The sequence below is a fragment of the Pongo pygmaeus genome, chromosome 18 (genome assembly GCF_028885625.2).
Source record: "Pongo pygmaeus isolate AG05252 chromosome 18, NHGRI_mPonPyg2-v2.0_pri, whole genome shotgun sequence".
NCBI lineage: Eukaryota > Metazoa > Chordata > Mammalia > Primates > Hominidae > Pongo > Pongo pygmaeus.
Window position 1 is genome coordinate 38,241,058 of NC_072391.2, and position 71,930 is coordinate 38,312,987.

A 71,930-nucleotide genomic window follows, 5' to 3' on the forward strand; every position below is an offset into this window, starting at 1 on the left:
TTCTGTCTAGTTGTTATTTGAAGACATTTCCTTTTCCAGCATAGGCCTCAAAGCGCTCGAAATAAACACTTGCAGATTCTGCAGAAGGAGTGTTTCAAAACTGTTCTATAAAAAGGAACGTTCATGTCTGTGAGTTGAATGCACTCATCACACAGAAGTTTCTGAGAATGCTTATGTCTAGTTTTTAGGTGAAGATAATTCAATTCCCAGCATAGGCTTCAAATCCCTTCAAATATCCACCTGCAGATTCTACAAAAAGAGTGTTTCAAAACTGCTCTTGCAAAAGGAAGTTTCAAGTCTGTGAGTTGAATGCACTCATCACAAAAAAGTTTCTGAGAATGCTTCTGTGTAGTTGTTATTTGAAGACATTTCCTTTTCCAGCATAGTCCTCAAAGCGCTCGAAATAAACACTTGCAGATTCTGCAGAAGGAGTGTTTCAAAACTGTTCTATCAAAAGGAACGTTCAAGTCTGTGAGTTGAATGCACTCATCACACAGAAGTTTCTGAGAATGCTTCTGTCTAGTTTTCAGGTGGAGACATTTCATTTCCCAACATACGCCTAACAGCGCTCCAAATATACATTAGCAGAATCTACAAAAAGAGTGTTCCAAAACTGCTCTTTCAAAAGAAACGTTCAAGTCTGTGAGTTGAATGCACTCGTCACAAACAAGTTTCTGGGAATGCTTCTGTCTAGTCTCTATCTGAGGATGTTCCCTTTTCCAGCATTGGCCTCCAACAGCTCCAAATATGCACTTGCAGATTCTACAAAATGAGAGTTTGAAAACTCTTCTATCAAAAAGAAGGTTCAACTCTGCGAGTAGAATGCACTCATCACAAAGAAGTTTCTGAGAATGCTTCTGTCTAGTTTTTATTTGAAGATATTTCCTTTTCCAGCATAGGCCTCAGAGCGCTCCAAATAAACACTTGCAGATTCTGCAGAAGGAGTGTTCAAAAGTGTTCTATCAAAAGGAACGTTCAAGTCCGTGAGTTGAATGCACTCATCACACAGAAGTTTCTGAGAATGCTTCTGTCTAGTTTTTAGGTGAAGATATTTCATTTCCCAGCATAGGCCTCAAAGCGCTCCAAATATCCACTTGCAGATTCTACAAAAAGAGTGTTTCAAAACTTCTCTTTCAGAAGGAAGGTTCAAGTCTGTGAGTTGAATGCACTCATCACAAAGAAGTTTCTGAGAATGCTTCTGTGTAGTTGTTATTTCAAGACATTTCGTTTTCCAGCATAGGTCTCAAAGCGCTCGAAATAAACACTTGCAGATTCTGCAGAAGGAGTGTTTCAAAACTGTTCTATCAAAAGGAACGTTCAAGTCTTTGAGTTGAATGCACTCATCACACAGAAGTTTCTGAGAATGCTTCTGTCTAGTTTTTAGGTGGAGACATTTCATTTCCCAGCATAGGCCTCACAGCGCTGCAAATATACACTAGCAGATTCTACAAAAAGAGTGTTCCAAAACTGCTCTTTCAAAAGAAACTTTCAAGTCTGTGAGTTGAATGCACTCGTCACAAACAAGTTTCTGGGAATGCTTCTGTCTAGTCTCTATCTGAGGATGTTCCCTTTTCCACCATTGGCCTCCATCAGCTCCAAAAATGCACTTGCAGATTCTACAAAAAGAGAGTTTGAAAACTCTTCCATCAAAAAGAAGGTTCAAATCTGCGAGTAGAATGCACTCATCACAAAAAAGTTTCTGAGAATGCTTCTGTCTAGTTTTTATTTGAAGATATTTCCTTTTCCAGCATAGGACTCAGAGCGCTCCAAATAAACACTTGCAGATTTACAAAAGGAGTGTTTCCAAACTGCTCTATCAAAAGGAATGTTCAAGTCTGTGAGTTGAATGCACTCATCACACAGAAGTTTCTGAGAATGCTTCTGTGTAGTTTTAAGGTGAAGATATTTCATTTCCCAGCAAAGGCCTCTAAGCGCTCCAAATATCCACTTGCAGATTCTACAAAATGAGTGCTTCAAAACTGCTCTTTCAAAAGGAAGGTTCAAGTCTGTGAGTTGAATGCACTGATCAAAAAGAAGTTTCTGAGAATGCTTCTGTCTAGTTGTTATTTGAAGACATTTCCTTTTCCAGCATAGGCCTCAAAGCGCTCGAAATAAACACTGGCAGATTCTGCAGAAGAGGTGTTTCAAAACTGTTCTATCAAAAGGAACGTTCAAGTCTCTGAGTTGAATGCACTCATCACACAGAAGTTTCTGAGAATGCTTCTGTCTAGTTTTTAGGTGAAGATATTTCATTTCCCAGCATAGGCCTCAAAGCGCTCCAAATATCCACTTGCAGATTCTACAAAAAGAGTGTTTCAAAACTGCTGTTTCAAAAGGAAGGTTCAAGTCTGTGAGTTGAATGCACTCATCACAAAGAAGTTTCTGAGCATGCTTCTGTGTAGTTGTTATTTGAAGACATTTCCTTTTCCAGCATAGGCCTCAAAGCGCTCGAAATAAACACTTGCAGATTCTGCAGAAGGAGTGTTTCAAAACTGTTCTATCAATGGGAACGTTCAAGTCAGTGAGTTGAATGCACTCATTACACAGAAGTTTCTGAGAATGCTTCTGTCTAGTTTTTAGGTGGAGACATTTCATTTCCCAGCATAGGCCTCACAGACCTCCAAATATACACTAGGAGATTCTACAAAAAGAGTGTTCCAAAACTACTCTTTCAAAAGAAACGTTCAAGTCTGTGAGTTGAATGCACTCGTCACAAACAAGTTTCTGGGAATGCTTCTGTCTAGTCTCTATCTGAGGATGTTCCCTTTTCCAGCATTGGCCTCCAACAGCTCCAAATATGCACTTGCAGATTCTACAAAAAGAGAGTTTGAAACCTCTTCTATCAAAAAGAAGGTTCAAATCTGCGAGTAGAATGCACTCATCACAAAGAAGTTTCTGAGAATGCTTCTGTCTAGTTTTTATTTGAAGATATTTCCTTTTCTAGCATAGGTCTCAGAGCGCTCCAAATAAACACTTGCAGATTTTACAAAAGGAGTGTTTCAAAACTGTTCTATCAAAAGGAACGTTCAAGTCTGTGAGTTGAATGCACTCATCACACAGAAGTTTCTGAGAATGCTGCTGTCTAGTGTTTAGGTGAAGATATTTCATTTCACGGCATAGGCCTCATAGCGCTCCAAATATCCACTTGCAGATTCTACAAAAAGGGTGTTTCAAAACTGCTCTTTCAAAAGGAAGCTTCAAGTCTGTGAGTTGAATGCACTCATCACAAAGAAATTTCTGAGAATGCTTCTGTGTAGTTGTTATTTGAAGACATTTCCTTTTCCAGCATAGGCCTCAAAGCGCTCGAAATAAACACTTGCAGATTCTGCAGAAGGAGTGTTTCAAAACTGTTCTATAAAACGGAACGTTCATGTCCGTGAGTTGAATGCATTCATCACACAGAAGTTTCTGAGAATGCTTCTGTCTAGTTTTTAGGTGAAGATAATTCAATTCCCAGCATAGGCTTCAAATCCCTTCAAATATCCACCTGCAGATTCTACAAAAAGAGTGTTTCAAAACTGCTCTTGCAAAAGGAAGTTTCAAGTCTGTGAGTTGAATGTACTCATCACAAAAAAGTTTCTGAGAATGCTTCTGTGTAGTTGTTATTTGAAGACATTTCCTTTTCCAGCATAGGCCTCAAAGCGCTCGAAATAAACACTTGCAGATTCTGCAGAAGGAGTGTTTCAAAACTGTTCTATCAAAAGGAACGTTCAAGTCTGTGAGTTGAATGCACTCATCACACAGAAGTTTCTGAGAATGCTTCTGACTAGTTTTCAGGTGGAGACATTTCATTTCCCAACATAGGCCTCACAGCGCTCCAAATATACATTAGCAGAATCTACAAAAAGAGTGTTCCAAAACTGCTCTTTCAAAAGAAACGTTCAAGTCTGTGAGTTGAATGCACTCGTCACAAACAAGTTTCTGGGAATGCTTCTGTCTAGTCTCTATCTGAGGATGTTCCCTTTTCCAGCATTGGCCTCCAACAGCTCCAAATATGCACTTGCAGATTCTACAAAATGAGAGTTTGAAAACTCTTCTATCGAAAAGAAGGTTCAACTCTGCGAGTAGAATGCACTCATCACAAAGAAGTTTCTGAGAATGCTTCTGTCTAGTTTTTATTTGAAGATATTTCCTTTTCCAGCATAGGCCTCAGAGCGCTCCAAATAAACACTTGCAGATTCTGCAGAAGGAGTGTTCAAAAGTGTTCTATCAAAAGGAACGTTCAAGTCCGTGAGTTGAATGCACTCATCACACAGAAGTTTCTGAGAATGCTTCTATCTAGTTTTTAGGTGAAGATATTTCATTTCCCAGCATAGGCCTCAAAGCGCTCCAAATATCCACTTGCAGATTCTACAAAAAGAGTGTTTCAAAACTGCTCTTTCAAAAGGAAGGTTCAAGTCTGTGAGTTGAATGCACTCATCACAAAGAAGTTTCTGAGAATGCTTCTGTGTAGTTGTTATTTCAAGACATTTCCTTTTTCAGCATTGGTCTCAAAGCGCTCGAAATAAACACTTGCAGATTCTGCAGAAGGAGTGTTTCAAAACTGTTCTATCAAAAGGAACGTTCAAGTCTTTGAGTTGAATGCACTCATCACACAGAAGTTTCTGAGAATGCTTCTGTCTAGTTTTTAGGTGGAGACATTTCATTTCCCAGCATAGGCCTCACAGCGCTGCAAATATACACTAGCAGATTCTACAAAAAGAGTGTTCCAAAACTGCTCTTTCAAAAGAAACGTTCAAGTCTGTGAATTGAATGCACTCGTCACAAACAAGTTTCTGGGAATGCTTCTGTCTAGTCTCTATCTGAGGATGTTCCCTTTTCCACCATTGGCCTCCATCAGCTCAAAATATGCACTTGCAGATTCTACAAAAAGAGAGTTTGAAAACTCTTCCATCAAAAAGAAGGTCCAAATCTGGGAGTAGAATGCACTCATCACAAAGAAGTTTCTGAGAATGCTTCTGTCTAGTTTTTATTTGAAGATATTTCCTTTTCCAGCATAGGACTGAAAGCGCTCCAAATAAACACGTGCATATTTTACAAAAGGAGTGTTTCCAAACTGCTCTATCAAAAGTAATGTTCAAGTCTGTGAGTTGAATGCACTCATCACACAGAAGTTTCTGAGAATGCTTCTGTCTACTTTTTAGGTGAAGATATTTCATTTCCCAGCATAGGCCTGAAAGCGCTCCAAATATCCGCTTGCAGATTCTACAAAAAGAGTGTTTCAAAACTGCTCTTTCAAAAGTAAGGTTCAAGTTTGTGAGTAGAATGAACTCATCACAAAGAAGTTTCTGAGAATGCTTCTGTCTAGTTGTTATTTGAAGACATTTCCTTTTCCAGCATAGGCCTGAAAGCGCTGGAAATAAACACTTGCAGATTCTGCAGAAGGAGTGTTTCAAAACTGTTCTCTCAAAAGGAACGTTCAAGTCTGTGAGTTGAATGCACTCATCACACAGAAGTTTCTGAGAATGCTTCTGTCTAGTTTTTAGGTGGAGACATTTCATTTCCCAGCATAGGCCTCAAATCACTCCAAATATCTACTTGCAGATTCTACAAAAGGAGTGTTTCAAAACTGCTCTTTCAAAAGGAAGGTTCAAGTCTGTGAGTTGAATGCACTCATCACAAAGAAGTTTCTGAGAATGCTTCTGTGTAGTTGTTATTTGAAGACATTTCCTTTTCCAGCATAGGCCTCAAAGCGCTGGAAATAAACACTTGCAGATTCTGCAGAAGGAGTGTTTCAAAACTGTTCTATCAAAAGGAACGTTCAAGTCTGTGAGTTGAATGCACTCATCACACAGAAGTTTCTGAGAATGCTTCTGTCTAGTTTTTAGGTGGAGACATTTCATTTCCCAGCATAGGCCTCACAGCGCTCCAAATGTACACTAGGAGATTCTACAAAAAGAGTGTTCCAAAACTGCTCTTTCAAAAGAAACGTTCAAGTCTGTGAGTTGAATGCACTCGTCACAAACAAGTTTCTGGGAATGCTTCTGTCTAGTCTCTATCTGAGGATGTTCCCTTTTCCAGCATTGGACTCCAACAGCTCCAAATATGCACTTGCAGATTCTACAAAAAGAGAGTTTGAAAACTCTTCTATCAAAAAGAAGGTTCAACTCTGCGAGTAGAAGGCACTCATCACAAACAAGTTTCTGAGAATGCTTCTGTCTAGTTTTTATCTGAAGATATTTCCTTTTCTAGCATAGGTCTCAGAGCGCTCCAAATAAACACTTGCAGATTTTACAAAAGGAGTGTTTCCAAACTGCTCTATCAAAAGGAATATTCAAGTCTGTGAGTTGAATGCACACATCACAGAGAAGTTTCTGAGAATGCTTCTGTCTAGATTTTAGGGGAAGATATTTCATTTCCCAGCTTAGGCCTCAAAGCGCTCCAAATATCCACTTGCAGATTCTACAAAAAGAGTGTTTCAAAACTGCTCTTTCAAAAGGAAGGTTCAAGTCTGTGAGTTGAATGCACGCATCACGAAGTTTCTGAGAATGCTTCTGTCTAGTTGTTATTTGAAGACATTTCCTTTTCCAGCATAGGCCTCAAAGCGCTCGAAATAAACACTTGCAGATTCTGCAGAAGGAGTGTTTCAAAACTGTTCTATCAAAAGGAACGTTCAAGTCTGTGAGTTGAATGCACTCATCACACAGAAGTTTCTGAGAATGCTTCTGTCTAGTGTTTAGGTGAAGATATTTCATTTCACGGCATAGGCCTCAAAGCGCTCCAAATATCCACTTGCAGATTCTACAAAAAGAGTGTTTCAAAACTGCTCTTTCAAAAGGAAGCTTCAAGTCTGTGAGTTGAATGCACTCATCACAAAGAAGTTTCTTAGAATGCTTCTGTCTAGTTGTTATTTGAAGACATTTCCTTTTCCCGCATAGGCCTCAAAGCGCTCGAAATAAACACTTGCAGATTCTGCAGAAGGAGTGTTTCAAAACTGTTCTATCAAAAGGAACGTTCAAGTCTGTGAGTTGAATGCACTCATCACACAGAAGTTTCTGAGAATGCTTCTGTCTAGTTTTTAGGTGGAGACATTTCATTTCCCAGCATAGGCCTCACAGCGCTCCAAATATACACTAGCAGGTTCTACAAAAAGAGTGTTCCAAAACTGCTCTTTCAAAAGGAAGGTTCAAATCTGTGAGTTGAATGCACTCGTCACAAACAAGTTTCTGGGAATGCTTCTGTCTAGTCTCTATCTGAGGATGTTCCCTTTTCCACCATTGGCATCCATCAGCTCAAAATATGCACTTGCAGATTCTACAAAAAGAGAGTTTGAAAACTCTTCCATCAAAAAGAAGGTTCAAATCTGCGAGTAGAATGCACTCATCACAAAGAAGTTTCTGAGAATGCTTCTGTCTAGTTTTTATTTGAAGATATTTCCTTTTCCAGCATAGGACTCAGAGCGCTCCAAATAAACACGTGCAGATTTTACAAAAGGAGTGTTTCCAAACTGCTCTATCAAAAGTAATGTTCAAGTCTGTGAGTTGAATGCACTCATCACACAGAAGTTTCTGAGAATGCTTCTGTCTAGGTTTTAAGTGGAGACATTACCTTTCCCAGCATAGGCCTCACAGCGCTCCAAATATACACTAGCAGATTCTACAAAAATTGTGTTCCAAAACTGCTCTTTCAAAAGAAACGTTCAAATCTGTGAGTTGAATGCATTCGTCACAAACAAGTTTCTGGGATTGCTTCTGTCTAGTCTCTATCTGAGGATGTTCCCTTTTCCAGCATTGGCCTCCAAGAGCTCCAAATATGCACTTGCAGATTCTACAAAAAGAGAGTTTGAAAACTCTCCTATCAAAAAGAAGGTTCAACTCTGTGTGTTGAATGCACTCATCACAAAGAAGTTTCTGAGAATGCTTCTGTCTAGTTTTTATTTGAAGATATTTCCTTTTCCAGCATAGGCATCAGAGCGCTCCAAATAAACACTTGCAGATTTTACAAAAGGAGTGTTTCCAAACCTCTCTATCAAAGGAATGTTCATGTCTGTGAGTTGAATGCACTCATCACAGAGAAGTTTCTGAGAATGCTTCTGTCTAGTTTTTAGGTGAAGATATTTCATTTCCCAGCATAGGCCACAAATCGCTCCAAATATCCACTTGCAGATTCTACAAAAAGAGTATTTCAAAACTGCTTTTGCAAAAGGAAGGTTCAAGTCTGTGAGTTGAATGCACGCATCACAAAGAAGTTTCTGAGAATGCTTCTGTCTAGTTGTTATTTGAAGACATTTCCTTTTCCAGCATAGGCCTCAAAGCGCTAGAAATAAACACTTGCAGATTCTGCAGAAAGAGTGTTTCAAAACTGTTCTATCAAAAGGAACGTTCAAGTCTGTGAGTTGAATGCACTCATCACACAGAAGTTTCTGAGAATGCTTCTGTCTAGTGTTTAGGTGAAGATATTTCATTTCACGGCATAGGCCTCAAAGCGCTCCAAATATCCACTTGCAGATTCTACAAAAAGAGTGTTTCAAAACTGCTCTTTCAAAAGGAAGCTTCAAGTCTGTGAGTTGAATGCACTCATCACAAAGAAGTTTCTGAGAATGCTTCTGTCTAGTTGTTATTTGAAGACATTTCCTTTTCCAGCATAGGCCTCAAAGCGCTCGAAATAAACACTTGCAGATTCTGCAGAAGGAGTGTTTCAAAACTGTTCTATAAAAAGGAACGTTCACGTCCGTGAGTTGAATGCACTCATCACACAGAAGTTTCTGAGAATGCTTCTGTCTAGTTTTTAAGTGAAGATAATTCAATTCCCAGCATAGGCTTCAAAGCGCTTCAAATATCCATCTGCAGATTCTACAAAAAGAGTGTTTCAAAACTGCTCTTGCAAAAGGAAGGTTCAAGTCTGTGAGTTGAATGCACTCATCACAAAGAAGTTTCTGAGAATGCTTCTGTGTAGTTGTTATTTGAAGACATTTCCTTTTCCAGCATAGGCCTCAAAGCGCTCGAAATAAACACTTGCAGATTCTGCAGAAGGAGTGTTTCAAAACTGTTCTATCAAAAGGAACGTTCAAGTCTGTGAGTTGAATGCACTCATCACACAGAAGTTTCTGAGAATGCTTCTGTCTAGTTTTTAGGTGGAGACATTTCATTTCCCAGCATAGGCCTCACAGCGCTCCAAATATACACTAGCAGGTTCTACAAAAAGAGTGTTCCAAAACTGCTCTTTCAAAAGGAAGGTTCAAATCTGTGAGTTGAATGCACTCATCACAAAGAAGTTTCTGAGAATGCTTCTGTGTAGTTGTTATTTGAAGACATTTCCTTTTCCAGCATAGGCCTCAAAGCGCTCGAAATAAACACTTGCAGATTCTGCAGAAGGAGTGTTTCCAAACTGTTCTATCAATAGGAACGTTCAAGTATGTGAGTTGAATGCACTCATTACACAAAAGTTTCTGAGAATGCCTCTGTCTAGTTTTTAGGTGGAGACATTTCATTTCCCAGCATAGGCCTCACAGCCCTCCAAATATACACTAGCAGATTCTACAAAAAGAGTGTTCCAAAACGACTCTTTCCAAAGAAACGTTCAAGTCTGTGAGTTGAATGCACTCGTCACAAAGAAGTTTCTGGCAATGCTTCTGTCTAGTCTCTATCTGAGGATGTTCCCTTTTCCAGCAATGGCCTCCTACAGCTCCAAATATGCACTTGCAGATTCTACAAAAAGAGAGTTTGAAAACTCTTCTATCAAAAAGAAGGTTCAACTCTGCGAGTAGAATGCACTCATCACAAAGAAGTTTCTGAGAATGCTTCTGTCTAGTTTTTATTTGAAGATATTTCCTTTTCTAGCATAGGTCTCAGAGCGCTCCAAATAAACACTTGCAGATTTTACAAAAGGAGTGTTTCAAAACTGTTCTATCAAAAGGAACGTTCAAGTCTGTGAGTTGAATGCACTCATCACACAGAAGTTTCTGAGAATGCTTCTGTCTAGTTTTGAGGTGAAGATATTTCATTTCACAGCATAGGCCTCAAACCGCTCCAAATATCCACTTGCAGATTCTACAAAAAGAGTGTTTCAAAACTGCTCTTTCAAAAGTAAGCTTCAAGTCTGTGAGTTGAATGTACTCATCACAAACAAGTTTCTGAGAATGCTTCTGTGTAGTTGTTATTTCAAGACGTTTCCTTTTCCAGCATAGGCCTCAAAGCGCTCGAAATAAACACTTGCAGATTCTGCAGAAGGAGTGTTTCAAAACTGTTCTATCAAAAGGAACGTTCAAGTCTGTGAGTTGAATGCACTCATCACACAGAAGTTTCTGAGAATGCTTCTGTCTAGGTTTTAAGTGGAGACATTACCTTTCCCAGCATAGGCCTCACAGCGCTCCAAATATACACTAGCAGATTCTACAAAAAGAGTGTTCCAAAACTGCTCTTTCAAAAGAAACGTTCAAATCTGTGAGTTGAATGCACTCGTCACAAACAAGTTTCTGGGAATGCTTCTGTCTAGTCTCTATCTGAGGATGTTCCCTTTTCCAGCATTGGCCTCCAAGAGCTCCAAATATGCACTTGCAGATTCTACAAAAAGAGAGTTTGAAAGCTCTTCTATCAAAAAGAAGGTTCAACTCTGTGAGTTGAATGCACTCATCACAAAGAAGTTTCTGAGAATGCTTCTGTCTAGTTTTTATTTGAAGATATTTCCTTTTCCAGCATAGGCATCAGAGCGCTCCAAATAAACACTTGCAGATTTTACAAAAGGAGTGTTTCCAAACCTCTCTATCAAAGGAATGTTCATGTCTGTGAGTTGAATGCACTCATCACAGAGAAGTTTCTGAGAATGCTTTTGTCTAGTTTTTAGGTGAAGATATTTCATTTCCCAGCATAGGCCACAAATCGCTCCAAATATCCACTTGCAGATTCTACAAAAAGAGTATTTCAAAACTGCTTTTGCAAAACGAAGGTTCAAGTCTGTGTGTTGAATGCACGCATCACAAAGAAGTTTCTGAGAATGCTTCTGTCTAGTTGTTATTTGAAGACATTTCCTTTTCCAGCATAGGCCTCAAAGCGCTAGAAATAAACACTTGCAGATTCTGCAGAAGGAGTGTTTCAAAACTGTTCTATCAAAAGGAACGTTCAAGTCTGTGAGTTGAATGCACTCATCACACAGAAGTTTCTGAGAATGCTTCTGTCTAGTGTTTAGGTGAAGATATTTCATTTCACGGCATAGGCCTCAAAGCGCTCCAAATATCCACTTGCAGATTCTACAAAAAGAGTGTTTCAAAACTGCTCTTGCAAAAGGAAGGTTCAAGTCTGTGAGTTGAATGCACTCATCACAAAGAAGTTTCTGAGAATGCTTCTGTGTAGTTGCTATTTGAAGACATTTCCTTTTCCAGCATAGGCCTCAAAGCGCTCGAAATAAACACTTGCAGATTCTGCAGAAGGAGTGTTTCAAAACTGTTCTATCAAAAGGAACGTTCAAGTCTGTGAGTTGAATGCACTCATCACACAGAAGTTTCTGAGAATCCTTCAGTCTAGTTTTTAGGTGGAGACATTTCATTTCCCAGCATACGCCTCACAGCGCTCAAAATATACACTAGCAGATTCTACAAAAAGAGTGTTCCAAAACTGCTCTTTCAAAAGGAAGGTTCAAATCTGTGAGTTGAATGCACTCATCACAAAGAAGTTTCTGAGAATCCTTCTGTGTAGTTGTTATTTGAAGACATTTCCTTTTCCAGCATAGGTCTCAAAGCGCTCGAAATAAACACTTGCAGATTCTGCAGAAGGAGTGTTTCAAAACTGTTCTATCAATAGGAACGTTCAAGTCAGTGAGTTGAATGCACTCATTACACAGAAGTTTCTGAGAATGCTTCTGTCTAGTTTTTAGGTGGAGACATTTCATTTCCCAGCATAGGCCTCACAGCCCTCCATATATACACTAGGAGATTGTACAAAAAGAGTGTTCCAAAACTACTCTTTCAAAAGAAAAGTTCAAGTCTGTCAGTTGAATGCACTCGTCACAAACAAGTTTCTGGGAATGCTTCTGTCTAGTCTCTATCTGAGGATGTTCCCTTTTCCAGCATTGGCCTCCAACAGCTCCAAATATGCACTTGCAGATTCTACAAAAAGAGAGTTTGAAAACTCTTCTATCAAAAAGAAGGTTCAAATCTGCGAGTAGAATGCACTCATCACAAAGAAGTTTCTGAGAATGCTTCTGTCTAGTTTTTATTTGAAGATATTTCCTTTTCTAGCATAGGTCTCAGAGCGCTCCAAATAAACACTTGTAGATTTTACAAAAGGAGTGTTTCAAAACTGTTCTATCAAAAGGAACGTTCAAGTCTGTGAGTTGAATGCACTCATCACACAGAAGTTTCTGAGAATGCTTCTGTCTAGTGTTTAGGTGAAGATATTTCATTTCACGGCATAGGCCTCATAGCGCTCCAAATATCCACTTGCAGATTCTACAAAAAGAGTGTTTCAAAACTGCTCTTTCAAAAGGAAGCTTCAAGTCTGTGAGTTGAATGCACTCATCACAAAGAAGTTTCTGAGAATGCTTCTGTGTAGTTATTTGAAGACATTTCCTTTTCCAGCATAGGCCTCAAAGCGCTCGAAATAAACACTTGCAGATTCTGCAGAAGGAGTGTTTCAAAACTGTTCTATAAAAAGGAACGTTCATGTCCGTGAGTTGAATGCACTCATCACACAGAAGTTTCTGAGAATGCTTCTGTCTAGTTTTTAGGTGAAGATAATTCAATTCCCAGCATAGGCTTCAAATCGCTTCAAATATCCACCTGCAGATTCTACAAAAAGAGTGTTTCAAAACTGCTCTTGCAAAAGGAAGGTTCAAGTCTGTGAGTTGAATGCACTCATCACAAAAAAGTTTCTGAGAATTCTTCTGTGTAGTTGTTATTTGAAGACATTTCCTTTTCCAGCATAGGCCTCAAAGCGCTCGAAATAAACACTTGCAGATTCTGCAGAAGGAGTGTTTCAAAACTGTTCTATCAAAAGGAACGTTCAAGTCTGTGAGTTGAATGCACTCATCACACAGAAGTTTCTGAGAATGCTTCTGTCTAGTTTTCAGGTGGAGACATTTCATTTCCCAACATAGGCCTCACAGCGCTCCAAATATACATTAGCAGAATCTACAAAAAGAGTGTTCCAAAACTGCTCTTTCAAAAGAAACGTTCAAGTCTGTGAGTTGAATGCACTCGTCACAAACAAGTTTCTGGGAATGCTTCTGTCTAGTCTCTATCTGAGGATGTTCCCTTTTCCAGCATTGGCCTCCAACAGCTCCAAATATGCACTTGCAGATTCTACAAAATGGTTTCTGAGAATGCTTCTGTCTAGTTTTTAGGTGAAGATATTTCATTTCCCAGCATAGGCCTCAAAGCGCTCCAAATATCCACTTGCAGATTCTACAAAAAGAGTGTTTCAAAACTGCTCTTTCAAAAGGAAGGTTCAAGTCTGTGAGTTGAATGCACTCATCACAAAGAAGTTTCTGAGAATGCTTCTGTGTAGTTGTTATTTCAAGACATTTCCTTTTCCAGCATAGGTCTCAAAGCGCTCGAAATAAACACTTGCAGATTCTGCAGAAGGAGTGTTTCAAAACTGTTCTATCAAAAGGAACGTTCAAGTCTTTGAGTTCAATGCCCTCATCACACAGAAGTTTCTGAGAATGCTTCTGTCTAGTTTTTATGTGGAGACATTTCATTTCCCAGCATAGGCCTCACAGCGCTGCAAATATACACTAGCAGATTCTACAAAAAGAGTGTTCCAAAACTGCTCTTCCAAAAGAAACGTTCAAGTCTGTGAGTTGAATGCACTCGTCACAAACAAGTTTCTGGGAATGCTTCTGTCTAGTCTCTATCTGAGGATGTTCCCTTTTCCACCATTGGCCTCCATCAGCTCAAAATATGCACTTGCAGATTCTACAAAAAGAGAGTTTGAAAACTCTTCCATTAAAAAGAAGGTTCAAATATGCGAGTAGAATGCACTCATCACAAAGAAGTTTCTGAGAATGCTTCTGTCTAGTTTTTATTTGAAGATATTTCCTTTTCCAGCATAGGACTCAGAGCGCTCCAAATAAACAGGTGCAGATTTTACAAAAGGAGTGTTTCCAAACTGCTCTATCAAAAGGAATGTTCAAGTCTGTGAGTTGAATGCACTCATCACACAGAAGTTTCTGAGAATGCTTCTGTCTACTTTTTAGGTGAAGATATTTCATTTCCCAGCATAGGCCTCAAAGCGCTCCAAATATCCACTTGCAGATTCTACAAAAAGAGTGTTTCAAAACTGCTCTTTCAAAAGTAAGGTTCAAGTTTGTGAGTAGAATGCACTCATCACAAAGAAGTTTCTGAGAATGCTTCTGTCTAGTTGCTATTTGAAGACATTTCCTTTTCCAGCATAGGCCTCAAAGCGCTGGAAATAAACACTTGCAGATTCTGCAGAAGGAGTGTTTCAAAACTGTTCTCTCAAAAGGAACGTTCAAGTCTGTGAGTTGAATGCACTCATCACACAGAAGTTTCTGAGAATGCTTCTGTCTAGTTTTTAGGTGGAGACATTTCATTTCCCAGCATAGGCCTCAAATCACTCCAAATATCTACTTGCAGATTCTACAAAAGGAGTGTTTCAAAACTGCTCTTTCAAAAGGAAGGTTCAAGTCTGTGAGTTGAATGCACTCATCACAAAGAAGTTTCTCAGAATGCTTTTGTGTAGTTGTTATTTGAAGACATTTCCTTTTCCAGCATAGGCCTCAAAGCGCTGGAAATAAAAACTTGCAGATTCTGCAGAAGGAGTGTTTCAAAACTGTTCTATCAAAAGGAACGTTCAAGTCTGTGAGTTGAATGCACTCATCACACAGAAGTTTCTGAGAATGCTTCTGTCTAGTTTTTAGGTGGAGACATTTCATTTCCCAGCATAGGCCTCACAGCGCTCCAAATGTACACTAGCAGATTCTACAAAAAGAGTGTTTCAAAACTGCTCTTTCAAAAGAAACGTTCAAGTCTGTGAGTTGAATGCACTCGTCACAAACAAGTTTCTGGGAATGCTTCTGTCTAGTCTCTATCTGAGGATGTTCCCTTTTCAACCATTGGCCTCCAGCAGCTCCAAATATGCACTTGCAGATTCTACAAAAAGAGAGTTTGAAAACTCTTCTATCAAAAAGAAGGTTCAACTCTGCGAGTAGAATGCACTCATCACAAAGAAGTTTCTGAGAATGCTTCTGTCTAGTTTTTATCTGAAGATATTTCCTTTTCTAGCATAGGTCTCAGAGCGCTCCAAATAAACACTTGCAGATTTTACAAAAGGAGTGTTTCCAAACTGCTCTATCAAAAGGAATATTCAAGTCTGTGTGTTGAATGCACTCAGCACACAGAAGTTTCTGAGAATGCTTCTGTCTAGATTTTAGGGGAAGATATTTCATTTCTCAGCTTAGGCCTCAAAGCGCTCCAAATATCCACTTGCAGATTCTACAAAAAGAGTGTTTCAAAACTGCTCTTTCAAAAGGAAGGTTCAAGTCTGTGAGGTGAATGCACTCATCACAAAGAAGTGTCTGAGAATGCTTCTGTGTAGTTGTTATTTGAAGACATTTCCTTTTCCAGCATAGGCCTCAAAGCGCTCGAAATAAACACTTGCAGATTCTGCAGAAGGAGTGTTTCAAAACTGTTCTATCAAAAGGAACGTTCAAGTCTGTGAGCTGAATGCACTCATCACACAGAAGTTTCTGAGAATGCTTCTGTCTAGTGTTTAGGTGAAGATATTTCATTTCACGGCATAGGCCTCAAAGCGCTCCAAATATCCACCTGCAGATTCTACAAAAAGAGTGTTTCAAAACTGCTCTTTCAAAAGGAAGCTTCAAGTCTGTGAGTTGAATGCACTCATCACACAGAAGTTTCTGAGAATGCTTCTGTCTACTTTTTAGGTGAAGATATTTCATTTCCCAGCAGAGGCCTCAAAGCGCTCCAAGTATCCACTTGCAGATTCTACAAAAAGAGTGTTTCAAAACTGCTCTTTCAAAAGGAAGCTTCAAGTCTGTGAGTTGAATGCACTCATCACAAAGAAGTTTCTGAGAATGCTTCTGTGTAGTTGTTATTTCAAGACATTTCCTTTTCCAGCATAGGCCTCAAAGCGCTCGAAATAAACACTTGCAGATTCTGCAGAAGGAGTGTTTCAAAACTGTTCTATAAAAAGGAACGTTCATGTCCGTGAGTTGAATGCACTCATCACACAGAAGTTTCTGAGAATGCTTCTGTCTAGTTTTTAGGTGAAGATATTTCAATTCCCAGCATAGGCCTCACAGCGCTTCAAATATCCACTTGCAGATTCTACAAAAAGAGTGTTTCAAAACTGCTCTTGCAAAAGGAAGGTTCAGGTCTGTGAGTTGAATGCACTCATCAAAAAGAAGTTTCTGAGAATGCTTCTGTGTAGTTGTTATTTCAAGACATTTCCTTTTCCAGCATAGGTCTCAAAGCGCTCGAAATAAACACTTGCAGATTCTGCAGAAGGAGTGTTTCAAAACTGTTCTATCAATAGGAACGTTCAAGTCAGTGAGTTGAATGCACTCATTACACAGAAGTTTCTGAGAATGCTTCTGTCTAGTTTTTAGGTGGAGACATTTCATTTCCCAGCATAGGCCTCACAGCCCTCCAAATATACACTAGGAGATTGTACAAAAAGAGTGTTCCAAAACTACTCTTTCAAAAGAAAAGTTCAAGTCTGTCAGTTGAATGCACTCGTCACAAACAAGTTTCTGGGAATGCTTCTGTCTAGTCTCTATCTGAGGATGTTCCCTTTTCCAGCATTGGCCTCCAACAGCTCCAAATATGCACTTGCAGATTCTACAAAAAGAGAGTTTGAAAACTCTTCTATCAAAAAGAAGGTTCAAATCTGCGAGTAGAATGCACTCATCACAAAGAAGTTTCTGAGAATGCTTCTGTCTAGTTTTTATTTGAAGATATTTCCTTTTCTAGCATAGGTCTCAGAGCGCTCCAAATAAACACTTGTAGATTTTACAAAAGGAGTGTTTCAAAACTGTTCTATCAAAAGGAACGTTCAAGTCTGTGAGTTGAATGCACTCATCACACAGAAGTTTCTGAGAATGCTTCTGTCTAGTGTTTAGGTGAAGATATTTCATTTCACGGCATAGGCCTCATAGCGCTCCAAATATCCACTTGCAGATTCTACAAAAAGAGTGTTTCAAAACTGCTCTTTCAAAAGGAAGCTTCAAGTCTGTGAGTTGAATGCACTCATCACAAAGAAGTTTCTGAGAATGCTTCTGTGTAGTTATTTGAAGACATTTCCTTTTCCAGCATAGGCCTCAAAGCGCTCGAAATAAACACTTGCAGATTCTGCAGAAGGAGTGTTTCAAAACTGTTCTATAAAAAGGAACGTTCATGTCCGTGAGTTGAATGCACTCATCACACAGAAGTTTCTGAGAATGCTTCTGTCTAGTTTTTAGGTGAAGATAATTCAATTCCCAGCATAGGCTTCAAATCGCTTCAAATATCCACCTGCAGATTCTACAAAAAGAGTGTTTCAAAACTGCTCTTGCAAAAGGAAGGTTCAAGTCTGTGAGTTGAATGCACTCATCACAAAAAAGTTTCTGAGAATTCTTCTGTGTAGTTGTTATTTGAAGACATTTCCTTTTCCAGCATAGGCCTCAAAGCGCTCGAAATAAACACTTGCAGATTCTGCAGAAGGAGTGTTTCAAAACTGTTCTATCAAAAGGAACGTTCAAGTCTGTGAGTTGAATGCACTCATCACACAGAAGTTTCTGAGAATGCTTCTGTCTAGTTTTCAGGTGGAGACATTTCATTTCCCAACATAGGCCTCACAGCGCTCCAAATATACATTAGCAGAATCTACAAAAAGAGTGTTCCAAAACTGCTCTTTCAAAAGAAACGTTCAAGTCTGTGAGTTGAATGCACTCGTCACAAACAAGTTTCTGGGAATGCTTCTGTCTAGTCTCTATCTGAGGATGTTCCCTTTTCCAGCATTGGCCTCCAACAGCTCCAAATATGCACTTGCAGATTCTACAAAATGGTTTCTGAGAATGCTTCTGTCTAGTTTTTAGGTGAAGATATTTCATTTCCCAGCATAGGCCTCAAAGCGCTCCAAATATCCACTTGCAGATTCTACAAAAAGAGTGTTTCAAAACTGCTCTTTCAAAAGGAAGGTTCAAGTCTGTGAGTTGAATGCACTCATCACAAAGAAGTTTCTGAGAATGCTTCTGTGTAGTTGTTATTTCAAGACATTTCCTTTTCCAGCATAGGTCTCAAAGCGCTCGAAATAAACACTTGCAGATTCTGCAGAAGGAGTGTTTCAAAACTGTTCTATCAAAAGGAACGTTCAAGTCTTTGAGTTCAATGCCCTCATCACACAGAAGTTTCTGAGAATGCTTCTGTCTAGTTTTTAGGTGGAGACATTTCATTTCCCAGCATAGGCCTCACAGCGCTGCAAATATACACTAGCAGATTCTACAAAAAGAGTGTTCCAAAACTGCTCTTTCAAAAGAAACGTTCAAGTCTGTGAGTTGAATGCACTCGTCACAAACAAGTTTCTGGGAATGCTTCTGTCTAGTCTCTATCTGAGGATGTTCCCTTTTCCACCATTGGCCTCCATCAGCTCAAAATATGCACTTGCAGATTCTACAAAAAGAGAGTTTGAAAACTCTTCCATTAAAAAGAAGGTTCAAATATGCGAGTAGAATGCACTCATCACAAAGAAGTTTCTGAGAATGCTTCTGTCTAGTTTTTATTTGAAGATATTTCCTTTTCCAGCATAGGACTCAGAGCGCTCCAAATAAACACTTGCAGATTTTACAAAAGGAGTGTTTCCAAACTGCTCTATCAAAAGGAATGTTCAAGTCTGTGAGTTGAATGCACTCATCACACAGAAGTTTCTGAGAATGCTTCTGTCTACTTTTTAGGTGAAGATATTTCATTTCCCAGCATAGGCCTCAAAGCGCTCCAAATATCCACTTGCAGATTCTACAAAAAGAGTGTTTCAAAACTGCTCTTTCAAAAGTAAGGTTCAAGTTTGTGAGTAGAATGCACTCATCACAAAGAAGTTTCTGAGAATGCTTCTGTCTAGTTGTTATTTGAAGACATTTCCTTTTCCAGCATAAGCCTCAAAGCGCTGGAAATAAACACTTGCAGATTCTGCAGAAGGAGTGTTTCAAAACTGTTCTCTCAAAAGGAACGTTCAAGTCTGTGAGTTGAATGCACTCATCACACAGAAGTTTCTGAGAATGCTTCTGTCTAGTTTTTAGGTGGAGACATTTCATTTCCCAGCATAGGCCTCAAATCACTCCATATATCTACTTGCAGATTCTACAAAAGGAGTGTTTCAAAACTGCTCTTTCAAAAGGAAGGTTCAAGTCTGTGAGTTGAATGCACTCATCACAAAGAAGTTTCTCAGAATGCTTTTGTGTAGTTGTTATTTGAAGACATTTCCTTTTCCAGCATAGGCCTCAAAGCGCTGGAAATAAAAACTTGCAGATTCTGCAGAAGGAGTGTTTCAAAACTGTTCTATCAAAAGGAACGTTCAAGTCTGTGAGTTGAATGCACTCATCACACAGAAGTTTCTGAGAATGCTTCTGTCTAGTTTTTAGGTGGAGACATTTCATTTCCCAGCATAGGCCTCACAGCGCTCCAAATGTACACTAGCAGATTCTACAAAAAGAGTGTTTCAAAACTGCTCTTTCAAAAGAAACGTTCAAGTCTGTGAGTTGAATGCACTCGTCACAAACAAGTTTCTGGGAATGCTTCTGTGTAGTCTCTATCTGAGGATGTTCCCTTTTCAACCATTGGCCTCCAGCAGCTCCAAATATGCACTTGCAGATTCTACAAAAAGAGAGTTTGAAAACTCTTCTATCAAAAAGAAGGTTCAACTCTGCGAGTAGAATGCACTCATCACAAAGAAGTTTCTGAGAATGCTTCTGTCTAGTTTTTATCTGAAGATATTTCCTTTTCTAGCATAGGTCTCAGAGCGCTCCAAATAAACACTTGCAGATTTTACAAAAGGAGTGTTTCCAAACTGCTCTATCAAAAGGAATATTCAAGTCTGTGAGTTGAATGCACTCAGCACACAGAAGTTTCTGAGAATGCTTCTGTCTAGATTTTAGGGGAAGATATTTCATTTCCCAGCTTAGGCCTCAAAGCGCTCCAAATATCCACTTGCAGATTCTACAAAAAGAGTGTTTCAAAACTGCTCTTTCAAAAGGAAGGTTCAAGTCTGTGAGGTGAATGCACTCATCACAAAGAAGTGTCTGAGAATGCTTCTGTGTAGTTGTTATTTGAAGACATTTCCTTTTCCAGCATAGGCCTCAAAGCGCTCGAAATAAACACTTGCAGATTCTGCAGAAGGAGTGTTTCAAAACTGTTCTATCAAAAGGAACGTTCAAGTCTGTGAGCTGAATGCACTCATCACACAGAAGTTTCTGAGAATGCTTCTGTCTAGTGTTTAGGTGAAGATATTTCATTTCACGGCATAGGCCTCAAAGCGCTCCAAATATCCACCTGCAGATTCTACAAAAAGAGTGTTTCAAAACTGCTCTTTCAAAAGGAAGCTTCAAGTCTGTGAGTTGAATGCACTCATCACACAGAAGTTTCTGAGAATGCTTCTGTCTACTTTTTAGGTGAAGATATTTCATTTCCCAGCAGAGGCCTCAAAGCGCTCCAAGTATCCACTTGCAGATTCTACAAAAAGAGTGTTTCAAAACTGCTCTTTCAAAAGAAAGCTTCAAGTCTGTGAGTTGAATGCACTCATCACAAAGAAGTTTCTGAGAATGCTTCTGTGTAGTTGTTATTTCAAGACATTTCCTTTTCCAGCATAGGCCTCAAAGCGCTCGAAATAAACACTTGCAGATTCTGCAGAAGGAGTGTTTCAAAACTGTTCTATAAAAAGGAACGTTCATGTCCGTGAGTTGAATGCAATCATCACACAGAAGTTTCTGAGAATGCTTCTGTCTAGTTTTTAGGTGAAGATATTTCAATTCCCAGCATAGGCCTCACAGCGCTTCAAATATCCACTTGCAGATTCTACAAAAAGAGTGTTTCAAAACTGCTCTTGCAAAAGGAAGGTTCAGGTCTGTGAGTTGAATGCACTCATCAAAAAGAAGTTTCTGAGAATGCTTCTGTGTAGTTGTTATTTCAAGACATTTCCTTTTCCAGCATAGGCCTCAAAGCGCCCGAAATTAACACTGGCAGATTCTGCAGAAGGAGTGCTTCAAAACTGTTCTATCAAAAGGAACGTTCAAGTCTGTGAGTTGAATGCACTCATCACACAGAAGTTTCTGAGAATGCTTCTGTCTAGTTTTTAGGTGGAGACATTTCATTTCCCAGCATCGGCCTCACAGCGCTCCAAATATACACTAGCAGATTCTGCAAAAAGAGTGTTCCAAAACTGGTCTTTCAAAAGAAACGTTCAAGTTTGTGAGTTGAATGCACTCGTCACAAACAAGTTTCTGGGAATGCTTCTGTCTAGTCTCTATCTGAGGATGTTCCCTTTTCCAGCATTGGCTTCCAAGAGCTCCAAATATGCACTTGCAGATTCTACAAAAAGAGAGTTTAAAAACTCTTCTATCAAAAAGAAGGTTCAAATCTGCGAGTAGAATGCACTCTTCACAAAGAAGTTTCTGAGAATGCTTCTGTCTAGTTTTTATTTGAAGATATTTCCTTTTCCAGCATAGGCCTCAGAGCGCTCCAAACAAACACTTGCAGATTCTGCAGAAGGAGTGTTTCAAAACTGTTCTATCAAAAGGAACGTTCAACTCTCTGAGTTGAATGCACTCATCACACAGAAGTTTCTGAGAATGCTTCTGTCTAGTTTTTAGGTGAAGATATTTCATTTCCCAGCATAGGCCTCAAAGCGCTCCAAATATCCACTTGCAGTTTCTACAAAAAGAGTGTTTCAAAACTGCTCTTTCAAAAGGAAGGTTCAAGTCTGTGAGTTGAATGCACTCATCACAAAGAAGTTTCTGAGAATGCTTCTGTGTAGTTGTTATTTCAAGACATTTCCTTTTCCAGCATAGGTCTCAAAGCGCTCGAAATAAACACTTGCAGATTCTGCAGAAGGAGTGTTTCAAAACTGTTCTATCAAAAGGAACGTTCAAGTCTGTGAGTTGAATGCACTCATCACACAGAAGTTTCTGAGAATGCTTCTGTCTAGTTTTTAGGTGGAGACATTTCATTTCCCAGCATAGGCCTCACAGCACTGCAAATATACACCAGCAGATTCTACAAAAAGAGTGTTCCAAAACTGCTCTTTCAAAAGAAACGTTCAAGTCTGTGAGTTGAATGCACTCGTCACAAACAAGTTTCTGGGAATGCTTCTGTCTAGTCTCTATCTGAGGATGTTCCCTTTTCCACCATTGGCCTCCAACAGCTCAAAATATGCACTTTCAGATTCTACAAAAAGAGAGTTTGAAAACTCTTCCATCAAAAAGAAGGTTCAAATCTGCGAGTAGAATGCACTCATCACAAAGAAGTTTCTGAGAATGCTTCTGTCTAGTTTTTATTTGAAGATATTTCCTTTTCCAGCAAAGGACTCAGAGCGCTCCAAATAAACACGTGCAGATTTTACAAAAGGAGTGTTTCCAAACTGCTCTATCAAAAGGAATGTTCAAGTCTGTGAGTTGAATGCACTCATCACACAGAAGTTTCTGAGAATGCTTCTGTCTACTTTTTAGGTGAAGATATTTCATTTCCCAGCATAGGCCTCAAAGCGCTCCAAATATCCACTTGCAGATTCTACAAAAAGAGTGTTTCAAAACTGCTCTTTCAAAAGTAAGGTTCAAGTTTGTGAGTAGAATGCACTCATCACAAAGAAGTTTCTGAGAATGCTTCTGTGTAGTTGTTATTTGAAGACATTTCCTTTTCCAGCATAGGCCTCAAAGCGCTGGAAATAAACACTTGCAGATTCTGCAGAAGGAGTGTTTCAAAACTGTTCTATCAAAAGGAACGTTCAAGTCTGTGAGTTGAATGCACTCATCACACAGAAGTTTCTGAGAATGCTTCTGTCTAGTTTATAGGTGGAGACATTTCATTTCCCAGCATAGGCCTCACAGCACTCCAAATATACATTAGCAGAATCTACAAAAAGAGTGTTCCAAAACTGCTCTTTCAAAAGAAACGTTCAAGTCTGTGAGTTGAATGCACTCGTCACAAACAAGTTTCTGGGAATGCTTCTGTCTAGTCTCTATCTGAGGATGTTCCCTTTTCCAGCATTGGCCTCCAACAGCTCCAAAAATGCACTTGCAGATTCTACAAAATGAGAGTTTGAAAACTCTTCTATCAAAAAGAAGGTTCAACTCTGCGAGTAGAATGCACTCATCACAAAGAAGTTTCTGAGAATGCTTCTGTTTAGTTTTTATTTGAAGATATTTCCTTTTCCAGCATAGGCCTCAGAGCGCTCCAAATAATCACTTGCAGATTCTGCAGAAGGAGTGTTCAAAAGTGTTCTATCAAAAGGAACGTTCAAGTCCGTGAGTTGAATGCACTCATCACACAGAAGTTTCTGAGAATGCTTCTGTCTAGTTTTTATTTGAAGATATTTCCTTTTCCAGCATAGGACTCAGAGCGCTCCAAATAAACACGTGCAGATTTTACAAAAGGAGTGTTTCCAAACTGTTCTATCAAAAGGAACGTTCAAGTCTGTGAGTTGAATGCACTCATCACACAGAAGTTTCTGAGAATGCTTCTGTCTAGTGTTTAGGTGAAGATATTTCATTTCACGGCATAGGCCTCATAGCGCTCCAAATATCCACTTGCAGATTCTACAAAAAGAGTGTTTCAAAACTGCTCTTTCAAAAGGAAGCTTCAAGTCTGTGAGTTGAATGCACTCATCACAAAGAAGTTTCTGAGAATGCTTCTGTGTAGTTGTTATTTGAAGACATTTCCTTTTCCAGCATAGGCCTCAAAGCGCTCGAAATAAACACTTGCAGATTCTGCAGAAGGAGTGTTTCAAAACTGTTCTATAAAAAGGAACGTTCATGTCCGTGAGCTGAATGCACTCATCACACAGAAGTTTCTGAGAATGCTTCTGTCTAGTTTTTAGGTGAAGATAATTCAATTCCCAGCATAGGCTTCAATTCGCTTCAAATATCCACGTGCAGATTCTACAAAAAGAGTGTTTCAAAACTGCTCTTGCAAAAGGAAGGTTCAAGTCTGTGAGTTGAATGCACTCATCACAAAGAAGTTTCTGAGAATGCTTCTGTGTAGTTGTTATTTGAAGACATTTCCTTTTCCAGCATAGGCCTCAAAGCGCTCGAAATAAACACTTGCAGATTCTGCAGAAGGAGTGTTTCAAAACTGTTCTATCAAAAGGAACGTTCAAGTCTGTGAGTTGAATGCACTCACCACACAGAAGTTTCTGAGAATTCTTCTGTCTAGTTTTCAGGTGGAGACATTTCATTTCCCAGCATAGGCCTCACAGCACTCCAAATATACATTAGCAGAATCTACAAAAAGAGTGTTCCAAAACTGCTCTTTCAAAAGAAACGTTCAAGTCTGTGAGTTGAATGCACTCGTCACAAACAAGTTTCTGTGAATGCTTCTGTCTAGTCTCTATCTGAGGATGTTCCCTTTTCCAGCATTGGCCTCCAACAGCTCCAAATATGCACTTGCAGATTCTACAAAATGAGAGTTTGAAAACTCTTCTATCAAAAAGAAGGTTCAACTCTGCGAGTAGAGCCTCAGAGCGCTCCAAATAAACACTTGCAGATTCTGCAGAAGGAGTGTTCAAAAGTGTTCTATCAAAAGGAACGTTCAAGTCCGTGAGTTGAATGCACTCATCACACAGAAGTTTCTGAGAATGCTTCTGTCTAGTTTTTAGGTGAAGATATTTCATTTCCCAGCATAGGCCTCAAAGCGCTCCAAATATCCACTTGCAGATTCTACAAAAAGAGAGTTTGAAAACTCTTCCATCAAAAAGAAGGTTCAACTCTGCGAGTAGAATGCACTCATCACAAAGAAGTTTCTGAGAATGCTTCTGTGTAGTTGTTATTTGAAGACATTTCCTTTTCCAGCATAGGCCTAAAAGTGCTCGAAATAAACACATGCAGATTCTGCAGAAGGAGTGTTTCAAAACTGTTGTATCAAAAGGAACGTTCAAGTCTGTGAGTTGAATGCACTCATCACACAGATGTTTCTGAGAATGCTTCTGTCTAGTTTTTATTTGGAGACATTTCTTTTCCCAGCATAGGCCTCACAGCACTCCAAATATACACTAGCAGATTCTACAAAAAGAGTGTTCCAAAACTGCTCTTTCAAAAGAAACGTTCAAGTCTGTGAGTTGAATGCACTCGTCACAAACAAGTTTCTGGGAATGCTTCTGTCTAGTCTCTATCTGACGATGTTAACTTTTCCAGCATTGGCCTCCAACAGCTCCAAATATGCACTTGCAGATTCTACAAAAAGAGAGTTTGAAAACTCTTCTATCAAAAAGAAGGTTCAACTCTGAGAGTAGAATGCACTCATCACAAAGAAGTTTCTGAGAATGCATCTGTCTAGTTCTTATTTGAAGATATTTCCTTTTCCAGCATAGGCCTCAGAGCGCTCCAAATAAACACTTGCAGATTTACAAAAGGAGTGTTTCCAAACTGCTCTATCAAAAGGAATGTTCAAGTCTGTGAGTTGAATGCACTCATCACACAGAAGTTTCTGAGAATGCTTCTGTCTACTTTTTAGGTGAAGATATTTCATTTCCCAGCATAGGCCTCAAAGCGCTCCAAATATCCACTTGCAGATTCTACAAAAAGAGTGTTTCAAAACTGCTCTTTCAAAAGGAAGGTTCAAGTCTGTGAGTTGAATGCACTCATCACAAAGACGTTTCTGAGAATGCTTTTGTCTACTTGTTATTTGAAGACATTTCCTTTTCCAGCATAGGCCTCAAAGCGCTCGAAATAAAAACTTGCAGATCCTGCAGAAGGAGTGTTTCAAAACTGTTCTATCAAAAGGAACGTTCAAGTCTGTGAGTTGAATGCACTCATCACACAGAAGTTTCTGAGAATGCTTCTGTCTAGTTTTTAGGTGAAGATATTTCATTTCCCAGCATAGGCCTAAAAGCGCTCCAAATGTCCACTTGCAGATTGTAGAAAAAGAGTATTTCAAAACTGCCCTTTCAAAGAGAGGTTCAGCTCTGCGAGCTGAATGCTCACGTCACACAGAAGTTTGTGAGAATGCTTCTGTCTAGTTTTTGTGTGAGGGTGTCCCGTTTCCAATGAATTCCTAAAAGTGGTCCAAATATCCACTTGCAGACACTATAAAAAGAGTGCTTCCAAACTTCTCTGTCACAAGCAATGCTCAACTCTGTGAGGTGAATGCAAACACCACAAAGACGTTTCAGAGAATGCTTTTGTCTACTTGTTATGTGAAGATATTTCCTTTAAACCGCAGGCCTCTCATCGCTCCAAATATCCACTTGCAGATTCTAGAAAATGATTGTTTCGAAACTGCTCTATCAAAAGGAAGGTTCACATCTGTGAGTTGAGATCACACATCACAAAGGAGTTTGTGAGAATGCTTCTGTCTCCTTTTTGTGTGAGGATGTCTCGTTTCCATCAAATTGCCGTAAGTGTTCCAACTATCCACATGGAGATTCTAGAAAAAGTGTGTTTCAGAACCGCTGTAATGAAAGGAATATTCAATCCTGTGAGTTGAATGCACACATCACAAAGTGGTTTCTGAGAATGCTTCTTTCTAGGTTTTATGTGAAGATATTTCGTTTTCCACCACAGGCCTCAGAGCTCCCCAAATGTCCAATTGCAGACTATGCTAAAGGATTGTTTCATGGCTGCTCTAAGAAAAGGAATGTTCCACTCTGTGAGTTGAATGCAAACAACACAAAGTAGTTTCTCAGAACGCTTCTTTCTAGGTTATAGGTGAAGGTGTTACCTTTTCGACCATAGGCCTCATAGCTTTCCGAATGACCACTTGCATATACTGCAAAAAGAGTGTTTCAAAACTAATCCATGAAAAGAAATGTTAAACTTTGTGAGCTGAGTGCACACATCGCAGATAAGTTTGTGGGAATGCTTTGGTCTAGTTTTTGTGTGAAGGTGTCCCGTTTCCAACGAATTCCCATCAGCGGTCCAAGTTTTCACTTGCAGCTTCTATAAAAAGAGTGTTTCAAAACTTCTCATTCGAAAGGAATGTTCAACTCTGTGAGTTGAATGCACGCACCACAAGGCAGTTTCAGAGAATGCATCTGTCTAGTTTGTGAGTGAAGATACTTCCTTTCCACCACAGGCCTAAAAGCGCTCCAAATGTCCACTTGCAGATTCTATACAAAGAGTGTTTCAAAACTGCCCTATCAACGAGAGGTTCAGCCCTGCGAGCTGAATGCTCACGTCACACAGAAGTTTGTGAGAATGCTTCTGTCTAGTTTTTGTGTGAGGGTGTCCCGTTTCCAACGAATTCCTAAAAGTGGTCCAAATATCCACTTGCCTATTCTATAAAAAGAGTGTTTCCAAACTTCTCTGTCAAAAGGAATGTTCAAACTCTGTGAGTTGAATGCACACACCACAAAGAAGTTTCAGAGAATGCTTCTGTCTACTTGTTATGTGAAGATATTTCCTTGCCCCCACAGTCCTCAAAGCGCTCCAAATGTCCACTTGCAGATTCCAGAAAAAGAGTGTTTTAAAACTGCTCTATCAAAAGAAGAGCTCAGCCCTTTGAGTTGAATGCACACATCACACAGAAGTTTGTGAAAGTGCTTCTCACTACTTTTTGTGTGAGGGTGCCCCGTTCCCAATGAATTCCTATATTCGGTCCAAATAGCCACATGCAGATTCCACAAAAAGAGTGTTTCGAAACTGCCGCATGAAATGAAAGATTAAACTCTGTGAGTTGAATGCACATATCACACCGAAGTCTGTCAGAATGCTTCTGTCTTGTTTTTGTGTGAAGGTGTCCCGTTTCCAACGAATTCCTAGAAGTGGTCCAAATTTCCACGTGCAGATTCTACAAAAAAAGTGTTTCAAAACTTCTCTGTCAAAAGGAATGTTCAACTCTCTGAATTTAATTCACGCACCAGAATGAAGTTTCAGAGAATGCTTCTGTCTAGTTTTTATGTGAAGATATTTCCTTTCCACCGCAGGCCTCAAGGCGCTCCAAATGTCCACTTGCAGAATCTGGAAAAAGAGTGCTTCAAAACTGCTCTATCAAAAGAAAGGTTCAGCTCTGTGAGCTGAATGCTCACATCATGCAGAAGTTTGTGAGAATGCTTCTGTCTCGTTTTCGTGTGATGGTGTCCCATTTCCAACGCATTCCAATAAGGGGTCCAAATATCCACTTGCAGACACTATAAAAAGAGTGCTTCCAAACTTCTCTGTCAAAAGCAATGCTCAACTCTGTGAGGTGAATGCAAACACCACAAAGACGTTTCAGAGAATGCTTTTGTCTACTTGTTATGTGAAGATATTTCCTTTAAACCGCAGGCCTCTCATCGCTCCAAATATCCACTTGCAGATTCTAGAAAAAGATTGTTTCGAAACTGCTCTATCAAAAGGAAGGTTCACATCAGTGAGTTGAGATCACACATCACAAAGGAGTTTGTGAGAATGCTTCTGTCTTCCTTTTGTGTGAGGATGTCTCGTTTCCATCAAATTGCCGTAAGTGTTCCAAATATCCACATGGAGATTCTAGAAAAAGTGTGTTTCAGAACCGCTGTAACGAAAGGAATGTTCAATCCTGTGACTTGAATGCACACATCACAAAGTGGTTTCTGAGAATGCTTCTTTCTAGGTTTTATGTGAAGATATTTCGTTTTCCACCACAGGCCTCAGAGCTCTCCAAATGTCCAATTGCAGACTATGCAAAAAGATTGTTTCATGGCTGCTCTAACAAAAGGAATGTTCCACTCTGTGAGTTGAATGCAAACAACACAAAGTAGTTTCACAGAACGCTTCTTTCTAGGTTATAGGTGAAGGTGTTACCTTTTCGACCATAGGCCTCATAGCTTTCCGAATGACCACTTGCATATACTGCAAAAAGAGTGTTTCAAAACTAATCCATGAAAAGAAATGTTAAACTTTGTGAGCTGAGTGCACACATCGCAGATAAGTTTGTGGGAATGCTTTGGTCTAGTTTTTGTGTGAAGGTGTCCCGTTTCCAACGAATTCCCATCAGCGGTCCAAGTTTTCACTTGCAGCTTCTATAAAAAGAGTGTTTCAAAACTTCTCATTCGAAAGGAATGTTCAACTCTGTGAGTTGAATGCACGCACCACAAGGCAGTTTCAGAGAATGCATCTGTCTAGTTTGTGAGTGAAGATATTTCCTTTCCACCACAGGCCTAAAAGCGCTCCAAATGTCCACTTGCAGATTCTATACAAAGAGTGTTTCAAAACTGCCCTATCAACGAGAGGTTCAGCCCTGCGAGCTGAATGCTCACGTCACACAGAAGTTTGTGAGAATGCTTCTGTCTAGTTTTTGTGTGAGGGTGTCCCGTTTCCAACGAATTCCTAAAAGTGGTCCAAATATCCACTTGCCTATTCTATAAAAAGAGTGTTTCCAAACTTCTCTGTCAAAAGGAATGTTCAAACTCTGTGAGTTGAATGCACACACCACAAAGAAGTTTCAGAGAATGCTTCTGTCTACTTGTTATGTGAAGATATTTCCTTGCCCCCACAGTCCTCAAAGCACTCCAAATGTCCACTTGCAGATTCCAGAAAAAGAGTGTTTTAAAACTGCTCTATCAAAAGAAGAGCTCAGCCCTTTGAGTTGAATGCACACATCACACAGAAGTTTGTGAAAGTGCTTCTCACTACTTTTTGTGTGAGGGTGCCCCGTTCCCAATGAATTCCTATATTCGGTCCAAATAGCCACATGCAGATTCCACAAAAAGAGTGTTTCGAAACTGCCGCATGAAATGAAAGATTAAACTCTGTGAGTTGAATGCACATATCACACCGAAGTCTGTCAGAATGCTTCTGTCTTGTTTTTGTGTGAAGGTGTCCCGTTTCCAACGAATTCCTAGAAGTGGTCCAAATTTCCACGTGCAGATTCTACAAAAAAAGTGTTTCAAAACTTCTCTGTCAAAAGGAATGTTCAACTCTCTGAATTTAATTCACGCACCAGAATGAAGTTTCAGAGAATGCTTCTGTCTAGTTTTTATGTGAAGATATTTCCTTTCCACCGCAGGCCTCAAGGCGCTCCAAATGTCCACTTGCAGAATCTGGAAAAAGAGTGCTTCAAAACTGCTCTATCAAAAGAAAGGTTCAGCTCTGTGAGCTGAATGCTCACATCATGCAGAAGTTTGTGAGAATGCTTCTGTCTCGTTTTCGTGTGATGGTGTCCCATTTCCAACGCATTCCAATAAGGGGTCCAAATATCCACTTGCAGACACTATAAAAAGAGTGCTTCCAAACTTCTCTGTCAAAAGCAATGCTCAACTCTGTGAGGTGAATGCAAACACCACAAAGACGTTTCAGAGAATGCTTTTGTCTACTTGTTATGTGAAGATATTTCCTTTAAACCGCAGGCCTCTCATCGCTCCAAATATCCACTTGCAGATTCTAGAAAAAGATTGTTTCGAAACTGCTCTATCAAAAGGAAGGTTCACATCTGTGAGTTGAGATCACACATCACAAAGGAGTTTGTGAGAATGCTTCTGTCTTCCTTTTGTGTGAGGATGTCTCGTTTCCATCAAATTGCCGTAAGTGTTCCAAATATCCACATGGAGATTCTAGAAAAAGTGTGTTTCAGAACCGCTGTAACGAAAGGAATGTTCAATCCTGTGACTTGAATGCACACATCACAAAGTGGTTTCAGAGAATGCTTCTTTCTAGGTTTTATGTGAAGATATTTCGTTTTCCACCACAGGCCTCAGAGCTCTCCAAATGTCCAATTGCAGACTATGCAAAAAGATTGTTTCATGGCTGCTCTAACAAAAGGAATGTTCCACTCTGTGAGTTGAATGCAAACAACACAAAGTAGTTTCACAGAACGCTTCTTTCTAGGTTATAGGTGAAGGTGTTACCTTTTCGACCATAGGCCTCATAGCTTTCCGAATGACCACTTGCATATACTGCAAAAAGAGTGTTTCAAAACTAATCCATGAAAAGAAATGTTAAACTTTGTGAGCTGAGTGCACACATCGCAGATAAGTTTGTGGGAATGCTTTGGTCTAGTTTTTGTGTGAAGGTGTCCCGTTTCCAACGAATTCCCATCAGCGGTCCAAGTTTTCACTTGCAGCTTCTATAAAAAGAGTGTTTCAAAACTTCTCATTCGAAAGGAATGTTCAACTCTGTGAGTTGAATGCACGCACCACAAGGCAGTTTCAGAGAATGCATCTGTCTAGTTTGTGAGTGAAGATATTTCCTTTCCACCACAGGCCTAAAAGCGCTCCAAATGTCCACTTGCAGATTCTATACAAAGAGTGTTTCAAAACTGCCCTATCAACGAGAGGTTCAGCCCTGCGAGCTGAATGCTCACGTCACACAGAAGTTTGTGAGAATGCTTCTGTCTAGTTTTTGTGTGAGGGTGTCCCGTTTCCAACGAATTCCTAAAAGTGGTCCAAATATCCACTTGCCTATTCTATAAAAAGAGTGTTTCCAAACTTCTCTGTCAAAAGGAATGTTCAAACTCTGTGAGTTGAATGCACACACCACAAAGAAGTTTCAGAGAATGCTTCTGTCTACTTGTTATGTGAAGATATTTCCTTGCCCCCACAGTCCTCAAAGCGCTCCAAATGTCCACTTGCAGATTCCAGAAAAAGAGTGTTTTAAAACTGCTCTATCAAAAGAAGAGCTCAGCCCTTTGAGTTGAATGCACACATCACACAGAAGTTTGTGAAAGTGCTTCTCACTACTTTTTGTGTGAGGGTGCCCCGTTCCCAATGAATTCCTATATTCGGTCCAAATAGCCACATGCAGATTCCACAAAAAGAGTGTTTCGAAACTGCCGCATGAAATGAAAGATTAAACTCTGTGAGTTGAATGCACATATCACACCGAAGTCTGTCAGAATGCTTCTGTCTTGTTTTTGTGTGAAGGTGTCCCGTTTCCAACGAATTCCTAGAAGTGGTCCAAATTTCCACGTGCAGATTCTACAAAAAAAGTGTTTCAAAACTTCTCTGTCAAAAGGAATGTTCAACTCTCTGAATTTAATTCACGCACCAGAATGAAGTTTCAGAGAATGCTTCTGTCTAGTTTTTATGTGAAGATATTTCCTTTCCACCGCAGGCCTCAAGGTGCTCCAAATGTCCACTTGCAGAATCTGGAAAAAGAGTGCTTCAAAACTGCTCTATCAAAAGAAAGGTTCAGCTCTGTGAGCTGAATGCTCACATCATGCAGAAGTTTGGGAGAATGCTTCTGTCTCGTTTTCGTGTGATGGTGTCCCATTTCCAACGCATTCCAATAAGGGGTCCAAATATCCACTTGCAGACACTATAAAAAGAGTGCTTCCAAACTTCTCTGTCAAAAGCAATGCTCAACTCTGTGAGGTGAATGCAAACACCACAAAGACGTTTCAGAGAATGCTTTTGTCTACTTGTTATGTGAAGATATTTCCTTTAAACCGCAGGCCTCTCATCGCTCCAAATATCCACTTGCAGATTCTAGAAAAAGATTGTTTCGAAACTGCTCTATCAAAAGGAAGGTTCACATCTGTGAGTTGAGATCACACATCACAAAGGAGTTTGTGAGAATGCTTCTGTCTTCCTTTTGTGTGAGGATGTCTCGTTTCCATCAAATTGCCGTAAGTGTTCCAAATATCCACATGGAGATTCTAGAAAAAGTGTGTTTCAGAACCGCTGTAACGAAAGGAATGTTCAATCCTGTGACTTGAATGCACACATCACAAAGTGGTTTCTGAGAATGCTTCTTTCTAGGTTTTATGTGAAGATATTTCGTTTTCCACCACAGGCCTCAGAGCTCTCCAAATGTCCAATTGCAGACTATGCAAAAAGATTGTTTCATGGCTGCTCTAACAAAAGGAATGTTCCACTCTGTGAGTTGAATGCAAACAACACAAAGTAGTTTCACAGAACGCTTCTTTCTAGGTTATAGGTGAAGGTGTTACCTTTTCGACCATAGGCCTCATAGCTTTCCGAATGACCACTTGCATATACTGCAAAAAGAGTGTTTCAAAACTAATCCATGAAAAGAAATGTTAAACTTTGTGAGCTGAGTGCACACATCGCAGATAAGTTTGTGGGAATGCTTTGGTCTAGTTTTTGTGTGAAGGTGTCCCGTTTCCAACGAATTCCCATCAGCGGTCCAAGTTTTCACTTGCAGCTTCTATAAAAAGAGTGTTTCAAAACTTCTCATTCGAAAGGAATGTTCAACTCTGTGAGTTGAATGCACGCACCACAAGGCAGTTTCAGAGAATGCATCTGTCTAGTTTGTGAGTGAAGATATTTCCTTTCCACCACAGGCCTAAAAGCGCTCCAAATGTCCACTTGCAGATTCTATACAAAGAGTGTTTCAAAACTGCCCTATCAACGAGAGGTTCAGCCCTGCGAGCTGAATGCTCACGTCACACAGAAGTTTGTGAGAATGCTTCTGTCTAGTTTTTGTGTGAGGGTGTCCCGTTTCCAACGAATTCCTAAAAGTGGTCCAAATATCCACTTGCCTATTCTATAAAAAGAGTGTTTCCAAACTTCTCTGTCAAAAGGAATGTTCAAACTCTGTGAGTTGAATGCACACACCACAAAGAAGTTTCAGAGAATGCTTCTGTCTACTTGTTATGTGAAGATATTTCCTTGCCCCCACAGTCCTCAAAGCGCTCCAAATGTCCACTTGCAGATTCCAGAAAAAGAGTGTTTTAAAACTGCTCTATCAAAAGAAGAGCTCAGCCCTTTGAGTTGAATGCACACATCACACAGAAGTTTGTGAAAGTGCTTCTCACTACTTTTTGTGTGAGGGTGCCCCGTTCCCAATGAATTCCTATATTCGGTCCAAATAGCCACATGCAGATTCCACACAAAGAGTGTTTCGAAACTGCCGCATGAAATGAAAGATTAAACTCTGTGAGTTGAATGCACATATCACACCGAAGTCTGTCAGAATGCTTCTGTCTTGTTTTTGTGTGAAGGTGTCCCGTTTCCAACGAATTCCTAGAAGTGGTCCAAATTTCCACGTGCAGATTCTACAAAATAGTGTTTCAAAACTTCTCTGTCAAAAGGAATGTTCAACTCTCTGAATTTAATTCACGCACCAGAATGAAGTTTCAGAGAATGCTTCTGTCTAGTTTTTATGTGAAGATATTTCCTTTCCACCGCAGGCCTCAAGGCGCTCCAAATGTCCACTTGCAGAATCTGGAAAAAGAGTGCTTCAAAACTGCTCTATCAAAAGAAAGGTTCAGCTCTGTGAGCTGAATGCTCACATCATGCAGAAGTTTGTGAGAATGCTTCTGTCTCGTTTTCGTGTGATGGTGTCCCATTTCCAACGCATTCCAATAAGGGGTCCAAATATCCACTTGCAGACACTATAAAAAGAGTGCTTCCAAACTTCTCTGTCAAAAGCAATGCTCAACTCTGTGAGGTGAATGCAAACAACACAAAGACGTTTCAGAGAATGCTTTTGTCTACTTGTTATGTGAAGATATTTCCTTTAAACCGCAGGCCTCTCATCGCTCCAAATATCCACTTGCAGATTCTAGAAAAAGATTGTTTCGAAACTGCTCTATCAAAAGGAAGGTTCACATCAGTGAGTTGAGATCACACATCACAAAGGAGTTTGTGAGAATGCTTCTGTCTTCCTTTTGTGTGAGGATGTCTCGTTTCCATCAAATTGCCGTAAGTGTTCCAAATATCCACATGGAGATTCTAGAAAAAGTGTGTTTCAGAACCGCTGTAACGAAAGGAATGTTCAATCCTGTGACTTGAATGCACACATCACAAAGTGGTTTCTGAGAATGCTTCTTTCTAGGTTTTATGTGAAGATATTTCGTTTTCCACCACAGGCCTCAGAGCTCTCCAAATGTCCAATTGCAGACTATGCAAAAAGATTGTTTCATGGCTGCTCTAACAAAAGGAATGTTCCACTCTGTGAGTTGAATGCAAACAACACAAAGTAGTTTCACAGAACGCTTCTTTCTAGGTTATAGGTGAAGGTGTTACCTTTTCGACCATAGGCCTCATAGCTTTCCGAATGACCACTTGCATATACTGCAAAAAGAGTGTTTCAAAACTAATCCATGAAAAGAAATGTTAAACTTTGTGAGCTGAGTGCACACATCGCAGATAAGTTTGTGGGAATGCTTTGGTCTAGTTTTTGTGTGAAGGTGTCCCGTTTCCAACGAATTCCCATCAGCGGTCCAAGTTTTCACTTGCAGCTTCTATAAAAAGAGTGTTTCAAAACTTCTCATTCGAAAGGAATGTTCAACTCTGTGAGTTGAATGCACGCACCACAAGGCAGTTTCAGAGAATGCATCTGTCTAGTTTGTGAGTGAAGATATTTCCTTTCCACCACAGGCCTAAAAGCGCTCCAAATGTCCACTTGCAGATCCTAGAAAAAGAGTGTTTCAAAACTGCCCTATCAACGAGAGGTTCAGCCCTGCGAGCTGAATGCTCACGTCACACAGAAGTTTGTGAGAATGCTTCTGTCTAGTTTTTGTGTGAGGGTGTCCCGTTTCCAACGAATTCCTAAAAGTGGTCCAAATATCCACTTGCCTATTCTATAAAAAGAGTGTTTCCAAACTTCTCTGTCAAAAGGAATGTTCAAACTCTGTGAGTTGAATGCACACACCACAAAGAAGTTTCAGAGAATGCTTCTGTCTACTTGTTATGTGAAGATATTTCCTTGCCCCCACAGTCCTCAAAGCGCTCCAAATGTCCACTTGCAGATTCCAGAAAAAGAGTGTTTTAAAACTGCTCTATCAAAAGAAGAGCTCAGCCCTTTGAGTTGAATGCACACATCACACAGAAGTTTGTGAAAGTGCTTCTCACTACTTTTTGTGTGAGGGTGCCCCGTTCCCAATGAATTCCTATATTCGGTCCAAATAGCCACATGCAGATTCCACAAAAAGAGTGTTTCGAAACTGCCGCATGAAATGAAAGATTAAACTCTGTGAGTTGAATGCACATATCACACCGAAGTCTGTCAGAATGCTTCTGTCTTGTTTTTGTGTGAAGGTGTCCCGTTTCCAACGAATTCCTAGAAGTGGTCCAAATTTCCACGTGCAGATTCTACAAAAAAAGTGTTTCAAAACTTCTCTGTCAAAAGGAATGTTCAACTCTCTGAATTTAATTCACGCACCAGAATGAAGTTTCAGAGAATGCTTCTGTCTAGTTTTTATGTGAAGATATTTCCTTTCCACCGCAGGCCTCAAGGCGCTCCAAATGTCCACTTGCAGAATCTGGAAAAAGAGTGCTTCAAAACTGCTCTATCAAAAGAAAGGTTCAGCTCTGTGAGCTGAATGCTCACATCATGCAGAAGTTTGTGAGAATGCTTCTGTCTCGTTTTCGTGTGATGGTGTCCCATTTCCAACGCATTCCAATAAGGGGTCCAAATACCCACTTGCAGACACTATAAAAAGAGTGCTTCCAAACTTCTCTGTCAAAAGCAATGCTCAACTCTGTGAGGTGAATGCAAACACCACAAAGACGTTTCAGAGAATGCTTTTGTCTACTTGTTATGTGAAGATATTTCCTTTAAACCGCAGGCCTCTCATCGCTCCAAATATCCACTTGCAGATTCTAGAAAAAGATTGTTTCGAAACTGCTCTATCAAAAGGAAGGTTCACATCAGTGAGTTGAGATCACACATCACAAAGGAGTTTGTGAGAATGCTTCTGTCTTCCTTTTGTGTGAGGATGTCTCGTTTCCATCAAATTGCCGTAAGTGTTCCAAATATCCACATGGAGATTCTAGAAAAAGTGTGTTTCAGAACCGCTGTAACGAAAGGAATGTTCAATCCTGTGACTTGAATGCACACATCACAAAGTGGTTTCTGAGAATGCTTCTTTCTAGGTTTTATGTGAAGATATTTCGTTTTCCACCACAGGCCTCAGAGCTCTCCAAATGTCCAATTGCAGACTATGCAAAAAGATTGTTTCATGGCTGCTCTAACAAAAGGAATGTTCCACTCTGTGAGTTGAATGCAAACAACACAAAGTAGTTTCACAGAACGCTTCTTTCTAGGTTATAGGTGAAGGTGTTACCTTTTCGACCATAGGCCTCATAGCTTTCCGAATGACCACTTGCATATACTGCAAAAAGAGTGTTTCAAAACTAATCCATGAAAAGAAATGTTAAACTTTGTGAGCTGAGTGCACACATCGCAGATAAGTTTGTGGGAATGCTTTGGTCTAGTTTTTGTGTGAAGGTGTCCCGTTTCCAACGAATTCCCATCAGCGGTCCAAGTTTTCACCTGCAGCTTCTATAAAAAGAGTGTTTCAAAAATTCTCATTCGAAAGGAATGTTCAACTCTGTGAGTTGAATGCACGCACCACAAGGCAGTTTCAGAGAATGCATCTGTCTAGTTTGTGAGTGAAGATATTTCCTTTCCACCACAGGCCTAAAAGCGCTCCAAATGTCCACTTGCAGATTCTATACAAAGAGTGTTTCAAAACTGCCCTATCAACGAGAGGTTCAGCCCTGCGAGCTGAATGCTCACGTCACACAGAAGTTTGTGAGAATGCTTCTGTCTAGTTTTTGTGTGAGGGTGTCCCGTTTCCAACGAATTCCTAAAAGTGGTCCAAATATCCACTTGCCTATTCTATAAAAAGAGTGTTTCCAAACTTCTCTGTCAAAAGGAATGTTCAAACTCTGTGAGTTGAATGCACACACCACAAAGAAGTTTCAGAGAATGCTTCTGTCTACTTGTTATGTGAAGATATTTCCTTGCCCCCACAGTCCTCAAAGCGCTCCAAATGTCCACTTGCAGATTCCAGAAAAAGAGTGTTTTAAAACTGCTCTATCAAAAGAAGAGCTCAGCCCTTTGAGTTGAATGCACACATCACACAGAAGTTTGTGAAAGTGCTTCTCACTACTTTTTGTGTGAGGGTGCCCCGTTCCCAATGAATTCCTATATTCGGTCCAAATAGCCACATGCAGATTCCACAAAAAGAGTGTTTCGAAACTGCCGCATGAAATGAAAGATTAAACTCTGTGAGTTGAATGCACATATCACACCGAAGTCTGTCAGAATGCTTCTGTCTTGTTTTTGTGTGAAGGTGTCCCGTTTCCAACGAATTCCTAGAAGTGGTCCAAATTTCCACGTGCAGATTCTACAAAAAAAGTGTTTCAAAACTTCTCTGTCAAAAGGAATGTTCAACTCTCTGAATTTAATTCACGCACCAGAATGAAGTTTCAGAGAATGCTTCTGTCTAGTTTTTATGTGAAGATATTTCCTTTCCACCGCAGGCCTCAAGGCGCTCCAAATGTCCACTTGCAGAATCTGGAAAAAGAGTGCTTCAAAACTGCTCTATCAAAAGAAAGGTTCAGCTCTGTGAGCTGAATGCTCACATCATGCAGAAGTTTGGGAGAATGCTTCTGTCTCGTTTTCGTGTGATGGTGTCCCATTTCCAACGCATTCCAATAAGGGGTCCAAATATCCACTTGCAGACACTATAAAAAGAGTGCTTCCAAACTTCTCTGTCAAAAGCAATGCTCAACTCTGTGAGGTGAATGCAAACAACACAAAGACGTTTCAGAGAATGCTTTTGTCTACTTGTTATGTGAAGATATTTCCTTTAAACCGCAGGCCTCTCATCGCTCCAAATATCCACTTGCAGATTCTAGAAAAAGATTGTTTCGAAACTGCTCTATCAAAAGGAAGGTTCACATCTGTGAGTTGAGATCACACATCACAAAGGAGTTTGTGAGAATGCTTCTGTCTTCCTTTTGTGTGAGGATGTCTCGTTTCCATCAAATTGCCGTAAGTGTTCCAAATATCCACATGGAGATTCTAGAAAAAGTGTGTTTCAGAACCGCTGTAATGAAAGGAATGTTCAATCCTGTGACTTGAATGCACACATCACAAAGTGGTTTCTGAGAATGCTTCTTTCTAGGTTTTATGTGAAGATATTTCGTTTTCCACCACAGGCCTCAGAGCTCTCCAAATGTCCAATTGCAGACTATGCAAAAAGATTGTTTCATGGCTGCTCTAACAAAAGGAATGTTCCACTCTGTGAGTTGAATGCAAACAACACAAAGTAGTTTCACAGAACGCTTCTTTCTAGGTTATAGGTGAAGGTGTTACCTTTTCGACCATAGGCCTCATAGCTTTCCAAATGACCACTTGCATATACTGCAAAAAGAGTGTTTCAAAACTAATCCATGAAAAGAAATGTTAAACTTTGTGAGCTGAGTGCACACATCGCAGATAAGTTTGTGGGAATGCTTTGGTCTAGTTTTTGTGTGAAGGTGTCCCGTTTCCAACGAATTCCCATCAGCGGTCCAAGTTTTCACTTGCAGCTCCTATAAAAAGAGTGTTTCAAAACTTCTCATTCGAAAGGAATGTTCAACTCTGTGAGTTGAATGCACGCACCACAAGGCAGTTTCAGAGAATGCATCTGTCTAGTTTGTGAGTGAAGATATTTCCTTTCCACCACAGGCCTAAAAGCGCTCCAAATGTCCACTTGCAGATTCTATACAAAGAGTGTTTCAAAACTGCCCTATCAACGAGAGGTTCAGCCCTGCGAGCTGAATGCTCACGTCACACAGAAGTTTGTGAGAATGCTTCTGTCTAGTTTTTGTGTGAGGGTGTCCCGTTTCCAACGAATTCCTAAAAGTGGTCCAAATATCCACTTGCCTATTCTATAAAAAGAGTGTTTCCAAACTTCTCTGTCAAAAGGAATGTTCAAACTCTGTGAGTTGAATGCACACACCACAAAGAAGTTTCAGAGAATGCTTCTGTCTACTTGTTATGTGAAGATATTTCCTTGCCCCCACAGTCCTCAAAGCGCTCCAAATGTCCACTTGCAGATTCCAGAAAAAGAGTGTTTTAAAACTGCTCTATCAAAAGAAGAGCTCAGCCCTTTGAGTTGAATGCACACATCACACAGAAGTTTGTGAAAGTGCTTCTCACTACTTTTTGTGTGAGGGTGCCCCGTTCCCAATGAATTCCTATATTCGGTCCAAATAGCCACATGCAGATTCCACAAAAAGAGTGTTTCGAAACTGCCGCATGAAATGAAAGATTAAACTCTGTGAGTTGAATGCACATATCACACCGAAGTCTGTCAGAATGCTTCTGTCTTGTTTTTGTGTGAAGGTGTCCCGTTTCCAACGAATTCCTAGAAGTGGTCCAAATTTCCACGTGCAGATTCTACAAAAAAAGTGTTTCAAAACTTCTCTGTCAAAAGGAATGTTCAACTCTCTGAATTTAATTCACGCACCAGAATGAAGTTTCAGAGAATGCTTCTGTCTAGTTTTTATGTGAAGATATTTCCTTTCCACCGCAGGCCTCAAGGCGCTCCAAATGTCCACTTGCAGAATCTGGAAAAAGAGTGCTTCAAAACTGCTCTATCAAAAGAAAGGTTCAGCTCTGTGAGCTGAATGCTCACATCATGCAGAAGTTTGTGAGAATGCTTCTGTCTCGTTTTCGTGTGATGGTGTCCCATTTCCAACGCATTCCAATAAGGGGTCCAAATATCCACTTGCAGACACTATAAAAAGAGTGCTTCCAAACTTCTCTGTCAAAAGCAATGCTCAACTCTGTGAGGTGAATGCAAACACCACAAAGACGTTTCAGAGAATGCTTTTGTCTACTTGTTATGTGAAGATATTTCCTTTAAACCGCAGGCCTCTCATCGCTCCAAATATCCACTTGCAGATTCTAGAAAAAGATTGTTTCGAAACTGCTCTATCAAAAGGAAGGTTCACATCTGTGAGTTGAGATCACACATCACAAAGGAGTTTGTGAGAATGCTTCTGTCTTCCTTTTGTGTGAGGATGTCTCGTTTCCATCAAATTGCCGTAAGTGTTCCAAATATCCACATGGAGATTCTAGAAAAAGTGTGTTTCAGAACCGCTGTAATGAAAGGAATGTTCAATCCTGTGACTTGAATGCACACATCACAAAGTGGTTTCTGAGAATGCTTCTTTCTAGGTTTTATGTGAAGATATTTCGTTTTCCACCCCAGGCCTCAGAGCTCTCCAAATGTCCAATTGCAGACTATGCAAAAAGATTGTTTCATGGCTGTTCTAACAAAAGGAATGTTCCACTCTGTGAGTTGAATGCAAACAACACAAAGTAGTTTCACAGAACCCTTCTTTCTAGGTTATAGGTGAAGGTGTTACCTTTTCGACCATAGGCCTCATAGCTTTCCGAATGACCACTTGCATATACTGCAAAAAGAGTGTTTCAAAACTAATCCATGAAAAGAAATGTTAAACTTTGTGAGCTGAGTGCACACATCGCAGATAAGTTTGTGGGAATGCTTTGGTCTAGTTTTTGTGTGAAGGTGTCCCGTTTCCAACGAATTCCCATCAGCGGTCCAAGGTTTCACTTGCAGTTTCTACAAAAAGAGTGTTTCAAAACTTCTCATTCGAAAGGAATGTTCAACTCTGTGAGTTGAATGCACGCACCACAAGGCAGTTTCAGAGAATGCATCTGTCTAGTTTGTGAGTGAAGATATTTCCTTTCCACCACAGGCCTAAAAGCCCTCCAAATGTCCACTTGCAGATTCTAGAAAAAGAGTGTTTCAAAACTGCCCTTTCAAAGAGAGGTTCAGCTCTGCGAGCTGAATGCTCACGTCACACAGAAGTTTGTGAGAATGCTTCTGTCTAGTTTTTGTGTGAGGGTGTCCAGTTTCCAATGAATTCCTAAAAGTGTTCCAAATATCCACTTGCCTATTCTATAAAAAGAGTGTTTCCAAACTTCTCTGTCAAAAGGAACGTTCAAACTCTGTGAGTTGAATGCACACACCACAAAGAAGTTTCAGAGAATGCTTCTGTCTACTTGTTATGTGAAGATATTTCCTTGCCCCCACAGTCCTCAAAGCGCTCCACATGTCCACTTGCAGATTCCAGAAAAGGAGTGTTTTAAAACTGCTCTATCAAAAGAAGAGCTCAGCCCTTTGAGTTGAATGCACACATCACACAGAGGTTTGTGAAAGTGCTTCTCACTACTTTTTGTGTGAGGGTGCCCCGTTCCCAATGAATTCCTATAATCGGTCCAAATAGCCACTTGCAGATTCCACAAAAAGAGTGTTTCAAAACTGCCACATGAAATGAAAGATTAAACTCTGTGAGTTGAATGCACATATCACACCAGGTCTGTCAGAAAGCTTCTGTCTTGTTTTTGTGTGAAGGTGTCCCGTTTCCAACGAATTCCTAGAAGTGGTCCAAATTTCCACGTGCAGATTCTACAAAAAAAGTGTTTCAAAACTTCTCTGTCAAAAGGAATGTTCAACTCTGTGAATTTAATTCACGCACCAGAATGAAGTTTCAGAGAATGCTTCTGTCTAGTTTTTATGTGAAGATATTTCCTTTCCACCGCAGGCCTCAAGGCGCTCCAAATGTCCACTTGCAGAATCTGGAAAAAGAGTGCTTCAAAACTGCTCTATCAAAAGAAAGGTTCAGCTCTGTGAGCTGAATGCTCACATCATGCAGAAGTTTGTGAGAATGCTTCTGTCTCGTTTTCGTGTGATGGTGTCCCATTTCCAACGCATTCCTATAAGGGGTCCAAATACCCACTTGCAGACACTATGAAAAGAGTGCTTCCAAACTTCTCTGTCAAAAGCAATGCTCAATTCTGTGAGGTGAATGCACACACCACAAAGACGTTTCAAAGAATGCTTTTGTCTACTTGTTATGTGAAGATATTTCCTTTAAACCACAGGCCTCTCATCGCTCCAAATATCCACTTGCAGATTCTAGAAAAAGATTGTTTCGAAACTGCTCTATCAAAAGGAAGGTTCACATCTGTGAGTTGAGATCACACATCACAAAGGAGTTTGTGAGAATGCTTCTGTCTTCCTTTTGTGTGAGGATGTCTCGTTTCCATCAAATTGCCGTAAGTGTTCCAAATATCCACATGGAGATTCTAGAAAAAGTGTGTTTCAGAACCGCTGTAATGAAAGGAATGTTCAATCCTGTGACTTGAATGCACACATCACAAAGTGGTTTCTGAGAATGCTTCTTTCTAGGTTTTATGTGAAGATATTTCGTTTTCCACCCCAGGCCTCAGAGCTCTCCAAATGTCCAATTGCATACTATGCAAAAAGATTGTTTCATGGCTGTTCTAACAAAAGGAATGTTCCACTCTGTGAGTTGAATGCAAACAACACAAAGTAGTTTCACAGAACCCTTCTTTCTAGGTTATAGGTGAAGGTGTTACCTTTTCGACCATAGGCCTCATAGCTTTCCGAATGACCACTTGCATATACTGCAAAAAGAGTGTTTCAAAACTAATCCATGAAAAGAAATGTTAAACTTTGTGAGCTGAGTGCACACATCGCAGATAAGTTTGTGGGAATGCTTTGGTCTAGTTTTTGTGTGAAGGTGTCCCGTTTCCAACGAATTCCCATCAGCGGTCCAAGGTTTCACTTGCAGTTTCTACAAAAAGAGTGTTTCAAAACTTCTCATTCGAAAGGAATGTTCAACTCTGTGAGTTGAATGCACGCACCACAAGGCAGTTTCAGAGAATGCATCTGTCTAGTTTGTGAGTGAAGATATTTCCTTTCCACCACAGGCCTAAAAGCCCTCCAAATGTCCACTTGCAGATTCTAGAAAAAGAGTGTTTCAAAACTGCCCTTTCAAAGAGAGGTTCAGCTCTGCGAGCTGAATGCTCACGTCACACAGAAGTTTGTGAGAATGCTTCTGTCTAGTTTTTGTGTGAGGGTGTCCCGTTTCCAATGAATTCCTAAAAGTGTTCCAAATATCCACTTGCCTATTCTATAAAAAGAGTGTTTCCAAACTTCTCTGTCAAAAGGAACGTTCAAACTCTGTGAGTTGAATGCACACACCACAAAGAAGTTTCAGAGAATGCTTCTGTCTACTTGTTATGTGAAGATATTTCCTTGCCCCCACAGTCCTCAAAGCGCTCCACATGTCCACTTGCAGATTCCAGAAAAGGAGTGTTTTAAAACTGCTCTATCAAAAGAAGAGCTCAGCCCTTTGAGTTGAATGCACACATCACACAGAGGTTTGTGAAAGTGCTTCTCACTACTTTTTGTGTGAGGGTGCCCCGTTCCCAATGAATTCCTATAATCGGTCCAAATAGCCACTTGCAGATTCCACAAAAAGAGTGTTTCAAAACTGCCACATGAAATGAAAGATTAAACTCTGTGAGTTGAATGCACATATCACACCAGGTCTGTCAGAAAGCTTCTGTCTTGTTTTTGTGTGAAGGTGTCCCGTTTCCAACGAATTCCTAGAAGTGGTCCAAATTTCCACGTGCAGATTCTACAAAAAAAGTGTTTCAAAACTTCTCTGTCAAAAGGAATGTTCAACTCTGTGAATTTAATTCACGCACCAGAATGAAGTTTCAGAGAATGCTTCTGTCTAGTTTTTATGTGAAGATATTTCCTTTCCACCGCAGGCCTCAAGGCGCTCCAAATGTCCACTTGCAGAATCTGGAAAAAGAGTGCTTCAAAACTGCTCTATCAAAAGAAAGGTTCAGCTCTGTGAGCTGAATGCTCACATCATGCAGAAGTTTGTGAGAATGCTTCTGTCTCGTTTTCGTGTGATGGTGTCCCATTTCCAACGCATTCCTATAAGGGGTCCAAATACCCACTTGCAGACACTATAAAAAGAGTGCTTCCAAACTTCTCTGTCAAAAGCAATGCTCAATTCTGTGAGGTGAATGCACACACCACAAAGACGTTTCAAAGAATGCTTTTGTCTACTTGTTATGTGAAGATATTTCCTTTAAACCACAGGCCTCTCATCGCTCCAAATATCCACTTGCAGATTCTAGAAAAAGATTGTTTCCAAACTGCTCTATCAAAAGGAAGGTTCACATCTGTGAGTTGAGATCACACATCACAAAGGAGTTTGTGAGAATGCTTCTGTCTCCTTTTTGTGTGAGGATGTCTCGTTTCCATCAAATTGCCGTAAGTGTTCCAAATATCCACATGGAGATTCTAGAAAAAGTGTGTTTCAGAACCGCTGTAATGAAAGAAATATTCAATCCTGTGAGTTGAATGCACACATCACAAAGTGGTTTCTGAGAATGCTTCTTTCTAGGTTTTATGTGAAGATATTTCGTTTTCCACCACAGGCCTCAGAGCTCTCCAAATGTCCAATTGCAGACTATGCAAAAAGATTGTTTCATGGCTGCTCTATGAAAAGGAATGTTCCCCTCTCTCAGTTGAATGCAAACAACACAAAGTAGTTTCTCAGAACGCTTCTTTCTAGGTTATAGGTGAAGGTGTTACCCTTTCGACCATAGGCCTCACAGCTTTCCGAATGACCACTTGCATATACTGCAAAAAGAGTGTTTCAAAACTAATCCATGAAAAGAAATGTTAAACTTTGTGAGCTGAGTGCACACATCGCAGATAAGTTTGTGGGAATGCTTTGGTCTAGTTTTTGTGTGAAGGTGTCCCGTTTCCAACGAATTCCCATCAGCGGTCCAAGGTTTCACTTGCAGTTTCTACAAAAAGAGTGTTTCAAAACTTCTCATTCGAAAGGAATGTTCAACTCTGTGAGTTGAATGCACGCACCACAAGGCAGTTTCAGAGAATGCATCTGTCTAGTTTGTGAGTGAAGATATTTCCTTTCCACCACAGGCCTAAAAGCGCTCCAAATGTCCACTTGCAGATTCTAGAAAAAGAGTGTTTCAAAACTGCCCTATCAAAGAGAGGTTCAGCTCTGCGAGCTGAATGCTCACGTCACACAGAAGTTTGTGAGAATGCTTCTGTCTAGTTTTTGTGTGAGGGTGTCCCGTTTCCAACGAATTCCTAAAAGTGGTCCAAATATCCACTTGCCTATTCTATAAAAAGAGTGTTTCCAAACTTCTCTGTCAAAAGGAATGTTCAAGCTCTGTGAGTTGAATGCACACACCACAAAGAAGTTTCAGAGAATGCTTCTGTCTACTTGTAATGTGAAGATATTTCCTTGCCCCCACAGTCCTCAAAGCGCTCCACATGTCCACTTGCAGATTCCAGAAAAAGAGTGTTTTAAAACTGCTCTATCAAAAGAAGAGCTCAGCCCTTTGAGTTGAATGCACACATCACACAGAAGTTTGTGAAAGTGCTTCTCACTACTTTTTGTGTGAGGGTGCCCCGTTCCCAATGAATTCCTATAATCGGTCCAAATAGCCACTTGCAGATTCCACAAAAAGAGTGTTTCGAAACTGCCACATGAAAGGAAACATTAAACTCTGTGAGTTGAAGGCACATATCACACCGAAGTCTGTCGGAATGCTTCTGTCTTGTTTTTGTGTGAAGGTGTCCCGTTTCCAACGAATTCCTAGAAGAGGTCCAAATTTCCACGTGCAGATTCTACAAAAAAAGTGTTTCAAAACTTCTCTGTCAAAAGGAATGTTCAACTCTCTGAATTTAATTCACGCACCAGAATGAAGTTTCAGAGAATGCTTCTGTCTAGTTTTTATGTGAAGATATTTCCTTTCCACCGCAGGCCTCAAGGCGCTCCAAATGTCCACTTGCAGAATCTGGAAAAAGAGTGCTTCAAAACTGCTCTATCAAAAGAAAGGTTCAGCTCTGTGAGCTGAATGCTCACATCACGCAGATGTTTGTGAGAATGCTTCTGTCTCGTTTTCGTGTGATGGTGTCCCATTTCCAACGCATTCCAATAAGGGGTCCAAATATCCACTTGCAGACACTATAAATAGAGTGCTTCCAAACTTCTCTGTCAAAAGCAATGCTCAACTCTGTGAGGTGAATGCAAACACCACAAAGTCGTTTCAGAGAATGCTTTTGTCTACTTGTTATGTGAAGATATTTCCTTTAAACCACAGGCCTCTCATCGCTCCAAATATCCACTTGCAGATTCTTGAAAAAGATTGTTTCGAAACTGCTCTATCAAAAGGAAGGTTCACATCTGTGAGTTGAGATCACACATCACAAAGGAGTTTGTGAGAATGCTTCTGTCTCCTTTTTGTGTGAGGATGTCTCGTTTCCATCAAATTGCCGTAAGTGTTCCAAATATCCACATGGAGATTCTAGAAAAAGTGTGTTTCAGAACCGCTGTAATGAAAGGAATGTTCAATCCTGTGACTTGAATGCACACATCACAAAGTGGTTTCTGAGAATGCTTCTTTCTAGGTTTTATGTGAAGATATTTCGTTTTCCACCACAGGCCTCAGAGCTCTCCAAATGTCCAATTGCAGACTATGCAAAAAGATTGTTTCATGGCTGCTCTAACAAAAGGAAAGTTCCACTCTGTGAGTTGAATGCAAGGAACACAAAGTTCTTTCTCAGAACGCTTCTTTCTAGGTTATAGGGGAAGGTGTTACCTTTTCGACCATAGGCCTCATAGCTTTCCGAATGACCACTTGCATATACTGCAAAAAGAGTGTTTCAAAACTAATCCATGAAAAGAAATGTTAAACTTTGTGAGCTGAGTGCACACATCGCAGATAAGTTTGTGGGAATGCTTTGGTCTAGTTTTTGTGTGAAGGTGTCCCGTTTCCAACGAATTCCCATCAGCGGTCCAAGGTTTCACTTGCAGTTTCTACAAAAAGAGTGTTTCAAAACTTCTCACTCGAAAGGAATGTTCCACTCTGTGAGTTGAATGCACGCACCACAAGGCAGTTTCAGAGAATGCATCTGTCTAGTTTGTGAGTGAAGATATTTCCTTTCCACCACAGGCCTAAAAGCGCTCCAAATGTCCACTTGCAGATTCTAGAAAAAGAGTGTTTCAAAACTGCCCTTTCAAAGAGAGGTTCAGCTCTGCGAGCTGAATGCTCACGTCACACAGAAGTTTGTGAGAATGCTTCTGTCTAGTTTTTGTGTGAGGGTGTCCCGTTTCCAACGAATTCCTAAAAGTGGTCCAAATATCCACTTGCCTATTCTATAAAAAGAGTGTTTCCAAACTTCTCTGTCAGAAGGAATGTTCAAGCTCTGTGAGTTGAATGCACACACCACAAAGAAGTTTCAGAGAATGCTTCTGTCTACTTGTTATGTGAAGATATTTCCTTGCCCCCACAGTACTCAAAGCGCTCCACATGTCCACTTGCAGATTCCAGAAAAAGAGTGTTTTAAAACTGCTCTATCAAAAGAAGAGCTCAGCCCTTTGAGTTGAATGCACACATCACACAGAAGTTTGTGAAATTGCTTCTCACTACTTTTTGTGTGAGGGTGCCCCGTTCCCAATGAATTCCTATAATCGGTCCAAATAGCCACTTGCAGATTCCACAAAAAGAGTGTTTCGAAACTGCCACATGAAAGGAAAGATTAAACTCTGTGGGTTGAATGCACATATCACACCGAAGTCTGTCGCAATGCTTCTGTCTTGTTTTTGTGTGAAGGTGTCCCGTTTCCAACGAATTCCTAGAAGTGGTCCAAATTTCCACGTGCAGATTCTACAAAAAAAGTGTTTCAAAACTTCTCTGTCAAAAGGAATGTTCAACTCTCTGAATTTAATTCACGCACCAGAATGAAGTTTCAGAGAATGCTTCTGTCTAGTTTTTATGTGAAGATATTTCCTTTCCACCGCAGGCCTCAAGGCGCTCCAAATGTCCACTTGCAGAATCTGGAAAAAGAGTGCTTCAAAACTGCTCTATCAAAAGAAAGGTTCAGCTCTGTGAGCTGAATGCTCACATCACGCAGAAGTTTGTGAGAATGCTTCTGTCTCGTTTTCGTGTGATGGTGTCCCATTTCCAACGCATTCCAATAAGGGGTCCAAATATCCACTTGCAGACACTATAAATAGAGTGCTTCCAAACTTCTCTGTCAAAAGCAATGCTTAACTCTGTGAGGTGAATGCAAACACCACAAAGTCGTTTCAGAGAATGCTTTTGTCTACTTGTTATGTGAAGATATTTCCTTTAAACCACAGGCCTCTCATCGCTCCAAATATCCACTTGCAGATTCTAGAAAAAGATTGTTTCGAAACTGCTCTATCAAAAGGAAGGTTCACATCTGTGAGTTGAGATCACACATCACAAAGGAGTTTGTGTGAATGCTTCTGTCTCCTTTTTGTGTGAGGATGTCTCGTTTCCATCAAATTGCCATGAGTGTTCCAAATATCCACATGGAGATTCTAGAAAAAGTGTGTTTCAGAACCGCTGTAATGAAAGGAATGTTCAATCCTGTGACTTGAATGCACACATCACAAAGTGGTTTCTGAGAATGCTTCTTTCTAGGTTTTATGTGAAGATATTTCGTTTTCCACCACAGGCCTCAGAGCTCTCCAAATGTCCAATTGCAGACTATGCAAAAAGATTGTTTCATGGCTGCTCTAACAAAAGGAAAGTTCCACTCTGTGAGTTGAATGCAAGGAACACAAAGTTCTTTCTCAGAACGCTTCTTTCTAGGTTATAGGTGAAGGTGTTACCTTTTCGACCATAGGCCTCATAGCTTTCCGAATGACCACTTGCATATACTGCAAAAAGAGTGTTTCAAAACTAATCCATGAAAAGAAATGTTAAACTTTGTGAGCTGAGTGCACACATCGCAGATAAGTTTGTGGGAATGCTTTGGTCTAGTTTTTGTGTGAAGGTGTCCCGTTTCCAACGAATTCCCATCAGCGGTCCAAGGTTTCACTTGCAGTTTCTACAAAAAGAGTGTTTCAAAACTTCTCACTCGAAAGGAATGTTCCACTCTGTGAGTTGAATGCACGCACCACAAGGCAGTTTCAGAGAATGCATCTGTCTAGTTTGTGAGTGAGGATATTTCCTTTCCACCACAGGCCTAAAAGCGCTCCAAATGTCCACTTGCAGATTCTAGAAAAAGAGTGTTTCAAAACTGCCCTTTCAAAGAGAGGTTCAGCTCTGCGAGCTGAATGCTCACGTCACACAGAAGTTTGTGAGAATGCTTCTGTCTAGTTTTTGTGTGAGGGTGTCCCGTTTCCAACGAATTCCTAAAAGTGGTCCAAATATCCACTTGCCTATTCTATAAAAAGAGTGTTTCCAAACTTCTCTGTCAAAAGGAATGTTCAAGCTCTGTGAGTTGAATGCACACACCACAAAGAAGTTTCAGAGAATGCTTCTGTCTACTTGTTATGTGAAGATATTTCCTTGCCCCCACAGTCCTCAAAGCGCTCCACATGTCCACTTGCAGATTCCAGAAAAAGAGTGTTTTAAAACTGCTCTATCAAAAGAAGAGCTCAGCCCTTTGAATTGAATGCACACATCACACAGAAGTTTGTGAAATTGCTTCTCACTACTTTTTGTGTGAGGGTGCCCCGTTCCCAATGAATTCCTATAATCGGTCCAAATAGCCACTTGCAGATTCCACAAAAAGAGTGTTTCGAAACTGCCACATGAAAGGAAAGATTAAACTCTGTGGGTTGAATGCACATATCACACCGAAGTCTGTCGGAATGCTTCTGTCTTGTTTTTGTGTGAAGGTGTCCCGTTTCCAACGAATTCCTAGAAGTGGTCCAAATTTCCACGTGCAGATTCTACAAAAAAAGTGTTTCAAAACTTTTCTGTCAAAAGGAATGTTCAACTCTCTGAATTTAATTCACGCACCAGAATGAAGTTTCAGAGAATGCTTCTGTCTAGTTTTTATGTGAAGATATTTCCTTTCCACCGCAGGCCTCAAGGCGCTCCAAATGTCCACTTGCAGAATCTGGAAAAAGAGTGCTTCAAAACTGCTCTATCAAAAGAAAGGTTCAGCTCTGTGAGCTGAATGCTCACATCACGCAGAAGTTTGTGAGAATGCTTCTGTCTCGTTTTCGTGTGATGGTGTCCCATTTCCAACGCATTCCAATAAGGGTTCCAAATATCCACTTGCAGACACTATAAATAGAGTGCTTCCAAACTTCTCTGTCAAAAGCAATGCTCAACTCTGTGAGGTGAATGCACACACCACAAAGTCGTTTCAGAGAATGCTTTTGTCTACTTGTTATGTGAAGATATTTCCTTTAAACCACAGGCCTCTCATCGCTCCAAATATCCACTTGCAGATTCTAGAAAAAGATTGTTTCGAAACTGCTCTATCAAAAGGAAGGTTCACATCTGTGAGTTGAGATCACACATCACAAAGGAGTTTGTGAGAATGCTTCTGTCTCCTTTTTGTGTGAGGATGACTCGTTTCCATCAAATTGCCGTAAGTGTTCCAAATATCCACATGGAGATTCTAGAAAAAGTGTGTTTCAGAACCGCTGTAATGAAAGGAATGTTCAATCCTGTGACTTGAATGCACACATCACAAAGTGGTTTCTGAGAATGCTTCTTTCTAGGTTTTATGTGAAGATATTTCGTTTTCCACCACAGGCCTCAGAGCTCTCCAAATGTCCAATTGCAGACTATGCAAAAAGATTGTTTCATGGCTGCTCTAACAAAAGGAATGTTCCACTCTGTGAGTTGAATGCAAGGAACACAAAGTTCTTTCTCAGAACGCTTCTTTCTAGGTTATAGGTGAAGGTGTTACCTTTTCGACCATAGGCCTCATAGCTTTCCGAATGACCACTTGCATATACTGCAAAAAGAGTGTTTCAAAACTAATCCATGAAAAGAAATGTTAAACTTTGTGAGCTGAGCGCACACATCGCAGATAAGTTTGTGGGAATGCTTTGGTCTAGTTTTTGTGTGAAGGTGTCCCGTTTCCAACGAATTCCCATCAGCGGTCCAAGTTTTCACTTGCAGCTTCTATAAAAAGAGTGTTTCAAAACTTCTCATTCGAAAGGAATGTTCAACTCTGTGAGTTGAATGCACGCACCACAAGGCAGTTTCAGAGAATGCATCTGTCTAGTTTGTGAGTGAAGATATTTCCTTTCCACCACAGGCCTAAAAGCGCTCCAAATGTCCACTTGCAGATTCTATACAAAGAGTGTTTCAAAACTGCCCTATCAACGAGAGGTTCAGCCCTGCGAGCTGAATGCTCACGTCACACAGAAGTTTGTGAGAATGCTTCTGTCTAGTTTTTGTGTGAGGGTGTCCCGTTTCCAGCGAATTCCTAAAAGTGGTCCAAATATCCACTTGCCTATTCTATAAAAAGAGTGTTTCCAAACTTCTCTGTCAAAAGGAATGTTCAAACTCTGTGAGTTGAATGCACACACCACAAAGAAGTTTCAGAGAATGCTTCTGTCTACTTGTTATGTGAAGATATTTCCTTGCCCCCACAGTCCTCAAAGCGCTCCAAATGTCCACTTGCAGATTCCAGAAAAAGAGTGTTTTAAAACTGCTCTATCAAAAGAAGAGCTCAGCCCTTTGAGTTGAATGCACACATCACACAGAAGTTTGTGAAAGTGCTTCTCACTACTTTTTGTGTGAGGGTGCCCCGTTCCCAATGAATTCCTATATTCGGTCCAAATAGCCACATGCAGATTCCACAAAAAGAGTGTTTCGAAACTGCCGCATGAAATGAAAGATTAAACTCTGTGAGTTGAATGCACATATCACACCGAAGTCTGTCAGAATGCTTCTGTCTTGTTTTTGTGTGAAGGTGTCCCGTTTCCAACGAATTCCTAGAAGTGGTCCAAATTTCCACGTGCAGATTCTACAAAAAAAGTGTTTCAAAACTTCTCTGTCAAAAGGAATGTTCAACTCTCTGAATTTAATTCACGCACCAGAATGAAGTTTCAGAGAATGCTTCTGTCTAGTTTTTATGTGAAGATATTTCCTTTCCACCGCAGGCCTCAAGGCGCTCCAAATGTCCACTTGCAGAATCTGGAAAAAGAGTGCTTCAAAACTGCTCTATCAAAAGAAAGGTTCAGCTCTGTGAGCTGAATGCTCACATCATGCAGAAGTTTGTGAGAATGCTTCTGTCTCGTTTTCGTGTGATGGTGTCCCATTTCCAACGCATTCCAATAAGGGGTCCAAATATCCACTTGCAGACACTATAAAAAGAGTGCTTCCAAACTTCTCTGTCAAAAGCAATGCTCAACCCTGTGAGGTGAATGCAAACACCACAAAGACGTTTCAGAGAATGCTTTTGTCTACTTGTTATGTGAAGATATTTCCTTTAAACCGCAGGCCTCTCTTCGCTCCAAATATCCACTTGCAGATTCTAGAAAAAGATTGTTTTGAAACTGCTCTATCAAAAGGAAGGTTCACATCTGTGAGTTGAGATCACACATCACAAAGGAGTTTGTGAGAATGCTTCTGTCTTCTTTTTGTGTGAGGATGTCTCGTTTCCATCAAATTGCCGTAAGTGTTCCAAATATCCACATGGAGATTCTAGAAAAAGTGTGTTTCAGAACCGCTGTAATGAAAGGAATGTTCAATCCTGTGACTTGAATGCACACATCACAAAGTGGTTTCTGAGAATGCTTCTTTCTAGGTTTTATGTGAAGATATTTCGTTTTCCACCCCAGGCCTCAGAGCTCTCCAAATGTCCAATTGCAGACTATGCAAAAAGATTGTTTCATGGCTGTTCTAACAAAAGGAATGTTCCACTCTGTGAGTTGAATGCAAACAACACAAAGTAGTTTCACAGAACCCTTCTTTCTAGGTTATAGGTGAAGGTGTTACCTTTTCGACCATAGGCCTCATAGCTTTCCGAATGACCACTTGCATATACTGCAAAAAGAGTGCTTCAAAACTAATCCATGAAAAGAAATGTTAAACTTTGTGAGCTGAGTGCACACATCACAGATAAGTTTGTGGGAATGCTTTGGTCTAGTTTTTGTGTGAAGGTGTCCCGTTTCCAACGAATTCCCATCGGTGGTCCAAGTTTTCACTTGCAGTTTCTACAAAAAGAGTGTTTCAAAACTTCTCATTCGAAAGGAATGTTCAACTCTGTGAGTTGAATGCACGCACCACAAGGCAGTTTCAAAGAATGCATCTGTCTAGTTTGTGAGTGAAGATATTTCCTTTCCACCACAGGCCTAAAAGCGCTCCAAATGTCCACTTGCAGATTCTAGAAAAAGAGTGTTTCAAAACTGCCCTTTCAAAGAGAGGTTCAGCTCTGCGAGCTGAATGCTCACGTCACACAGAAGTTTGTGAGAATGCTTCTGTCTAGTTTTTGTGTGAGGGTGTCCCGTTTCCAACCAATTCCTAAAAGTGGTCCAAATATCCACTTGCCTATTCTATAAAAAGAGTGTTTCCAAACTTCTCTGTCAAAAGGAATGTTCAAGCTCTGTGAGTTGAATGCACACACCACAAAGAAGTTTCAGAGAATGCTTCTGTCTACTTGTTATGTGAAGATATTTCCTTGCCCCCACAGTCCTCAAAGCGCTCCACATGTCCACTTGCAGATTCCAGAAAAAGAGTGTTTTAAAACTGCTCTATCAAAAGAAGAGCTCAGCCCTTTGAGTTGAATGCACACATCACACAGAAGTTTGTGAAATTGCTTCTCACTACTTTTTGTGTGAGGGTGCCCCGTTCCCAATGAATTCCTATAATCGGTCCAAATAGCCACTTGCAGATTCCACAAAAAGAGTGTTTCGAAACTGCCACATGAAAGGAAAGATTAAACTCTGTGGGTTGAATGCACATATCACACCGAAGTCTGTCGGAATGCTTCTGTCTTGTTTTTGTGTGAAGGTGTCCCGTTTCCAACGAATTCCTAGAAGTGGTCCAAATTTCCACGTGCAGATTCTACAAAAAAAGTGTTTCAAAACTTTTCTGTCAAAAGGAATGTTCAACTCTCTGAATTTAATTCACGCACCAGAATGAAGTTTCAGAGAATGCTTCTGTCTAGTTTTTATGTGAAGATATTTCCTTTCCACCGCAGGCCTCAAGGCGCTCCAAATGTCCACTTGCAGAATCTGGAAAAAGAGTGCTTCAAAACTGCTCTATCAAAAGAAAGGTTCAGCTCTGTGAGCTGAATGCTCACATCACGCAGAAGTTTGTGAGAATGCTTCTGTCTCGTTTTCGTGTGATGGTGTGCCATTTCCAACGCATTCCAATAAGGGTTCCAAATATCCACTTGCAGACACTATAAATAGAGTGCTTCCAAACTTCTCTGTCAAAAGCAATGCTCAACTCTGTGAGGTGAATGCACACACCACAAAGTCGTTTCAGAGAATGCTTTTGTCTACTTGTTATGTGAAGATATTTCCTTTAAACCACAGGCCTCTCATCGCTCCAAATATCCACTTGCAGATTCTAGAAAAAGATTGTTTCGAAACTGCTCTATCAAAAGGAAGGTTCACATCTGTGAGTTGAGATCACACATCACAAAGGAGTTTGTGAGAATGCTTCTGTCTCCTTTTTGTGTGAGGATGACTCGTTTCCATCAAATTGCCGTAAGTGTTCCAAATATCCACATGGAGATTCTAGAAAAAGTGTGTTTCAGAACCGCTGTAATGAAAGGAATGTTCAATCCTGTGACTTGAATGCACACATCACAAAGTGGTTTCTGAGAATGCTTCTTTCTAGGTTTTATGTGAAGATATTTCGTTTTCCACCACAGGCCTCAGAGCTCTCCAAATGTCCAATTGCAGACTATGCAAAAAGATTGTTTCATGGCTGCTCTAACAAAAGGAATGTTCCACTCTGTGAGTTGAATGCAAGGAACACAAAGTTCTTTCTCAGAACGCTTCTTTCTAGGTTATAGGTGAAGGTGTTACCTTTTCGACCATAGGCCTCATAGCTTTCCGAATGACCACTTGCATATACTGCAAAAAGAGTGTTTCAAAACTAATCCATGAAAAGAAATGTTAAACTTTGTGAGCTGAGCGCACACATCGCAGATAAGTTTGTGGGAATGCTTTGGTCTAGTTTTTGTGTGAAGGTGTCCCGTTTCCAACGAATTCCCATCAGCGGTCCAAGTTTTCACTTGCAGCTTCTATAAAAAGAGTGTTTCAAAACTTCTCATTCGAAAGGAATGTTCAACTCTGTGAGTTGAATGCACGCACCACAAGGCAGTTTCAGAGAATGCATCTGTCTAGTTTGTGAGTGAAGATATTTCCTTTCCACCACAGGCCTAAAAGCGCTCCAAATGTCCACTTGCAGATTCTATACAAAGAGTGTTTCAAAACTGCCCTATCAACGAGAGGTTCAGCCCTGCGAGCTGAATGCTCACGTCACACAGAAGTTTGTGAGAATGCTTCTGTCTAGTTTTTGTGTGAGGGTGTCCCGTTTCCAGCGAATTCCTAGAAGTGGTCCAAATATCCACTTGCCTATTCTATAAAAAGAGTGTTTCCAAACTTCTCTGTCAAAAGGAATGTTCAAACTCTGTGAGTTGAATGCACACACCACAAAGAAGTTTCAGAGAATGCTTCTGTCTACTTGTTATGTGAAGATATTTCCTTGCCCCCACAGTCCTCAAAGCGCTCCAAATGTCCACTTGCAGATTCCAGAAAAAGAGTGTTTTAAAACTGCTCTATCAAAAGAAGAGCTCAGCCCTTTGAGTTGAATGCACACATCACACAGAAGTTTGTGAAAGTGCTTCTCACTACTTTTTGTGTGAGGGTGCCCCGTTCCCAATGAATTCCTATATTCGGTCCAAATAGCCACATGCAGATTCCACAAAAAGAGTGTTTCGAAACTGCCGCATGAAATGAAAGATTAAACTCTGTGAGTTGAATGCACATATCACACCGAAGTCTGTCAGAATGCTTCTGTCTTGTTTTTGTGTGAAGGTGTCCCGTTTCCAACGAATTCCTAGAAGTGGTCCAAATTTCCACGTGCAGATTCTACAAAAAAAGTGTTTCAAAACTTCTCTGTCAAAAGGAATGTTCAACTCTCTGAATTTAATTCACGCACCAGAATGAAGTTTCAGAGAATGCTTCTGTCTAGTTTTTATGTGAAGATATTTCCTTTCCACCGCAGGCCTCAAGGCGCTCCAAATGTCCACTTGCAGAATCTGGAAAAAGAGTGCTTCAAAACTGCTCTATCAAAAGAAAGGTTCAGCTCTGTGAGCTGAATGCTCACATCATGCAGAAGTTTGTGAGAATGCTTCTGTCTCGTTTTCGTGTGATGGTGTCCCATTTCCAACGCATTCCAATAAGGGGTCCAAATATCCACTTGCAGACACTATAAAAAGAGTGCTTCCAAACTTCTCTGTCAAAAGCAATGCTCAACCCTGTGAGGTGAATGCAAACACCACAAAGACGTTTCAGAGAATGCTTTTGTCTACTTGTTATGTGAAGATATTTCCTTTAAACCGCAGGCCTCTCTTCGCTCCAAATATCCACTTGCAGATTCTAGAAAAAGATTGTTTTGAAACTGCTCTATCAAAAGGAAGGTTCACATCTGTGAGTTGAGATCACACATCACAAAGGAGTTTGTGAGAATGCTTCTGTCTTCTTTTTGTGTGAGGATGTCTCGTTTCCATCAAATTGCCGTAAGTGTTCCAAATATCCACATGGAGATTCTAGAAAAAGTGTGTTTCAGAACCGCTGTAATGAAAGGAATGTTCAATCCTGTGACTTGAATGCACACATCACAAAGTGGTTTCTGAGAATGCTTCTTTCTAGGTTTTATGTGAAGATATTTCGTTTTCCACCCCAGGCCTCAGAGCTCTCCAAATGTCCAATTGCAGACTATGCAAAAAGATTGTTTCATGGCTGTTCTAACAAAAGGAATGTTCCACTCTGTGAGTTGAATGCAAACAACACAAAGTAGTTTCACAGAACCCTTCTTTCTAGGTTATAGGTGAAGGTGTTACCTTTTCGACCATAGGCCTCATAGCTTTCCGAATGACCACTTGCATATACTGCAAAAAGAGTGCTTCAAAACTAATCCATGAAAAGAAATGTTAAACTTTGTGAGCTGAGTGCACACATCACAGATAAGTTTGTGGGAATGCTTTGGTCTAGTTTTTGTGTGAAGGTGTCCCGTTTCCAACGAATTCCCATCGGTGGTCCAAGTTTTCACTTGCAGTTTCTACAAAAAGAGTGTTTCAAAACTTCTCATTCGAAAGGAATGTTCAACTCTGTGAGTTGAATGCACGCACCACAAGGCAGTTTCAAAGAATGCATCTGTCTAGTTTGTGAGTGAAGATATTTCCTTTCCACCACAGGCCTAAAAGCGCTCCAAATGTCCACTTGCAGATTCTAGAAAAAGAGTGTTTCAAAACTGCCCTTTCAAAGAGAGGTTCAGCTCTGCGAGCTGAATGCTCACGTCACACAGAAGTTTGTGAGAATGCTTCTGTCTAGTTTTTGTGTGAGGGTGTCCCGTTTCCAACCAATTCCTAAAAGTGGTCCAAATATCCACTTGCCTATTCTATAAAAAGAGTGTTTCCAAACTTCTCTGTCAAAAGGAATGTTCAAGCTCTGTGAGTTGAATGCACACACCACAAAGAAGTTTCAGAGAATGCTTCTGTCTACTTGTTATGTGAAGATATTTCCTTGCCCCCACAGTCCTCAAAGTGCTCCACATGTCCACTTGCAGATTCCAGAAAAAGAGTGTTTTAAAACTGCTCTATCAAAAGAAGAGCTCAGCCCTTTGAGTTGAATGCACACATCACACAGAAGTTTGTGAAATTGCTTCTCACTACTTTTTGTGTGAGGGTGCCCCGTTCCCAATGAATTCCTATAATCGGTCCAAATAGCCACTTGCAGATTCCACAAAAAGAGTGTTTCGAAACTGCCACATGAAAGGAAAGATTAAACTCTGTGGGTTGAATGCACATATCACACCGAAGTCTGTCGGAATGCTTCTGTCTTGTTTTTGTGTGAAGGTGTCCCGTTTCCAACGAATTCCTAGAAGTGGTCCAAATTTCCACGTGCAGATTCTACAAAAAAAGTGTTTCAAAACTTTTCTGTCAAAAGGAATGTTCAACTCTCTGAATTTAATTCACGCACCAGAATGAAGTTTCAGAGAATGCTTCTGTCTAGTTTTTATGTGAAGATATTTCCTTTCCACCGCAGGCCTCAAGGCGCTCCAAATGTCCACTTGCAGAATCTGGAAAAAGAGTGCTTCAAAACTGCTCTATCAAAAGAAAGGTTCAGCTCTGTGAGCTGAATGCTCACATCACGCAGAAGTTTGTGAGAATGCTTCTGTCTCGTTTTCGTGTGATGGTGTGCCATTTCCAACGCATTCCAATAAGGGTTCCAAATATCCACTTGCAGACACTATAAATAGAGTGCTTCCAAACTTCTCTGTCAAAAGCAATGCTCAACTCTGTGAGGTGAATGCACACACCACAAAGTCGTTTCAGAGAATGCTTTTGTCTACTTGTTATGTGAAGATATTTCCTTTAAACCACAGGCCTCTCATCGCTCCAAATATCCACTTGCAGATTCTAGAAAAAGATTGTTTCGAAACTGCTCTATCAAAAGGAAGGTTCACATCTGTGAGTTGAGATCACACATCACAAAGGAGTTTGTGAGAATGCTTCTGTCTCCTTTTTGTGTGAGGATGACTCGTTTCCATCAAATTGCCGTAAGTGTTCCAAATATCCACATGGAGATTCTAGAAAAAGTGTGTTTCAGAACCGCTGTAATGAAAGGAATGTTCAATCCTGTGACTTGAATGCACACATCACAAAGTGGTTTCTGAGAATGCTTCTTTCTAGGTTTTATGTGAAGATATTTCGTTTTCCACCACAGGCCTCAGAGCTCTCCAAATGTCCAATTGCAGACTATGCAAAAAGATTGTTTCATGGCTGCTCTAACAAAAGGAATGTTCCACTCTGTGAGTTGAATGCAAGGAACACAAAGTTCTTTCTCAGAACGCTTCTTTCTAGGTTATAGGTGAAGGTGTTACCTTTTCGACCATAGGCCTCATAGCTTTCCGAATGACCACTTGCATATACTGCAAAAAGAGTGTTTCAAAACTAATCCATGAAAAGAAATGTTAAACTTTGTGAGCTGAGCGCACACATCGCAGATAAGTTTGTGGGAATGCTTTGGTCTAGTTTTTGTGTGAAGGTGTCCCGTTTCCAACGAATTCCCATCAGCGGTCCAAGTTTTCACTTGCAGCTTCTATAAAAAGAGTGTTTCAAAACTTCTCATTCGAAAGGAATGTTCAACTCTGTGAGTTGAATGCACGCACCACAAGGCAGTTTCAGAGAATGCATCTGTCTAGTTTGTGAGTGAAGATATTTCCTTTCCACCACAGGCCTAAAAGCGCTCCAAATGTCCACTTGCAGATTCTAGAAAAAGAGTGTTTCAAAACTGCCCTATCAACGAGAGGTTCAGCCCTGCGAGCTGAATGCTCACGTCACACAGAAGTTTGTGAGAATGCTTCTGTCTAGTTTTTGTGTGAGGGTGTCCCGTTTCCAGCGAATTCCTAGAAGTGGTCCAAATATCCACTTGCCTATTCTATAAAAAGAGTGTTTCCAAACTTCTCTGTCAAAAGGAATGTTCAAACTCTGTGAGTTGAATGCACACACCACAAAGAAGTTTCAGAGAATGCTTCTGTCTACTTGTTATGTGAAGATATTTCCTTGCCCCCACAGTCCTCAAAGCGCTCCAAATGTCCACTTGCAGATTCCAGAAAAAGAGTGTTTTAAAACTGCTCTATCAAAAGAAGAGCTCAGCCCTTTGAGTTGAATGCACACATCACACAGAAGTTTGTGAAAGTGCTTCTCACTACTTTTTGTGTGAGGGTGCCCCGTTCCCAATGAATTCCTATATTCGGTCCAAATAGCCACATGCAGATTCCACAAAAAGAGTGTTTCGAAACTGCCGCATGAAATGAAACATTAAACTCTGTGAGTTGAATGCACATATCACACCGAAGTCTGTCAGAATGCTTCTGTCTTGTTTTTGTGTGAAGGTGTCCCGTTTCCAACGAATTCCTAGAAGTGGTCCAAATTTCCACGTGCAGATTCTACAAAAAAAGTGTTTCAAAACTTCTCTGTCAAAAGGAATGTTCAACTCTCTGAATTTAATTCACGCACCAGAATGAAGTTTCAGAGAATGCTTCTGTCTAGTTTTTATGTGAAGATATTTCCTTTCCACCGCAGGCCTCAAGGCGCTCCAAATGTCCACTTGCAGAATCTGGAAAAAGAGTGCTTCAAAACTGCTCTATCAAAAGAAAGGTTCAGCTCTGTGAGCTGAATGCTCACATCATGCAGAAGTTTGTGAGAATGCTTCTGTCTCGTTTTCGTGTGATGGTGTCCCATTTCCAACGCATTCCAATAAGGGGTCCAAATATCCACTTGCAGACACTATAAAAAGAGTGCTTCCAAACTTCTCTGTCAAAAGCAATGCTCAACCCTGTGAGGTGAATGCAAACACCACAAAGACGTTTCAGAGAATGCTTTTGTCTACTTGTTATGTGAAGATATTTCCTTTAAACCGCAGGCCTCTCTTCGCTCCAAATATCCACTTGCAGATTCTAGAAAAAGATTGTTTTGAAACTGCTCTATCAAAAGGAAGGTTCACATCTGTGAGTTGAGATCACACATCACAAAGGAGTTTGTGAGAATGCTTCTGTCTTCTTTTTGTGTGAGGATGTCTCGTTTCCATCAAATTGCCGTAAGTGTTCCAAATATCCACATGGAGATTCTAGAAAAAGTGTGTTTCAGAACCGCTGTAATGAAAGGAATGTTCAATCCTGTGACTTGAATGCACACATCACAAAGTGGTTTCTGAGAATGCTTCTTTCTAGGTTTTATGTGAAGATATTTCGTTTTCCACCCCAGGCCTCAGAGCTCTCCAAATGTCCAATTGCAGACTATGCAAAAAGATTGTTTCATGGCTGTTCTAACAAAAGGAATGTTCCACTCTGTGAGTTGAATGCAAACAACACAAAGTAGTTTCACAGAACCCTTCTTTCTAGGTTATAGGTGAAGGTGTTACCTTTTCGACCATAGGCCTCATAGCTTTCCGAATGACCACTTGCATATACTGCAAAAAGAGTGCTTCAAAACTAATCCATGAAAAGAAATGTTAAACTTTGTGAGCTGAGTGCACACATCACAGATAAGTTTGTGGGAATGCTTTGGTCTAGTTTTTGTGTGAAGGTGTCCCGTTTCCAACGAATTCCCATCGGTGGTCCAAGTTTTCACTTGCAGTTTCTACAAAAAGAGTGTTTCAAAACTTCTCATTCGAAAGGAATGTTCAACTCTGTGAGTTGAATGCACGCACCACAAGGCAGTTTCAAAGAATGCATCTGTCTAGTTTGTGAGTGAAGATATTTCCTTTCCACCACAGGCCTAAAAGCGCTCCAAATGTCCACTTGCAGTTTCTAGAAAAAGAGTGTTTCAAAACTGCCCTTTCAAAGAGAGGTTCAGCTCTGCAAGCTGAATGCTCACGTCACACAGAAGTTTGTGAGAATGCTTTTGTCTAGTTTTTGTGTGAGGGTGTCCCGTTTCCAATGAATTCCTAAAAGTGGTCCAAGTATCCACTTGCCTATTCTATAAAAAGAGTGTTTCCAAACTTCTCTGTCAAAAGGAATGTTCAAACTCTGTGAGTTGAATGCACACACCACAAAGAAGTTTCAGAGAATGCTTCTGTCTACTTGTTATGTGAAGATATTTCCTTGCCCCCACAGTCCTCAAAGCGCTCCACATGTCCACTTGCAGATTCCAGAAAAAGAGTGTTTTAAAACTGCTCTATCAAAAGAAGAGCTCAGCCCTTTGAGTTGAATGCACACATCACACAGAAGTTTGTGAAAGTGCTTCTCACTACTTTTTGTGTGAGGGTGCCCCGTTCCCAATGAATTCCTATAATCGGTCCAAATAGCCACTTGCAGATTCCACAGAAAGAGTGTTTCGAAACTGCCACATGAAATGAAAGATTAAACTCTGTGAGTTGAATGCACATATCAAACCGAAGTCTGTCAGAATGCTTCTGTCTTGTTTTTGTGTGAAGGTGTCCCGTTTCCAACGAATTCCTAGAAGTGGTCCAAATTTCCACGTGCAGATTCTACAAAAAAAGTGTTTCAAAACTTCTCTGTCAAAAGGAATGTTCAACTCTCTGAATTTAATTCACGCACCAGAATGAAGTTTCAGAGAATGCTTCTGTCTAGTTTTTATGTGAAGATATTTCCTTTCCACCGCAGGCCTCAAGGCGCTCCAAATGTCCACTTGCAGAATCTGGAAAAAGAGTGCTTCAAAACTGCTCTATCAAAAGAAAGGTTCAGCTCTGTGAGCTGAAAGCTCACATCACGCAGATGTTTGTGAGAATGCTTCTGTCTCGTTTTCGTGTGATGGTGTCCCAATTCCAACGCATTCCAATAAGGGGTCCAAATATAAATTTGCAGACACTATAAAAAGAGTGCTTCCAAACTTCTCTCTCAAAAGCAATGCTCAACTCTGTGAGGTGAATGCAAACAACACAAAGACGTTTCAGAGAATGCTTTTGTCTACTTGTTATGTGAAGATATTTCCTTTAAACCGCAGGCCTCTCATCGCTCCAAATATCAACTTGCAGATTCTAGAAAAAGATTGTTTCGAAACTGCTCTATCAAAAGGAAGGTTCACATCTGTGAGTTGAGATCACACATCACAAAGGAGTTTGTGAGAATGCTTCTGTCTTCTTTTTGTGTGAGGATGTCTCGTTTCCATCAAATTGCCATAAGTGTTCCAAATATCCACATGGAGATTCTAGAAAAAGTGTGTTTCAGAGCCGCTGTAATGAAAGGAATGTTCAATCCTGTGACTTGAATGCACACATCACAAAGTGGTTTCTGAGAATGCTTCTTTCTAGGTTTTATGTGAAGATATTTCGTTTTCCACCACAGGCCTCAGAGCTCTCCAAATGTCCAATTGCAGACTATGCAAAAAGATTGTTTCATGGCTGCTCTATGAAAAGGAATGTTCCCCTCTCTGAGTTGAATGCAAACAACACAAAGTAGTTTCTCAGAACGCTTCTTTCTAGGTTATAGGTGAAGGTGTTACCCTTTCGACCAAAGGCCTCACAGCTTTCCGAATGACCACTTGCATATACTGCAAAAAGAGTGTTTCAAAACTAATCCATGAAAAGAAATGTTAAACTTTGTGAGCTGAGGGCACACATCGCAGATAAGTTTGTGGGAATGCTTTGGTCTAGTTTTTGTGTGAAGGTGTCCCGTTTCCAACGAATTCCCATCAGCGGTCCAAGGTTTCACTTGCAGTTTCTACAAAAAGAGTGTTTCAAAACTTCTCATTCGAAAGGAATGTTCAACTCTGTGAGTTGAATGCACGCACCACAAGGCAGTTTCAGAGAATGCATCTGTCTAGTTTGTGAGTGAAGATATTTCCTTTCCACCACAGGCCTAAAAGCGCTCCAAATGTCCACTTGCAGATTCTAGAAAAAGAGTGTTTCAAAACTGCCCTTTCAAAGAGAGGTTCAGCTCTGCGAGCTGAATGCTCACGTCACACAGAAGTTTGTGAGAATGCTTCTGTCTAGTTTTTGTGTGAGGGTGTCCCGTTTCCAACGAATTCCTAAAAGTGGTCCAAATATCCACTTGCCTATTCTATAAAAAGAGTGTTTCCAAACTTCTCTGTCAGAAGGAATGTTCAAGCTCTGTGAGTTGAATGCACACACCACAATGAAGTTTCAGAGAATGCTTCTGTCTACTTGTTATGTGAAGATATTTCCTTGCCCCCACAGTCCTCAAAGCGCTCCACATGTCCACTTGCAGATTCCAGAAAAAGAGTGTTTTAAAACTGCTCTATCAAAAGAAGAGCTCAGCCCTTTGAGTTGAATGCACACATCACACAGAAGTTTGTGAAATTGCTTCTCACTACTTTTTGTGTGAGGGTGCCCCGTTCCCAATGAATTCCTATAATCGGTCCAAATAGCCACTTGCAGATTCCACAAAAAGAGTGTTTCGAAACTGCCACATGAAAGGAAAGATTAAACTCTGTGGGTTGAATGCACATATCACACCGAAGTCTGTCGGAATGCTTCTGTCTTGTTTTTGTGTGAAGGTGTCCCGTTTCCAACGAATTCCTAGAAGTGGTCCAAATTTCCACGTGCAGATTCTACAAAAAAAGTGTTTCAAAACTTTTCTGTCAAAAGGAATGTTCAACTCTCTGAATTTAATTCACGCACCAGAATGAAGTTTCAGAGAATGCTTCTGTCTAGTTTTTATGTGAAGATATTTCCTTTCCACCGCAGGCCTCAAGGCGCTCCAAATGTCCACTTGCAGAATCTGGAAAAAGAGTGCTTCAAAACTGCTCTATCAAAAGAAAGGTTCAGCTCTGTGAGCTGAATGCTCACATCACGCAGAAGTTTGTGAGAATGCTTCTGTCTCGTTTTCGTGTGATGGTGTGCCATTTCCAACGCATTCCAATAAGGGTTCCAAATATCCACTTGCAGACACTATAAATAGAGTGCTTCCAAACTTCTCTGTCAAAAGCAATGCTCAATTCTGTGAGGTGAATGCACACACCACAAAGACGTTTCAAAGAATGCTTTTGTCTACTTGTTATGTGAAGATATTTCCTTTAAACCACAGGCCTCTCATCGCTCCAAATATCCACTTGCAGATTCTAGAAAAAGATTGTTTCGAAACTGCTCTATCAAAAGGAAGGTTCACATCTGTGAGTTGAGATCACACATCACAAAGGAGTTTGTGAGAATGCTTCTGTCTTCCTTTTGTGTGAGGATGTCTCGTTTCCATCAAATTGCCGTAAGTGTTCCAAATATCCACATGGAGATTCTAGAAAAAGTGTGTTTCAGAACCGCTGTAATGAAAGGAATGTTCAATCCTGTGACTTGAATGCACACATCACAAAGTGGTTTCTGAGAATGCTTCTTTCTAGGTTTTATGTGAAGATATTTCGTTTTCCACCCCAGGCCTCAGAGCTCTCCAAATGTCCAATTGCATACTATGCAAAAAGATTGTTTCATGGCTGTTCTAACAAAAGGAATGTTCCACTCTGTGAGTTGAATGCAAACAACACAAAGTAGTTTCACAGAACCCTTCTTTCTAGGTTATAGGTGAAGGTGTTACCTTTTCGACCATAGGCCTCATAGCTTTCCGAATGACCACTTGCATATACTGCAAAAAGAGTGTTTCAAAACTAATCCATGAAAAGAAATGTTAAACTTTGTGAGCTGAGTGCACACATCGCAGATAAGTTTGTGGGAATGCTTTGGTCTAGTTTTTGTGTGAAGGTGTCCCGTTTCCAACGAATTCCCATCAGCGGTCCAAGGTTTCACTTGCAGTTTCTACAAAAAGAGTGTTTCAAAACTTCTCATTCGAAAGGAATGTTCAACTCTGTGAGTTGAATGCACGCACCACAAGGCAGTTTCAGAGAATGCATCTGTCTAGTTTGTGAGTGAAGATATTTCCTTTCCACCACAGGCCTAAAAGCCCTCCAAATGTCCACTTGCAGATTCTAGAAAAAGAGTGTTTCAAAACTGCCCTTTCAAAGAGAGGTTCAGCTCTGCGAGCTGAATGCTCACGTCACACAGAAGTTTGTGAGAATGCTTCTGTCTAGTTTTTGTGTGAGGGTGTCCCGTTTCCAATGAATTCCTAAAAGTGTTCCAAATATCCACTTGCCTATTCTATAAAAAGAGTGTTTCCAAACTTCTCTGTCAAAAGGAACGTTCAAACTCTGTGAGTTGAATGCACACACCACAAAGAAGTTTCAGAGAATGCTTCTGTCTACTTGTTATGTGAAGATATTTCCTTGCCCCCACAGTCCTCAAAGCGCTCCACATGTCCACTTGCAGATTCCAGAAAAGGAGTGTTTTAAAACTGCTCTATCAAAAGAAGAGCTCAGCCCTTTGAGTTGAATGCACACATCACACAGAGGTTTGTGAAAGTGCTTCTCACTACTTTTTGTGTGAGGGTGCCCCGTTCCCAATGAATTCCTATAATCGGTCCAAATAGCCACTTGCAGATTCCACAAAAAGAGTGTTTCAAAACTGCCACATGAAATGAAAGATTAAACTCTGTGAGTTGAATGCACATATCACACCAGGTCTGTCAGAAAGCTTCTGTCTTGTTTTTGTGTGAAGGTGTCCCGTTTCCAACGAATTCCTAGAAGTGGTCCAAATTTCCACGTGCAGATTCTACAAAAAAAGTGTTTCAAAACTTCTCTGTCAAAAGGAATGTTCAACTCTGTGAATTTAATTCACGCACCAGAATGAAGTTTCAGAGAATGCTTCTGTCTAGTTTTTATGTGAAGATATTTCCTTTCCACCGCAGGCCTCAAGGCGCTCCAAATGTCCACTTGCAGAATCTGGAAAAAGAGTGCTTCAAAACTGCTCTATCAAAAGAAAGGTTCAGCTCTGTGAGCTGAATGCTCACATCATGCAGAAGTTTGTGAGAATGCTTCTGTCTCGTTTTCGTGTGATGGTGTCCCATTTCCAACGCATTCCTATAAGGGGTCCAAATACCCACTTGCAGACACTATAAAAAGAGTGCTTCCAAACTTCTCTGTCAAAAGCAATGCTCAATTCTGTGAGGTGAATGCACACACCACAAAGACGTTTCAAAGAATGCTTTTGTCTACTTGTTATGTGAAGATATTTCCTTTAAACCACAGGCCTCTCATCGCTCCAAATATCCACTTGCAGATTCTAGAAAAAGATTGTTTCGAAACTGCTCTATCAAAAGGAAGGTTCACATCTGTGAGTTGAGATCACACATCACAAAGGAGTTTGTGAGAATGCTTCTGTCTTCCTTTTGTGTGAGGATGTCTCGTTTCCATCAAATTGCCGTAAGTGTTCCAAATATCCACATGGAGATTCTAGAAAAAGTGTGTTTCAGAACCGCTGTAACGAAAGGAATGTTCAATCCTGTGACTTGAATGCACACATCACAAAGTGGTTTCTGAGAATGCTTCTTTCTAGGTTTTATGTGAAGATATTTCGTTTTCCACCACAGGCCTCAGAGCTCTCCAAATGTCCAATTGCAGACTATGCAAAAAGATTGTTTCATGGCTGCTCTAACAAAAGGAATGTTCCACTCTGTGAGTTGAATGCAAACAACACAAAGTAGTTTCACAGAACGCTTCTTTCTAGGTTATAGGTGAAGGTGTTACCTTTTCGACCATAGGCCTCATAGCTTTCCGAATGACCACTTGCATATACTGCAAAAAGAGTGTTTCAAAACTAATCCATGAAAAGAAATGTTAAACTTTGTGAGCTGAGTGCACACATCGCAGATAAGTTTGTGGGAATGCTTTGGTCTAGTTTTTGTGTGAAGGTGTCCCGTTTCCAACGAATTCCCATCAGCGGTCCAAGTTTTCACCTGCAGCTTCTATAAAAAGAGTGTTTCAAAAATTCTCATTCGAAAGGAATGTTCAACTCTGTGAGTTGAATGCACGCACCACAAGGCAGTTTCAGAGAATGCATCTGTCTAGTTTGTGAGTGAAGATATTTCCTTTCCACCACAGGCCTAAAAGCGCTCCAAATGTCCACTTGCAGATTCTATACAAAGAGTGTTTCAAAACTGCCCTATCAACGAGAGGTTCAGCCCTGCGAGCTGAATGCTCACGTCACACAGAAGTTTGTGAGAATGCTTCTGTCTAGTTTTTGTGTGAGGGTGTCCCGTTTCCAACGAATTCCTAAAAGTGGTCCAAATATCCACTTGCCTATTCTATAAAAAGAGTGTTTCCAAACTTCTCTGTCAAAAGGAATGTTCAAACTCTGTGAGTTGAATGCACACACCACAAAGAAGTTTCAGAGAATGCTTCTGTCTACTTGTTATGTGAAGATATTTCCTTGCCCCCACAGTCCTCAAAGCGCTCCAAATGTCCACTTGCAGATTCCAGAAAAAGAGTGTTTTAAAACTGCTCTATCAAAAGAAGAGCTCAGCCCTTTGAGTTGAATGCACACATCACACAGAAGTTTGTGAAAGTGCTTCTCACTACTTTTTGTGTGAGGGTGCCCCGTTCCCAATGAATTCCTATATTCGGTCCAAATAGCCACATGCAGATTCCACAAAAAGAGTGTTTCGAAACTGCCGCATGAAATGAAAGATTAAACTCTGTGAGTTGAATGCACATATCACACCGAAGTCTGTCAGAATGCTTCTGTCTTGTTTTTGTGTGAAGGTGTCCCGTTTCCAACGAATTCCTAGAAGTGGTCCAAATTTCCACGTGCAGATTCTACAAAAAAAGTGTTTCAAAACTTCTCTGTCAAAAGGAATGTTCAACTCTCTGAATTTAATTCACGCACCAGAATGAAGTTTCAGAGAATGCTTCTGTCTAGTTTTTATGTGAAGATATTTCCTTTCCACCGCAGGCCTCAAGGCGCTCCAAATGTCCACTTGCAGAATCTGGAAAAAGAGTGCTTCAAAACTGCTCTATCAAAAGAAAGGTTCAGCTCTGTGAGCTGAATGCTCACATCATGCAGAAGTTTGGGAGAATGCTTCTGTCTCGTTTTCGTGTGATGGTGTCCCATTTCCAACGCATTCCAATAAGGGGTCCAAATATCCACTTGCAGACACTATAAAAAGAGTGCTTCCAAACTTCTCTGTGAAAAGCAATGCTCAACTCTGTGAGGTGAATGCAAACAACACAAAGACGTTTCAGAGAATGCTTTTGTCTACTTGTTATGTGAAGATATTTCCTTTAAACCGCAGGCCTCTCATCGCTCCAAATATCCACTTGCAGATTCTAGAAAAAGATTGTTTCGAAACTGCTCTATCAAAAGGAAGGTTCACATCTGTGAGTTGAGATCACACATCACAAAGGAGTTTGTGAGAATGCTTCTGTCTTCCTTTTGTGTGAGGATGTCTCGTTTCCATCAAATTGCCGTAAGTGTTCCAAATATCCACATGGAGATTCTAGAAAAAGTGTGTTTCAGAACCGCTGTAACGAAAGGAATGTTCAATCCTGTGACTTGAATGCACACATCACAAAGTGGTTTCTGAGAATGCTTCTTTCTAGGTTTTATGTGAAGATATTTCGTTTTCCACCACAGGCCTCAGAGCTCTCCAAATGTCCAATTGCAGACTATGCAAAAAGATTGTTTCATGGCTGCTCTAACAAAAGGAATGTTCCACTCTGTGAGTTGAATGCAAACAACACAAAGTAGTTTCACAGAACGCTTCTTTCTAGGTTATAGGTGAAGGTGTTACCTTTTCGACCATAGGCCTCATAGCTTTCCAAATGACCACTTGCATATACTGCAAAAAGAGTGTTTCAAAACTAATCCATGAAAAGAAATGTTAAACTTTGTGAGCTGAGTGCACACATCGCAGATAAGTTTGTGGGAATGCTTTGGTCTAGTTTTTGTGTGAAGGTGTCCCGTTTCCAACGAATTCCCATCAGCGGTCCAAGTTTTCACTTGCAGCTCCTATAAAAAGAGTGTTTCAAAACTTCTCATTCGAAAGGAATGTTCAACTCTGTGAGTTGAATGCACGCACCACAAGGCAGTTTCAGAGAATGCATCTGTCTAGTTTGTGAGTGAAGATATTTCCTTTCCACCACAGGCCTAAAAGCGCTCCAAATGTCCACTTGCAGATTCTATACAAAGAGTGTTTCAAAACTGCCCTATCAACGAGAGGTTCAGCCCTGCGAGCTGAATGCTCACGTCACACAGAAGTTTGTGAGAATGCTTCTGTCTAGTTTTTGTGTGAGGGTGTCCCGTTTCCAACGAATTCCTAAAAGTGGTCCAAATATCCACTTGCCTATTCTATAAAAAGAGTGTTTCCAAACTTCTCTGTCAAAAGGAATGTTCAAACTCTGTGAGTTGAATGCACACACCACAAAGAAGTTTCAGAGAATGCTTCTGTCTACTTGTTATGTGAAGATATTTCCTTGCCCCCACAGTCCTCAAAGCGCTCCAAATGTCCACTTGCAGATTCCAGAAAAAGAGTGTTTTAAAACTGCTCTATCAAAAGAAGAGCTCAGCCCTTTGAGTTGAATGCACACATCACACAGAAGTTTGTGAAAGTGCTTCTCACTACTTTTTGTGTGAGGGTGCCCCGTTCCCAATGAATTCCTATATTCGGTCCAAATAGCCACATGCAGATTCCACAAAAAGAGTGTTTCGAAACTGCCGCATGAAATGAAAGATTAAACTCTGTGAGTTGAATGCACATATCACACCGAAGTCTGTCAGAATGCTTCTGTCTTGTTTTTGTGTGAAGGTGTCCCGTTTCCAACGAATTCCTAGAAGTGGTCCAAATTTCCACGTGCAGATTCTACAAAAAAAGTGTTTCAAAACTTCTCTGTCAAAAGGAATGTTCAACTCTCTGAATTTAATTCACGCACCAGAATGAAGTTTCAGAGAATGCTTCTGTCTAGTTTTTATGTGAAGATATTTCCTTTCCACCGCAGGCCTCAAGGCGCTCCAAATGTCCACTTGCAGAATCTGGAAAAAGAGTGCTTCAAAACTGCTCTATCAAAAGAAAGGTTCAGCTCTGTGAGCTGAATGCTCACATCATGCAGAAGTTTGTGAGAATGCTTCTGTCTCGTTTTCGTGTGATGGTGTCCCATTTCCAACGCATTCCAATAAGGGGTCCAAATATCCACTTGCAGACACTATAAAAAGAGTGCTTCCAAACTTCTCTGTCAAAAGCAATGCTCAACTCTGTGAGGTGAATGCAAACACCACAAAGACGTTTCAGAGAATGCTTTTGTCTACTTGTTATGTGAAGATATTTCCTTTAAACCGCAGGCCTCTCATCGCTCCAAATATCCACTTGCAGATTCTAGAAAAAGATTGTTTCGAAACTGCTCTATCAAAAGGAAGGTTCACATCTGTGAGTTGAGATCACACATCACAAAGGAGTTTGTGAGAATGCTTCTGTCTTCCTTTTGTGTGAGGATGTCTCGTTTCCATCAAATTGCCGTAAGTGTTCCAAATATCCACATGGAGATTCTAGAAAAAGTGTGTTTCAGAACCGCTGTAATGAAAGGAATGTTCAATCCTGTGACTTGAATGCACACATCACAAAGTGGTTTCTGAGAATGCTTCTTTCTAGGTTTTATGTGAAGATATTTCGTTTTCCACCCCAGGCCTCAGAGCTCTCCAAATGTCCAATTGCAGACTATGCAAAAAGATTGTTTCATGGCTGTTCTAACAAAAGGAATGTTCCACTCTGTGAGTTGAATGCAAACAACACAAAGTAGTTTCACAGAACCCTTCTTTCTAGGTTATAGGTGAAGGTGTTACCTTTTCGACCATAGGCCTCATAGCTTTCCGAATGACCACTTGCATATACTGCAAAAAGAGTGTTTCAAAACTAATCCATGAAAAGAAATGTTAAACTTTGTGAGCTGAGTGCACACATCGCAGATAAGTTTGTGGGAATGCTTTGGTCTAGTTTTTGTGTGAAGGTGTCCCGTTTCCAACGAATTCCCATCAGCGGTC